The 70,998-nt window shown below is 48.0% G+C and overlaps 2 protein-coding genes across 3 annotated transcripts; one reads left to right on the top strand and one right to left on the bottom strand.

The window, feature by feature from the left end:
- Positions 1 to 12,191: 12,191 nt before the first annotated feature.
- Positions 12,192 to 18,746, top strand: Lto1 (LTO1 maturation factor of ABCE1). 2 transcript variants are annotated; one of them, XM_051193498.1, is made up of 5 exons: positions 12,192 to 12,360; positions 13,493 to 13,598; positions 14,859 to 14,929; positions 16,933 to 17,050; positions 17,330 to 18,746. In XM_051193498.1, the coding sequence occupies exons 1-5, from the start codon at positions 12,269 to 12,271 to the stop codon at positions 17,396 to 17,398; spliced, it is 456 nt and encodes a 151-aa protein (XP_051049455.1). In that variant the 5' UTR covers positions 12,192 to 12,268; the 3' UTR covers positions 17,399 to 18,746. The 2 variants fall into 2 exon arrangements, with proteins under 2 accessions (XP_051049455.1, XP_051049456.1); XM_051193499.1 differs by having other exon boundaries at positions 16,936 to 17,050.
- Positions 18,747 to 30,358: 11,612 nt separating this feature from the next.
- Positions 30,359 to 38,570, bottom strand: Ccnd1 (cyclin D1). Its single transcript, XM_051193501.1, has 5 exons — positions 38,262 to 38,570; positions 36,654 to 36,869; positions 36,084 to 36,243; positions 32,809 to 32,957; positions 30,359 to 31,956 (listed from the first exon to the last, which is right to left on the bottom strand). Exons 1-5 carry the CDS (start codon positions 38,457 to 38,459, stop codon positions 31,792 to 31,794), a joined length of 888 nt encoding a protein of 295 aa, XP_051049458.1. The 5' UTR covers positions 38,460 to 38,570; the 3' UTR covers positions 30,359 to 31,791.
- Between the last annotated feature and the right edge of the window lie 32,428 nt (positions 38,571 to 70,998).

Consider the following 70,998-nt stretch of genomic DNA (forward strand, 5'->3'; position numbering starts at 1 on the left):
AGTTCCATCAGGGAGTCTTATAAAAAAAAACAGAAAGAAGCCGGTAAGACTTTGCCTCTGGGGATAAGGGAGGTGGAGGATCTGGGGGAGGGGGTGTTACCAGAAAAGAAGTAAACTGGAAATCATCATGTTAAATGAAATAAGACAGACTCTGGCCAGCAACAGGGTTCAGTGAGTAAAGGGGCTTGCCAATAAGCCAGACAACTGGGTTCTATCCCTGGATCCCATGTGGGAGAAGAGAGATGATTCCTGGAAGTAGTCCTCTGACTTCTATATGTGTGTTCACATGCAAAATAAATACATACAATGCTTAAAAACAAAGCCAGACTCAGGAAAGCAAACATTGCATGTTCTCTTTCAGACATGGAATCCAGATTTAAATTTATATATCTGGAAGCTGGAGAGACTGCTTAGCAGTTAAGAGCACTGGTTGCTCTTGAAGAGGATCGGTTCCCAGGACCCACAGAGCAGCTCACAACTGTAACTCTATCCAGTTCTAGGGGATCTTAACAACCACTTTTGGCCTCTTTGGGGACTGTATATATATGTGGTAAACATACAAACATGCAAACAAAACACCCATACATATAATTTTTAAAAATCTTTAAAAAAAAGAAAAATTTTGTGTATATATTTATATGAGTGTATGTGTCTGTGTGTCACAAGACTAGACAGGGGATCATGAAGGAGAGGAAGAGATCCTGAAGGAACATGAGGAGGAAGCAAATGGAATTCACATGACCTGAAAAAAAGAGAGGTCTGGGGGCTGGCTCAGTGGTTAAAGCACTTGTCAGAGACATGAAGACTGGATCTCGATATCCACATAACTGGGGTAAGAGTGGCACCCACCTGTAATTCCAGTCTCTGAGGACAGAGATAGTGGCTCCCCAGAGCAAACTGGTTAGGGAGGCTAAGTCATACAGGTGAGCTCAGGGTTTAAGTGAGAGACTATTTCAAAGAACTAAGTGGAAGAATATTAGAAGTTCCCAACATCAGCCTCGGGCCTCCACCCTCCCCTGCCCTGCCCCCCCCTACACACACACAATGCTTGGCACTCAGGAGGCAGAGGCAGAGGTAGGTGGGGCTAGGTTTGAGATTTGAGTCTAGCCTGTTCTGATCTATATAGCTACACTGTGACTTCCAGGCCACCCAGGACCACAGAATAAGAGTCTGTTAAAAAACAAAACAAGACCTGGTCTGGTGTAGTGGCACATGCTTTTAATTCCAGGGCTCAGGAGCAGAGGAAGGAGGAGGTCTGTGATTTTGAAGCCTTTCCCGACAGCTTAGTGAGTTCTAGGACAACCAGGGTTACATAGTGAGACCCTGTCTGACAAAACAAAAATGGACTGGAGAGATGGCTCAGCAGTTGAGAGTACTGGCTGCTCTTCTAGAGGACCTAGGTTTAGCTCCCAGCACTCACATGGAAGTTCATACCTATCTGTAACTCGAGTTCCAAGATTTCTGATATTCTCACATAGACATTCACTGAGGCAAAACACCAATGATATGTGAATACACACACACACACACACACACACACACACACACACACACATATATCACATATAGTAACTAGGATGATCCAAGGTCTTCTGGGTAGAGCTGTGAGGAGGCTATGTGTTCAGGACACAGGGGCTAACCCTGCTCACCTTGACTTCAGGGACCCCTGGTCTCAGAATGGCATCACCATCTAACACATTTCTCAGTGAGCTGTTGTTTTGGCAGCCCTAGGGGACACTAATAAGCACCCAACCTCCTATTTCCCAGGTGGGAAGGTGGAGGCCTAGAGTGGTCAAAGAGCTGAAGGATGGGTAAAGAAGTGGGGGCGGGGGGGCGCATCCTGCAATGGCCAGCATGGACCAGTTGGGACATTTTCATGGGGATGCTGAAGTGCTCTGAATTTAAAGGCTGAGAGGGACCCCAGTGTGTCCGTGCTGGCTGAGTGTCCAGTTGTGGCGGCCCAGATGTCTCATTCAGGGTGTGTCCTGAATGACACTGGCCATGTCCTTCCTCAGTCTAAGAGTAAGTACTGACTTCTGCGCGGTCCTTAATAGTCATGGCTAGGAAGGAAAGAAGGAAATGAGGTCTTAAGGTTTTTGCACGAAACCGCGAACGGCGGCGCTGCGCAGCTTTTGAAGCGCAAGCGCGTCTCCTGGCGGTCATTCATGGAACTCGCCGCACGAGTCTGAAGGGCAGCATCCATGGGCTTGTCCTGCAATGTCCAATGCCCTAATGCCCTAATGCGTGTGGAGTTACGACCTGCAAGCTGTGAGGTGACCCGAGACGAATTCAACGGTTGCATGACGCTCTGGGTCCTTAGAGCAGTTTGATCTACGGTGGCGACCGCTTCTACTCGCCCACAGCTTCAGACAATGCTCAGAGGTTCTGGAAGGCCCAATTTGTGGCGGGAGCCCACAGCAGCTAAAGAGTGTTCATTCCCTTCCACACTCCCAGAGTGGTATTCATCAAGAGTTTACTGTAAATCAAGCGTGGTGGCGCACGCCTTTAATCCCAGCACTGCAGATCTTTTTGAGTTCAAGGCCAGGCTGGTCTACAGAGAGAGTTCCAGGACAGCCAGAACTGTTACACAGAGAAACACTGTTGTGAACCCCCCCTCCACCCCCAAAGTGTTTACTGCGCTGGTTGATTACTTGTCACCATGGCACTCAGGAAGTTGAATCAGGAGCATTGGGAGTTCACAGCCAGCCATCACGAATTTGAGGTTAGCCTAAGGTACATGAGACCCTGTCTCAGAAGGCTTGCAAACAAGGATCTCAGAGGAGACAGCTCAGCAGAGTTAAGGCATTAGCCACCAATGCTGATGCTTGAGTTGGATTCATGGGCCTCACAGCATGGTGGAGTACGTGAATACACTCCATCAAGTTGTTCTCTGACCTCCACATATATGCCATAGGATTCCAACACTGCCACCCCAAGTACATTTAAAAAGAAAAAAATTTAAAGCTAGCAAACAAAGGAAAAAGAACCCAAACAAACAAAACACACTCCAAATAAAACAAAATTAAAAAAAATACAAAATCTCTTTGCTATTTAGAATACCTATCTGTATGATCAGAGAAAAATACAGATGATGACGTCATTTGGTGCACAGCAAGTGCCCAGTCAGCAATACAAAAGCTCAAAGGCTGGCGCCTGACCAAGCCTGCCCCCTTGAGGCCCAAAAGAGAAGGCCTGCCAGAGGCCACGAGTTCTCTTGCAAGGTCAGGAAAGGGCTAGCAAGGTCTAGATGGATTCTGCTGAAGGTTCTGCTACAGTTTGAAAAAGGAATGTTGCCTACAGAGGAGGAAGTGGTGGTCTTGAACTCATGGAAATCCTGCCTCAGCTTCCTGATTGCTGGGTTGACTAATTGATCCCCCTCTCTACACCTGGTGTCAGAGTGAGGTGGTGGGGGGGTGGGTGGGGGGAATTCCTTCTAAATAGAGGAGAGGAGAGTGTAATTGTTTGTTTGTTTGTTTGTTTGAACTCTTTGGGAGCCTGCCACCCAACTCCCAAATTAATACACAGAGACTTATTCTTATTTATGAATGCCTGGCCTTAGCTTGGCTTGCTTCTAGCCAGCTTTTCTAATTTATTTTATCCTGTTTCTCATTACATTTTCTTGTTCTATATATCTTTCTTTCCTTCTTACTCCATGGCTGGCTATGTGGCTGGGTAGCTGGCCCTTGGCATCCTCCACTCCTCCTTTTCTTGATCCTCTCTCCCCTCTTGAGCCTAGATTTCGCCTCCTATTTATTTTCTCTGTCTGGCAGCCCTGCCTATTTTTTCCCCTGCCTAGCTATTGGCTGTTCAGCTCTTTATTAAACCAATCAGGTGTTTTAGGCAGGCAAAGTAACACAGCTTTACAGAGTTAAACAAATGCAGCATAAAAGATGCAACACATCTTTGCATCATTAAACAAATATTCCACAGCATAAATGAATGTAACACATTTTAAACTAATATTCCACAACAGGAGGAAGGCAAGGTGTCTCCTTCAGACTGGGGGTTCTAGGAAGCTATGTGAGGTAGGGGACTTCAACCAGGGCAGGTAGGCAAGAGGAAAAACTAGCCAGGGGTTCCCTGATGGAGAGAGTTCATAGTCCATGGAGGCAATGAGAGCCAGAGCTGAGAGTCAGTCAAGAGGTGAACAAGTAGTGGTCAAAGTGTAAGACCCGCCTCCCCTGGGGCACGGGGGTGGGTGGGTGGGTGGGGGAGTAACACATGCCTGCTACATAGCCAGGCAAAGTCAGGATAGAGTTCAGTGTGCCCTGTGCACAAGCCCTGTGTGACTTCCTGGCACTTCTCCCTTCCATTTTGGAAGGGACCTCTAAGCTCTGTTAGAAAAATTGCTCACACAGAGTCCTCTCTGTTGACTTTAAGGTCATGTTTAAACCCCACAGCAAGCCACCCGGTTCTCCTCCCCGCCTCAGAGGGATCTCAGTTACCCACACACTGCATTCCACAATCTTTTTTGGTATTGAGCACCACTGTATACACAGCTGTGGTGCAATGTTCAGTTATGCTTTCTGAAAACCCATGACGGTGGAGGAAGCTTTAAAGAAACCCACTTTTTGCTGTTTTCAGTAGGATTCTGTTCTGACACCTCTGGCAGACAGATCCCTGCCTGGTGTTTTGTTTAACTGGGCCAAGAGAGTTGCTTAGCCCACTCCTTTTACGACAACAGCTAAGCAGCCCCTCACCCCCATCCTCCTACCCTCTCGTTTATATTCTCCCGAGACAAGGTTTCATAGAGTCCAGGCTAGCAGAGACATCTCCCCCTTGCTCACCCCCCAAGGCAGCCAAGAGCATTGGCTGGGATTGTGGGTGTCAGCTGTACTCTGCTGAACTGGGGCAGGCTCTGCACTCCAAACACAGGGGGAGGGGTGCGAGGGTGGGGTGGGCTGAGCCTTCCCCTACAGTAGACCTCCTTGAGCCTAGATGGCTCTTAGGGAGATCCTGCCCCACTTACATGCTTTCACAGAAGCAGAGGGACTTCAGGAGCCCGGACCTGCACCCTTCAGTCATCATGACTCAAGATTAAGAAGAAAGGTGAGAGCCCTATGTTGTGGCTGAGCCTGTGATCCCAGCACTTGGCAGGTGCGAACAGGAGGGTGAGGAGCTAGCAGCCGTCCTTGGATACCTGCTGGATTTAAGGGCAGCCTGGGCAACTCTCTTGGCCCAGTTAAACAAAACACCAGGCAGGGATCTGTCTGCCAGAGGTGTCAGAACAGAATCCTACTGAAAACAGCAAAAAGTGGATTCCTTTAAAGCTTCAAGGTCTACCTCTAGGTTTAAAGGGAGAACTACATTAATAAGAGCACACTGCCAACCCGAACTCCATTTCCCTAGCTTCCTTGCTGTTTGGGTGCCGCGTGATCAATTTTGGCCAATAGGCTGTCAGCAGATGCTTCCCTTCCCGCCCCTACTTCTCCAGCCCTGTTTTGCTGCTTGCCCCATGGTGGCACCCTTGTCCCTGGTGGGGAAGCAGAACCACCGGGTCCTCACTGACATTTCACCTACTTTTATTAGTACTATTACTACTATTACCTACTTCAGAGCCTCAGCCTCACAGGTCAACACAGCTTGAAGGTGAAGTGTTCCCCCACAAGCTCTCATTTTAGAATACTTCCCCTAAGAAGGTGTGCCTTTAGGGACGAGGCCCCTAGAAGCAGACCTTGAAGGAGTTGAGTTCCGGGTCTGGTTCTGTTTCCTGATCTCAAGATGTGAGGAGTTGCTGTAAGCTCCTTGCCTATGGTGACTCAAGGCTCCAACCCTCAGGCATGATGGCTTCGCTGTCCTAAAGCAGGGGCCAAATTAACCCTTCCTCCCTTATTTCTGTCATAGCACCAAGCCATGATGACTGCGAGGGTGCAGGTCCGGGCTCCTGAAGTCCCTCTGCTTCTGTGAAAGCATGTAAGTGGGGCAGGATCTCCCTAAGAGCCATCTAGGCTCAAGGAGGTCTACTGTAGGGGAAGGCTCAGCCCACCCCACCCTCGCACCCCTCCCCCTGTGTTTGGAGTGCAGAGCCTGCCCCAGTTCAGCAGAGTGCAGCTGACACCCACAATCCCAGCCAATGCTCTTGGCTGCCTTGGGGGGTGAGCAAGGGGGGGATGTTTCTGCTAGCCTGGACTCTTCTTAAGCCAGTCGGGTGTTCAGCAATATGCCTTTCTACATACGTGTACTGAGGCATGTTAGGGGTAGATAGAAAATGGCACTTCCGGCCATGCTTTCAAGGACTTCCTTTGGGAAGTTGCAGGAAGGGGGTTTATGTAGAAAGCTCAAATGGGGGTGCTGGATAGATGGTTCTGTAGTTAAGAGCACTGGCTCTTCCAGAGGACTAGGGTTAAGTTCCCAGCACCCACAAGGTAGCTTACAACTGTCTGTAACTTTATTTACAGGGGATCTGATACCTTCACACCAATGAACATAAAATAAAGTTTAAAAAGGACCCTGATTTTCCTCCCAGTTTCCTCTTTTGGTAGTTTGAATGTAATTGGTCCCCATAATCTCATAGGGAGTGGCACTATTAGGAAGTATAGATTTATTGGGGTGGGCATGGCCCTGTTGGAGGATGTGTGTCACTTGGGGACCAGTTAGCACCATGTCTGCCTGCACGGCACCACACTCCCCTCCTTGATGATAATGGACTAAACCTCTGAAACTGTAATGGAGCCACCCTAATTAAGTGTTTTAAGAGTTGCTGTGGTCATGATGTCTCTTCACAGCAATAGGAACCCACACTAAGACATTTCTTTTTTCCCAATTGTGTTGTCACTTATCTGTAATGACTACTAGAGGTACAGACATAGCTCTTTAAAGTGAATGGTTATTGGTTTGTGTGAAGAATTTAAGCTCCTCTTCCCCCACCCCACAACTGTTATGAAAAGCTTACCCGCTTCACACAAAAGTAAAGAGCCCATTTTTCAAATGACAAGACAGAATACACATAAAGGGAAAAAATTCCATTACTCAGTGTTACCATGTGACCCTAGGAGTTCTGCCTTTTGAACACTGGTCTGAAAATCTGTTTATATTTCTAAGGTCTTTTCTTGAACCACATCCAGAGCAAATGAGTCATTTTTGTTTTACTTGATATTCTTCATGCTACCAAAATTCTTCCAGGTCCTCATGGCCAGGTTTGGTTTGGCACTTGCCTACTATTTTGTTGCAGATATAACTTTTTTTTTTTTCAGACAGTTTTTCTCTGCGTAACTCTGGCTGTCCTGGAACTTGCTCTGTAGACCAGGATGGCTTCAACTCACAGAGATCTGCCTGCCTCTGCCTCCCAAGTACTGGGACTAAAGGTGTGCACCACCACTGCCTGGCTAGATATAACATTAAAAAGAAATCAACTGCTAAGCCTTGTATTATTACTCACACCTATAACCTCAGCACTCCAGAAACTGAGGCAGGAGAACTGCCTTGAATTTGAGGCCAGCCTGGACAGCAAAGACCTTGCCTCAAAGCAAACCAACAAACAGACAAATAAACAAGAAAACAGCAACAAATATCAGGTACTACAGGGAGCACATTTCAACATTGAACTTAGAGGAAATTGCTTTTTACTTGAGTTGGATTGTCTTGGCTTTTTTCTAACCCTGAAGAAGGATATGTGAGACTTGACCCTTAAAAAATAGTGTTTAATCTTAGTATGTTAGATTTCTGGAAGCGGATTTTCCATCTCCTTTGTACAGTTCATTAAAAAATGAAATATTAATAATAATTCTACGCTAGTAAAACTGGGGTTTGAACCAGGAACCTTACAGATGGTAGGTAAATTCCCTGCCACTGAGCCATATCCTTAGTCCAGCAGAAGTAATCCCAAAACTACTGGCCTAAATCAAATTCACACAGCTCTCTAGGCACCTGAAAATGTGCTTTGTAGGTCTGTCATTGGCCCCTCCCAGTCATTCTCATGCCATCTGTCCAGTGTTATCATCTGGGCTGTAAGTCTCCCATGTTACAGAAGTGGCTGTCACAATTGATTCCTTCAAAAACAATCATTAACAAGAGCATTTCAGATTTCTCCCCACACAGTTTTAATATGTTCAGTAACTGAAATGAACATTGAATTAGGAACTTACTTAAGAATTTTGAAAGCAATAATATTTATGCTTTAAAAGTGTTACACCTGTGGCTTGTTGGAAGATCCTTTGGCCAGGCTGGGCCTTGAACCCAGGGTCTCCTGAACTCTAGACAAGCGCTTTGCCACCAAGCCACACCCCCAAACCACCCCCCCCTTTGCTTTTAAGGTCCCATTTTTAAAGTCTGGACCTTATTGAAAATTCAAGTCCACATAACGGGTATTTTTGCTTCTGATGTTGGGACAAGTTGGATTTTAGACATAGGTAAGCAGGGATTAGTCTCACCAAAGCCATGTTCCAAACTTAGAGTCAGAGCCCACAGTGTGGAGTTTTGTGATACATATTATTTCTCCATACTTTGCAGAATTATAAATTATAAAATTGACAGTAAGTTACATTCTTTTATGGGCCCCTAGCCTCAGGATTTATCTGTAAGTAGTTCTCCTTTTCCTTCTACCCCTCTTCCTCCTCTCCCACCATAACCACCTGGCTCCAACTAATAATTTTTATGCTCAGAATATGCACACAATAATCAGTGCATTGTCCTGGGAATATGTTGAAAGCATAATTCTGTCTACATTTTGAGAGGGGGATATAAATTTATGGGGAAAATGGGGAGGGGGATGTAACAATATTAGCAAAAAAAAAAAAAACAAAAAAACTTGGCAATCAAAAAACTGGAGAAATACATTATTTTGCTTGCTTGTTTCCCCTTCTCCACATTACAGATGTTTGATGACTTTATTTGGTCAAGAAAAAAAGTAAAAATGTAAAAGAATGTAAAAGGCATTTAGGAAATAGCAGAAAACCTGTTTAATTCCACCTTCAAAATATATGTCATTGGGATTTCTAATGTATAGAAGTAATTGATTTGTACTGTACAATCATGGATGTTCCAGGAACACAAAGGAAGAAGTCCTAAGGGCGCCAGGATTCCCAAATCACAATCAAGCAACAGTTGACATTTTGTCATTTTTCTTGTGTTAACTTTAAGTGAGTCTCCAAGGGCCTGAGTATGCTGTTCTCTGTGTCTGCCATCAAATCCAGCTCAGTTTTGTAAGTCTCACCACAGATATAGAATCTCCACTCTTCTCTAACTGCTTCCCCAAGACAAAAGTTCAAAAAAGTGAAATAACCATGTCAAAGGGGACAGAGTATTCAAGTGACCTTCCTCTTGTAGAACCATCTGACCAAAAGGCAGCTCAAATTGATACGTCCATGAACAATGTAAGTTCCTTTTAATTCTACCAAAGCAGAGAGAGGTAGGGGGTTTAAACATCTTGGAAGAAGATGCTGCCTCTGGCTGCTCCTTCCCACACCCTTCTGTCCCTCATAAGACTCTCTCCAATTTAAAGGCCAGACACTTATTTTTTAATCTGTGACTCACAAAAGGCCCACTAGCCTGCTATTTTACCCTATTGGGATGGACTTATTCATTTATCTATTGCTAAACTTTTTTTTTTTTTTTTGAAATACAGTCTTATTCTTTTGCTCAAGCTAGTCTGGAATATACTCTGTAGCCCAGGTTGGCCTCTAACTCATGACAGTTCTCTTGCCTTAGTTTCCCACAAGCTGGGATGACTGGTGGGAGCCTCCATACATGCTTCTAGGATGAATCTATTTTGTATGCATTTTTTAAACTTTTTTTTCCTCCCTGAGACAGGGTTCCCCTATAACGGCCCTGGCTGTCCCGAAATACACTTTGTAGATCAGGCTGGCCTCAAACTCACAGAGGTCTGCCTGCCTCTGCCTTCCAAGTGCTGGGATTAAAGGCATGAGCACCGTGCCCAGCTTGTTGGCTCTGTGGTGGTTTTTGGTTTGTCTGTTTTGCCTTTTGGTTTCTTAACTTCTTTATCAAGCATAGGTATCATTTCTTTAATTGTAACATAAAGAACAAACACATCTTGTTCCATGGTGCTTAATTCTGTTTAGCCCACTCTGATCCTAAAGAAATTTTGCCTCACCAGTTTAAAAAGATTGATTTTCCCACCATGAAATACACTGTCACTTTTCATTGTTTAAAGTAACATCTCAAAGCTGGGCCAGTGGCATGCAGGCCTGTCATCTCAGTCCAAGTCAGGCGGAGGACTTCCCAGTCTCTTCCACAACCCCAGGGTATCATGCATCAAGAGTTTATTGAGTGCTACTTGACTGTCTACCTATCTGATCATTCAGGAGGTAGAGGCAGAAGGGTTCAAAACCAGCCTCACTTATATAGAGAATTTTGGACCAGCCTTTCACATAGAGAACCCTGCTTCAAAATCACCACCCACTGAAAATTGTGTCTTCTACTATGGAATGCTCCAGCTAGGCCTCTTAATATCCTTTTTATTTTTCCTTTAGGTTTTTTGAGAGGTTTCTCTGTGTAACAAACAGTCATGGCTATCCTGGAATTCACATTTGTAGACCAGACTGGCCTCAAACTCACAGAAATCTGCCAAGTGCTGCGATTAAAGATGTGGGCCACCATCACCTGGGGTCCTTTTTCTTTATTCCGATGAGCGGTGTGAGATACACACAGGATTTGTTTTTCCTGAGATACCAATACATTCCCAACATGGTTAGTGGCTAATGCTCCTTTTCTCCCCTGAGTTTGTGATTCTGTTTTTATCAATGTGGAATTTTACTCATAGGAGATTTCACCCTTGGGCTCTTCTAGTCTATTCCCAAGGCTTATCTCTTCTTCAACCAACACCGTGCTGTGCTCATATCATGAGACTTATGCTTTTTTGTATATGATATGGCAGTTCTTATTTTCAAAAAAACACTCGTTACAGTTAAGGATTTGTTTGCACAGATGAAATTCAGATCTGGAGGCAGCCTCTGAATCCCATGGAGTTTTGTTGTAATTGTTCACGTGTCCAGAACTCTGACCCACTATAATGGTGTATCTCTGGTCTCCTTCGCAGAGAGGCAATTTAACTTGTTAGCACTTGTTGGCTAAGAAACTTACTGTGGCTCCCACAAGGCCTCATTTCCATCAGCACTCTGGCTCAGGCTATGGCTGATCCCATCCATTGCTATTTTAGATGTCTTTGGCTGTCATAGTGGGCATCACACCTGCAATAGTGATACCCTTGTCCCCCGAGGTGCCTAATCTTGCATGATAAGAATTTTCTTGTCTTTCTCTGATTTATTTGCATATGAGAGCCCCTGGTATCTCATATCTCCTTCTTGAGAGTCTGAAATACTCTTTAATGCTGCTCTGCTTTGGAAGGCTATCTCTGATGGAAATGAAGCAAGAACTAACTTCAATTCCTGCTTTTTGGAGAGTGGGTGTCTATGGGATGGGATCGCTTGGACAGAGTGGCTCCTCCTGCTGGCAAGCCCTTTGGAACCACCTGATACTTGACTGTGTATGAAATACTTCAGTTTTGCTTTAAATACTGGCAGCAAGAGCCAGCTTTCGGGGTTGGGGATTTAGCTCAGTGGTAGAGCGCTTGCCTAGCAAGCGCAAGGCCCTGGGTTCGGTCCTCAGCTCCGGAAAAAAAAAAAAAAAAAAAAAGACAAAATAACAAAAAGACCAAAAAAAAACAAGGTAACTGGCACACACAACCTTTTTCATTTTCAAAGCCCCCTCCCCCCCAAGGACATTTTCCTGGCTGGGGGCAGTATTTATTAGCTGTCCTTTAGGATGTCGCAGTATCAAATCGGTTCCAGCTCGCAGGAAAGGCTCCTGTGTGTGCAGATGCAGTGATTGACAGCGGGATGACAGCTGAGGATGCTGAATGCTCCGCCTCCGTCCGTGCTGCCTGCAGCTGGGGCCCTTTCTTCACTTCCTGGCAATGTCCCTGTGCTAGATTTTTGGTAATTTTTCTCATTTCCTTATGACCTACGTTTGTGAATTCGGTCCCATCTGTTTGGGTTTTGAAAATAAAAGCAAAGTTCATCTGGGTCCCAAGCACCGCACAGCGGACAATCCTTGCGCGGCGAGACCCGCCCCACCCACAGAGGAGAGGGAGGTGCCACGGAGGAGGAGCGGGAACTTGTTTGGACCAGCCCCCGTCCACTGCAGCTTCTATCCATGAGCGGTAAGAATTTTTGGGTTTTTTTTTTTTTTTGGCTTCTTTCGCTTGCCGTTGTTACCCGCCGTGCTCCGCGCGGCATTCACGGAAGTGGCTTCCTTCGGCTGACAAGCTAGGCGTTTGTGGCTGCGCCTCGCCGACTGACGACTACTACACAGAATGACAGGAGTGCGAGGGCCCGGGGAGAGCCGGGCCGCCGCCGTGGCCGTGGAACAGGACATGTTCGACGCCGTCGTGATGGCGGATGAAAGGTAGGCAGGGGACTGGTTCCGCCCCGCCCCTGCAGCTGCTCGGCGGAGCCGCGTTGTCCTCGGGGACACCCGCCTTCTCCATCTGCGAGCTGCCACATCTTCTTGTTCTTTAATTGTCGCACATACGGCAGTATTCATGACCTGCTGATGGATGTGTCGGGCAGGCCCCTTTGGATTGGGAAAGTTCCCGGGGGAAACGCCGGGGCGGGGCGGGGCGGGGCGGGGCGGTGGCCCAGGGCATCTTGGCTTTTCCCTGCCGGCTGCTGCTCACCTCTCCGAGAGAGCTGCTCGAGCACTTAGGGAGTGGAATCCTGGCATATGCGGAGGCACAGGCGCTCCCCGGGCCACCCACCTGCCGAGTGGGGAACTGGTCACCCCTCACGGGGGCTTCCAGAGCATTCCTTCCACAGTGCAGCCTGCAAGTTACTGTCAGTTTTCGGGTTGATCCCTGAGAGACAATACCCTTCTATTCAGAGCATCGCAATGGTGGCATACTGTGATGATCTTAGGGATATTTTCTCTCACTCTACAGAGATAGTGGTGAAGAGTCCTGGGTCCTTGGAGTGTTTAGGAACAGATGACTTCATTTACGATGGCATGTAGGCTCAGCTGCGGCTACCCTGTTTTGAAAAGTACATTTCTAGTGTGTTCCAGGCTTACTTGAGTTTGCATCTTTACATTTTCCTTGTGAGTCCTTGTGCTCTTCGGGCTTGGAAGTCACTCATGTAGCCTACCCACAGTTACAGAAGAAGGAACTTGGGTCTCTAGGGGCCGGGCTGTAGCTCAGTTGGCAGAGTATTTTTCATAGCATGCACGAAGCCCATAAACATCGTGGTTTCATATGGAGGTAGCAGCACTCACCTGTAATCTCAGCATTCAAGAAATGGAGGCAGAGTTGCTTGATGGAAGTCAGCCTGGGCTACATAGTGAGGTCCAGTCTCAAAAATAGGGTGGGGGCATAGTAATGGGCCAGGGAGTAGAAGAGCTAGACTTAGAACCTGCATTTTATGACTTGAGTTTTAAGCTTTTCCTCCTATAGTCTGCTGTGTCCCGTAGGATCTGGATAATAGAAGGTAGGAAAAATTTCCAGAGAACAATGTCTTACCTGATGAAGTATAATTCTCTATCACAGATTCCATGGGGAGGGATATCAGGAAGGCTATGAAGAAGGCAGTAGCTTGGGAATCGTTGAAGGAAGGCAGTATGGCACATTACATGGAGCCAAAATTGGATCTGAGGTAAGTGGGAGGAACACTTAGAAGTAATTTGATAGATGATTGTGGTGATCCATCCTGTGATCCCAGCACTCAGAAAGCTGAGGCAGGAGTTCTACGCCAGCCTGGGCTATATAGTGAGATGGATAAAGTATCTTAATGGCAGAGCATTCATTCAGCATGCTTAAGGCAGTGGCTTTGAACCTTTCTAATGCTGAGACCCTTCACTACAGTTCTTCATGTTGTGGTGACCCCCAACCATACAATTGTTTCATTGCTACTTCATAACTGTAATTTTGCTACTCTTATGAATCGTAATATAAATATCCAGGATATTTGACATGTGACCCCCAAAGGGTGGAGACCCACAGGTTGAAAACCAGTGGCCTAGAGGAAAAGAAAAAGGCATGGATCCTTTTCCTTTACAGTTGTTTCCTTTGCTGCTGATGCCAGAGCATCTAACCTCTTCCTACTGCAAGGCCTTTGGTGGGGATTCATAGACCAGGCAGAAAATTCTTACATAATCACCAAAGTATGGGAGATCACAGCTCCGTCTCATGTCTGCAGCCAGCTTAGTCCTCACCCAGAGGGGTGAAATTTCATAATCTCCATAGTTTTTCTTCCCTTATCTTTTTCCTTGCTAAGTCACCTCTTCCAGATCACTGACCCTGACTGGCAGAAGTCATGACAGTGTCAGATACCTGATGCCACAAAGCAGGTCCTACAGACGGATAGACCTAAAACAATCATCTTTGGTTATACCACACAGTGTCTGAGGGTCAGCAGGTAAGGAGCACTGTGTCAGTAGAGCTCCGTCCCATCTGAAGGCTTGACTAAATCAGGGATCTCCCCCCAAGATACCATACCATGTAACTGCTGTCCTCTGCTCAGGTGTCCTTATGACACCCCAGAGCAAGTAGCCAGTGAGAGCAAGGCAGAAGTGACATTGCTTTTTCTACCCAACCTCTAAAACTAGACACTCTTTCTTCCTGTGTCCTCAGAAGATGAGCACTCTCCTTCCCTCTGTTCTGTTGCATGTACATGAACCTGGATGAGGGGCTAGCTCACAGCATGCATATGAGCATCACTGATGTCATCTTGGACCAGTTCCTCAACTGGGGCTGTCACCATTCAGTTTCCATTGCCCAAAACTCACAGGTTCCAGAATAGCTGAAGAACAATGTGGCAGCCCTCTGCCTGGCCCTGAGCTTTGAGATCTTGATAATTGGTGTGGTGTGGCTGAATGCTTCCTGCCTTCACTGTGGGTTGGTTTTCAATTCACAGATTGGGTGCTACCGTGGTTTTGCTCTTGCATGGAAATGTCTCCTACATAGTGGTGCTGGCGAGAAAGACAGGTGAGGCTCCCTTCCTCTCTTCCCTCCTATCTCCTTTCCCTCCCATCAGCCATCAGCATGCTATCAGTTCAAAGGCCAGGAGGAGCTCTGAGTGTTCCTAATGTGTGCATAGTTATCTGTGTCATTAGTGCATACAGAAAATAGTAATGGCCAACTTTGTTGTTATTCAAAGAATAATAAATAAAATGTGTTAGGTACCTCATAGATACTGGATGAGCTCTGGGTGATGCCACACCTCAGGTAATGTTGGATGGATCCTATTTTCCTATCCATTTCTCACTTGGGCTTTTGATAGCAAACTGTAATAGTGTCAATGGAATGAGGTCTCAGAAATGCTGGTTCTGCCAGGTGTGGTGGTGCACACCTTTAATCTCAGCAGAGATAGGCAGATCTCTGTGAGTTCAAGGATAGCCTAGTCTACATAGAGAGTTCAGGACAGCTAGGACCACAAAAAAAAAAAAAAAAAAAAAAAAAAAATGCTGATTTTTTGTTGTTCATGGTGTCTCATAGCCAATCAGAACACAGAATCATCTTTTTTGGAGACAGGGCCTCCACACTGTGGCTCAGACTGGCCTTCAACTCATAGCCATTCTTCTGCCTCAGCTTCTTATATGCTGGGCTCATAGACATGTACCAGTATAGACATCTAAAGTTCATCCTGAAGCATTCCTTTTTGGCACACACAGGCCCTAGTGATTGTTACTGTTCTTTGAGCTGCGTTAAGCTTATTACCTTGCCTTAGTGTGTTCTGCCTGCCTTGGCCCTGTGAGCTGCCCCATCTGCCTTGTTCCAGAGGCTAGAAGGGAGCCCTGAAATGAAAGGCATATTGCTCTTGTGTGCAGATAGATGCATAGGGTTAGGCTGGCATTGTGCAGTCTTCCTGTACCTGCTGGCCTGACCTGGCCCAGGAGGACTGGAGGCAGGTATTAGTGAATTAGGACAAGAGGATGCAGTTCCCTGCCTGTGGGACTCAACTTTTATTTGAACAAAGTGTTTGTGACTAATTGTGGGGTTCTGGGGTTCTCTCTCTGATTGCCCATCACAAGATTTATTGGCTTTTTCTTTCTTTCTTTCTTTCTTCTTCTTCTTTTTTTTTTTTTTTTTTTTTTTCCCTTTTCAAAACAGGGTTTCTCTGTGTAGCTTTGTAGACCAGGCTGGCCTCAAACTCACAGAGATCCACCTGCCTTTGCCTCCCAAGTGCTGGGATTAAAGGTTCGTGCCACCACCACCTGGCAGCCTTTTCTTTTTGGTTTTTCGAGATAAGGTTTCTCTGTGCAAAGCTCTGCCTGTCCTGGGACTCACTTTGTAGACCAGGCTGGCCTCGAACTCACAGAGATCTGCTTGCCTCTGCCTCCCATGTCCTGGGATTAAAGATGTTTGCCACTACTCAGCATTGTTGTTTTTTCTTCTTCTTCTTCTTCTTCTTCTTCTTCTTCTTCTTCTTCTTCTTCTTCTTCTTCTTCTTCTTCTTCTTCTTCTTCTCCTTCTTCTTCTTCTTCTTCTTCTTCTTCTTTTTTTAATTGAGACAAGGCCTATTTATTCTACACTGTCCTGGAACTCATTATTTAGACCAGGCTGGCCTCTAACTCAATCCTCTGCCTTGATTCCAAAGTACTGGGATTAAAGGCTTGGGTCATCATACCTGGCTCTCTATTTGTTTCTTTAGTGTGAGTAGGTAGGAGGCAAAGGGTCTTAACTTCCTGACTTTAGGAGTGACTGGTCAGGCTGATCCAGGAGGAATTTTGTTGGCTGTTCATGCCACCACTGGGTGGCAGTCACAGCTGAGCCTGGCTGCCATCTTTTTGCAGTGGTCTTGCTTGCTCCAGCCTGCTGTTCCCCAGGTAGAGTAAGGGCCTTCTGGTGAGTGACTGCTCCACAGCAGGTGGTGGCCAGCAACTGCCTAGAGCAGAGAGGTGTGCTTAGCCTGCCCCCTGCTCTGAGGATGCAGTGGGATTGGGTCCTGTAGTTGCCCTGGGTGACAGCCTTTCCCCCATGCATCACAGCAGGAAAATGAAGGTGGTGGAGGCTCTGATTGCACTGCTGCAACACTTCCCCTATGATGACCCCACTTACGAGAGGCTCCATGAAGACCTGGACAGAATCCGAGGGAAATTCAGACAGGTTTGTGCTCCATAACTTCTGTCTGGGGTATGCCTGAGTGTGTTATAAAGGCAGGGTGGGCATAGACCCTAGGGTTCAGGTGATGGCTTTGTTGGGTAGTGTGTGCCATGTGTACATCCAGAGGAACTCATTCCGCTTACCCTTGTAGAATGACTGAGACGGGCTGGTGCCAGGATAGGGAAAGTGGGGCAAGCAGAGGTGTGTCCTCAACCTGAGCATCAGTTGAGGAGATGTGAGACACCATGGGTGAGACACCATCTCTTTCTTGGGTGCTTTCAGCTGTGCTCACTGCTCAACGTGCAACCTGATTTCAAGGTGACAGCAGAAGGCTCTGGACTTGCGTTTTGAGGACTCAGAAGAGCAGATGTCTGCACATTAAGTGTCAGAGTGATTAAAAGTGAGCCTGAGTGGCACTCATTGTTCTGTGGGAGGACCAGTGTGGCCTCTTCCCTAAGGCTCTTCCTGGGTGGCTGGCCAAAATTGACTACCCTGCTTTCTGCACAGAGACTGCTTGCTGCTGGCCAGAGTGAGTGTGTTTGTCATTCCAGTGGTCCGAGTAGGTTACCCTGAGGGTAGAACTCAAGGAAGACAAGCTGATGTGAACAGAGTTTAATGGGAATGTGGGCTGAGCCCCTGCTGTGCACTTGGGCTTCCTTTGTTCCACTCCATCCCTCTGGCAGCCCCAGAGGTGGATATCATTCAGCTTTAGAGGTGATGAAATAGACCCACCTAGTCTACGGGGCCTGGCGGCAGAGCTACCTGCTGCCCCAGATTCATCTTCTGTAGTGCCCTCATTGCCTACACCATTGAGACCCTGTCCTCTGTGGCAGAAGACCCACGTTACTGCAGTGTGCACAGGGTTCAGGCTCCATTGGGCTTGGTTTGCCTCTGGATACCCAGCTGAGAAGACAAGGCCAGCCTGATCTCTAGGAAGCTGAGGCATGGCCTTCATGCAGCCCCAGGTGAGAGATGAATTCTACACATTAAGAAGTGGCAATGGGGGAACTACTGGGATCTAAAGCAGACAGATGGTGGTTGCCGCTGTGAACGTGCAGGGGCTCACCTGTGTGACACTTCTTTAACAGCAGCTTGCGTGTCTTGCATGGTATTCACAGGCAGGTATAAGGGGAGCTGGCAAAAGTAGGTGCAGTGCTCCCAAGCATCTCAAGGGGGGATATACATGACAGCATGTGTTGATATGCCCTCTTTTGGGTGGCCCTATTGTACCCTGACTGTCCCTATTTCAGTTCCAGGACATGATGTGAAGGGGTCACTTGGAGTTTTGGGTTCTTTTTTTAATTTTAATTTTCTTTTAGAGACAGAGTCTTACTATAAAGCCCAAGCTGACCTTAAAGGGTGATCTGGAATCTCAGGCCTGTGACCCTAAGACACTGTTTTTAAATACCTTTTCATAGCATCTAGATAGATTAGGGACATCTGTACAGCTGGAGCTCTTCCCTCAGCTGGACCAGAGGGAGGGCTGGTGCTCATGTGTGAGGCTTGGGATGCCATGTATCTGGCTTCCTGAGCCTGGCAGTGGCCTCTCAGGAGTCCTGCACCATTCTCTCAGCTCCTCCCAGGAGCAGGTGCTCTTCAGGATGCTTCTCTGGGTGCTGAGCTCAGAGAGCAATGGCTACTGTTTTGATCATATTTTTCTTTTCTATTTGAAGAAGAGAATAAATGTATTTTAAAGGTATAGTATGTGTGGGATCATTTGTACTGACAGCTGCTGAATTCCTCCGGACCAAAATGCTGAGGTGTCAAGACCTCATGCCTGTCACATTCTGCGTTAGATTTGATACCACAGGTAGTGTTCCTTTCTTGTGTCTGCCCCCTTCCCTCTCATCTCTCTGTCTCTTTCCCCATTCTCCTTACCTTGTACACGTTAGGTATTAGAGTTCCCACTCATTAGCAGAGCCACAGCCACCCACCTGATACCTCCTGTGTTCCCAAGGGCCCCATCCAGTCCCCAGTATGCTTTGGTCACTCCAAAAGGTCTTCTGGATCACAGTATATATAGACAGAGTGTGGAGGACTATTCTGCCATGTGGGCATGCTTCCTCTCACCACTGAGATGGCTGTGTCTGCTGTGAAAGGTAATGTAAGTCATGAGGTGGATGCTGTTATTCTAGATGCCATCCCAAGTAGGTGATACTTGGAACTGCTGTAGACAATCGTAGGGAGCTGTGGTAAAGCTGTACCTTAGTGTGGCAGAGTCAGGTTCCAGTGGAACCTGTGTCCTTAATGTCTCTACTGAGCTGCTAGCCAATCCCCTGCCTTGTCAGACCATATGCTGTGAGCTGTAAGTGCCCTCACTCCTGGGCTATTTTCCGTCACCCAGCCCACGCTGTTCTGGCTGTCTGTCTGGCAATGACCTTCCTATGACTTTAGCTTTGATGTCATCCCTCATGAGTGTCACTGTGTCACATGCTAGAGACTGTAGGTCTGAGGTAAAGGTATCTGGGCTGGCTCCTCCCAAGGCTCTGTTGAATTTGCTGACTGCATTTCCTGCAGAGCTGCTGTGTCCTGACTGAACATGGATGATATTAGAGATCTTATTCTCCCTCAGCCGGCAGGGCAATAGTGACACATGCCTTTAATCCCAGCACTCAGGAGATGGAGACAGGAGGATCTCTTGTGATTTCAAGACCAGCCTGGTCTACAGAGCAAGTTCCAGGACAGGCTCCAAAGCTCAGAGAAACCCTATCTTGAAAAACCAAAAGGGGGGGGGTTTGCAATCATTCTCCCTTAGTCACCTACAGATTTATCTCCAGTCACAGGGCAGGGCTTGTAATAGTCAACTTGACAGGATCTGGATTCACCAGGGAGATATACCTCTGTACATGGCTGTGAGGGTGTTTCCAGGGAGGCTTAGCTGAGGAGCAAAGAGCCACCTTGAGTGTGCTCTGTCCCATGAACTGGAGTTCTGGACTAAAGATAAAGAAGAAAGCAAGCTGGGTACCAACATCCATATGCCTCTGCTTCCTGACCATCTGCCTCAGGCTCCTGTTGCCATGCGCCCCACCTCCCCCAATGATAACTGTTACCTTGTAAACTATGGACAGAATAAAATAAACCCCTTTCATCCCTTGCTTTCATAACTTGCTTCTTTTGGGTATTTTGTCATAGCAACCATGAGAAAAGTAACTAAACATAGGGCCTCAGGCCTGCAGGGACACTGTGACCCCCTAACAGGCAGCCTGTCTGTGACTATGGGACCTATTTCAGTCTGAAGCTAAATACAGAATGAAGTTCTTCCATGCAAAGCTTTTCAGATATTTTTAAAAATATGTACTATGAAGATTATTGCTGAACAGTGGTGGCACACCCCCTTTAAGCCCCAGCACTTGGGAGGCAGAGGCAGGCTGGTCTTGGAGTTAGAAGCCAGCCTGGTCTGCAGAGTGAGTTAGTTCTAGGGCCAGGTTACAAAGAGAAGCCCTGTTTTGAAAATCCAATATATATAAGTAAATCAGCACAAAGGAGATTTATTTGCCCCGAAGGGACAAAGGACAGGGAATAAGAGACAAAGACAGGAGATAGAAGATGAGGGAAAGGAACAAAGGAGATGGGGAGGGGTATTTGCCCAGGAGGGACAAAAGACTGTCTCTCTATAGAAAGCAGACAGATGTGACCCAAAGGCAAATGGCAATTTATAAAGATAAAAGGGGGAAACCCTGTGTTAGGATGAGGTGTTTAGCTTGACAGTAGTGACACATGCCTTTAATCTCAGCACTAGGGAGGCGGAGGCAGGTGGATTTCTGTGAGTTCAAGACCAGCCTGGTCTACAGAGCTAGTTCCTGGACAGCTCAGGCTACATAGAGATACCCTGCCTTGAAAAACAAACCAAAAAACAAAAAGAATGAAGTGTTTGATTTTGATTGGGTATGTTAATTAGCATAATCAAAAAGGGCTTTTGATTGCTGGATTTCAATACTTTGATTGCTAGACCTTAGTAGTTAGCATAGGAGGTGTGTGTGGCCAATTAGGGAAAAGACATTGGTGGCTAGCTTTAGGAATGTAATCTAATGGGTTTTTTTGTTTGGTTTGGTTTGGTTTTTTAGGAAGAGGGAATAGCAGAAGAGCAAGGCTTGCTGGAGCCATATTTGTCATGCAGGCCTGCTAGAGTCCCTTCAGTGTGTATGCCATATGGCAGAGGTCAGAAGAGGGCATCAGATCCCGTAGGACAGGAGTTACATAAGGTTGTGAGCCACCATGTGGTGCTCTGGACCAAAGCTGGGTCCTCTATTAAAAGCAGCAACCACTGTAAACCACTGAGGCATCTCACCAGCCCGGCTGTTAGTGAACTTTGATTTTGTAGGATTTGATGGGACACAGCGAGAAAAAGCACCCTAAAAACTTGGGGCTTGCTCTCAGCCCCACAGTGGCTAATGGTGGAGCATCCCACATTTAAAGCAGTCGTTCTCAACCTTCCTAATGCTGCCACCCTTTAATGGCTTCATGTTGTGATGACCCAATCATAAAATTAACTTTTGTTGCTACCTCATATCTGTAATCTTGTTACTGTTATGAATTGTAATGTAAATATCCCTGTTTTCCAATGGACTTAGGTGACATCAGAAAAGAACTACTTACTGCCCTAAAGTAAGGCCATATAGCTCATTTCCTGTTTATTTTGTACTCACCCCAAACCTCGTAGTAAGATGAGGAGGAAGAAAAGGGGTGAGAAGTTATGTTTGCCCAGTCCTGACTTTTCTACATCACTAAGTCTATATGTGCAATAATTCATGTGGCTCCATGGGCTAGCGGGGTGGCTGTAGATGGCTGCAGTAAGCTGCCAACTCCAGGTTGGACAAAACACAGTGAGGTGAGAGTAGTTTGTGCCAACTGCTCCAGCCTGGTTACTTGCTCATCTGAGTCTGTGGCAGGTCTTTTATCTAGCAGATCTAGGAAAACACAGGTTTATAAAGAAGGAACCTGTATCAGGAGGGACAGTAACTGAAGGAGCTATCAGATTGTGAGGCCCTTCCTTCCTTCTTTATTCCTTTCCTTCCTTTCTTCCTTCCTTTCTTCCTTCCTTTCTCCCTCCGTCCCTTCTTCCCTACCTCCCTCCCTCCCTTTCTTTTTTCTTTTCTTTTCTTTCTTTTTTTTTTTTTTTTTTTTTTTTTTTTAGACAGGATTTCTCTGTGTAGCCCTGGTTGTCCTGGAACTTGATCTGTGAACAGGCTGGCCTCAGACTTGATCCACCTGCCTCTGCCTCCTGAGTGCTGGGATTAAAGGCATGTGCCACAACTGCCCAGCCTGTGGGCTTTTTCATGATAGATGTCATCACCTTCTGAGAGCCCAGAGGTAGGGGACACTCAGTTATGCATGCCAGGGAGACTTCCTGGAAGGGAGGCTCCCATGTCAACTTTGGGATTCAATCTGGAGATGACAGAAGAATGCTGACCAGGGAGATCACCCCACTGTCCATAGTTGTTCCCACTATCATGACAGAGCCAGAAATGGGTGGGTATCTCAGGAAACTGAAGTCACAGGGCTAATTGTCAGAGAAAATGAGGTGTCATGGGACTCCAGAGTCCTGGTTCATCAGGAGCCTGCTCCCAAAGGTCAGTGGCCTGTGTCTTTATGTTGTAGTCCACTTTACCATTTTGCAATGGCATGGAGATATGGAGTGGGTAGCAGTGGCAACTAGTCAGAGATAACCAGGTCTATGGCCATGGTAAGGGCAATGATACCCCTTAGGAGAAGGCAGAGTGGGCCCTGGGATTCCAGTCACCACATCTCCTTGCTGTCCCCAGCAGCAAAGATCTTACAGGATGCTAGAGTACAGAAAATAGGGAGGTGGAGCTCTATTATGCAGCTCCGATGAGATCCTCATCTGTGATGGGGTGGGACTTTGCAGTGATGCAGCTCTTTGGGGTCTCCCATGCTCCTGGAACTCACCACCTATAAACTCATTGGTTCACCAAGTTGGGCTTTGGCAGATTTGTACTTTGGTCTGTCATTGGGGCTCCAACCTGGGATAAATAGAGATTTGTTCAGTTCTCCCAAAAGGTAAGCCAGCTAGGACCTCAAGAGTTAGGTTTCCAAGAAGGAAAATCACTCTTTGCCTTTCTATGATCAGTTTCCCAGGGCTGCTTTCCGAAAGGCCCTGTCTACCCCTGTGCAGGGCTGGAGTGCATGTCCCCATGCTCCATGAATGGGGTCTTTATAGGCCCTATTGGAGTATATGAGTCAGTGAATCAAAGGGTCTGAAGACAGGACTAAAGACTTGGAAGTGCTGCTCCAGCTCTCCTAGCAGGGGCCTTATTGTTGCCAGCTGTGTACCTCTGAAAGCAGAGCTCCTGAACCTGCCCTTGAGCTCAGGGCCCTGCTGCTGGTCCACAGCATCTGCTTTGGAGTAGGGTCTTAGCCATCCTCTTCAGCTAGAGTTTGTATTTGAATAAGGAAGGCCTGCTCAAGCATGGCTGGGCCTTTCACATTTGGTGTGTTAGTTAGGGTTCCTATTACTGTGAAGAGGCACCATGACCACAGCTGGGGTGGCTTGCTTATGGTTTCAGATGTTCAGTCCATTATTATCTCGGTGGGGAGCATAGTGCTGGAAAAGTAGCTGAAGTCTTATATCTTGCATACAACAGGAAGTTGGCTGAGACACTCGGCAGTATGCTGAGCATAGGAAACCTCATTTCCTCCAACAGGACCACACCAGCTCCAACAAAGCCACACCTAATAATGCCATTCCCTGTGAGATTATGGGGGCAATTACATTCAAACTATCACACTAGTACCAGCTGAAAGGCTGGTAAACAACTGGCTTCTTTAAAAAAGGGTAGGGGACCTGGAAGAGGAGGTTGTGAGAAGCAGCAACACACAGACCTAAGGCAGCCTGCAAATAGAGGGGGCCCAGATGAGCAACACCAAGGCTTGCTAGGAACCCACCAGCCATACACAGCTTTATCCTCTAGCTCCCTGAACAAAGTCAACTCTTGCTGTTTAAACCGTGTCATTTATCATTTGTCAGGGCTGTCCAGGGCTGTCCCAGGACACTGACAACAGATTCCTCTCCCTGCCAGAGTTGTCATTTCTCTATCCACAGGGTGAAGGAGCTAGACACATAATCCAAACCCAGCCTGGCACTGCTGGTTCCACTTTGAGGGACTGACCCTAGCTTTTCTGGTCTCCTCTGCTTCTTCTGGCAGGTAGCAGGAGTGCCACACTTCAGAGAGAGACCAGGAGGTCTTGGGTTTCAAGGCTTTGCATGGGAGTGACCAGGAGGTGTCTGCTAGAGCCAGCAGCCCACACCTCCTCTGCTGTCAGTCTGTATGGGCTGACCAGCCTCACTTGATGCTGGGGAAATAGCTGATGGTTCAGCAAACTCTTCAGGCCTGTGTGGCCATCTGCAGCTCTGGGGTATGCATAGTGTGCCTGGAAGAGGGATCTGGCTCAGATCAAAGATCCTTCCATGTCTTCCGAGCCTGCTTTGTGTAAGGCAGGGGTAATTTAATACCTGGCTTCTTAAGCCATGGGTCTTAACTCTGTGTGGGGTCACAAAAACCTAATGTAGGGGTCCCAAAAAGCATGGGGGAGTGATAAAAGATTTCTAACATGCAATTAATAAAAAATTAATTAAAAAAATATACCAGGCATGGTGACACATGCCTTTAATCTCAGCACCCAGGAGGCAGAGGCAGATGTGTCTCTGCAAATTTGAAGCCAGCCTGGTCTACATAGTGATTTCCAGGCCACTCACAGCTACATAGTGAGATCCTGTCTAAAAGTAAAAAGAAAGTGCATCAGAAAGTGCAAATTGAATCTAGGGGTGTTTTCTAGAAGCACCCACCTGTGTAGTGTCCCATGACTTCACTACAGCCTCAGCTCTGCACTCTACTTCTCTCGGTCTTCCCATCACTGCCAGTACACACCATCTTAAACATCTTGGATCCAGACTAGTGTCTTAGGAACTACATTGTTCATGCTCACACAGAGACATGATGGCTTCCTTATAGCATACTGGGGCTTTTAATGTGTTATACTATCAGGCCTCAGCATGTATTAAGTTAGAATAACTCTGGATTGGATTGGAGTGTCTGATTTTAAGAATTACTGACTTTCTTTTTCTTTTCTTTCTTTCTTTTTTTGAAATAGGGTTTCTCTGTGTAGCCCTGGCTGTCCTGGAACTTGCTCTGTTGACCAGGCTGACCTTGAACTTACACAGATGCGCCTACCTATGCCTCTTGAGTACTGGGGTTAAAGGCATGCACCACCACTGCCCAGCTGACTTTATTTTCATAAAAATTTGTTCAGTGAAATTTAATCTTGGGATTAGGATAGAATCTCCAGTTTCTGAGCTGGTCTTAAGCACACTTTTGCTCTCTTATACTATGTATTTATGTGGAGTGGCACTTTTAGCATTGACCATTTTAAAATAAAAATGTTTGACTAACTCTAAAAAATTGTTGAATATCCAGCCAAGATTTCTTTTTTATTTTAATTTTATGTGCATGCATGTTTTGCTTACATGTATGTCTGTGTACCATTAATATGTTTGTTGCCCACAGAATTTAGAAGAAGGGGCCAGATTCCCTGAACTGGTGTTTAGGTGGTTGTGAGCTGCCATATGTACTGGGAATCAAACCTGGGTCCTCTGGCAGAGCAGCTAGTACTCTTAACCACTGAGCCATCCCTTTAGCCCCTGAAGGATTCTCTTGACTGGGTTGAGATAGGAATATTGACTCTAAGTATGGCAGGCACCATCCTATGGGCTGGGGTCCTGGGCTGAATAAAAAGGAGAAAGCAAGCTGAACATCCGTGTTCATCTCTTTTTGGATGTGATTCGATCAGCTGCCTCGAGCTCCTGCTGCCATGCTTTCCCACCGTGATGGACCATACCTTCACCTGTGAGCCTGATAAACTGCCCCCCCCCCTCCTGCATTTATCTTGTATTTATCACAGCAACAGGGAAAGGAACTAAGGCAGGTGTCCAAAAAAAGCCCAATTGTTAGAGACCTGGTCTAGCCACTCAGGACAGAACAACGGAAGGAAGGATGCCCTGAGCTCTGAGCTGGAAGTCCCCACACAGATGACCCCAAGGGTGAGGCTTCTCAGTTTTAAAATGGCTTCCAGCTGACAGGCTGTCTCAGCTGTCTCTTGGAGACAATTCAAAGGCGTAATAGATGTCACAGTCTGAGAGGCTCAAGGCCCACCGAAGCCCCTTCAGCAGAGCATTCTGTATTCTTTCTCTCCATCCTTCTCATGTGCCCTATGAGTAACAATGCCCCCAGATGTGGGCCCCAAGGTCTGCAGCCCCAAGCTGCCTGCCCACCATCCCCACCACCCCTAGGCTATTATCTACTGGCCTTGTGGTGTGGTGCTGGGCTATGGGGCCCTGTGGGCCAGGGGACTGGGAAGGGATTAGAGGTCCTGCACTTGCTTTGCCCTCTTGCACAACCGTTTGATCAAAGACATTCCTGGGATGACAGCCCTGAGCAAGAGAGGCCAACTCAGCTCAGCCAAGAGTACTGCATCCTACCAGTACTGTGCTGCGTCCATTTGGGGCCTTTGTACACAAGCCTGTCCATCTCATGTTAACCAGCCTGTACCCCACACCAGACACATACAGGCTGTCATATCAGCCCAAGTACAGGTTTGCCTGGCAGTGCCAGCTCCCAACACTGGGCATATGTGGTCTGCGCAGCCGTGCCACCAAACACTGAGGGTCCAGTCCTGTGGAGCCTGACAGGCATTGTCTGCCTCCTGGGCTGCCATGGAAGAACTGCATGGAGGCACTGCAGGGAGGACACAGCCCTTCTCTGCCTAGTGTCCTACCCCAGGAGTCCTCAGCCCCCACTGCTGGCGTTTGTGGGCTCCAGGGACCTAGATAACTCCGTAGGGTTGGTGAAGTCAGCTTGCTTTCTAGGACACAGTGCAGCAGTTGGGCTGACCTGTGGGCAGCAGGCTAACTTCCTCACACTTAGTCCTAGGATGTGAAGTCAGGAGGGGAGGCTCCACAGACCCCCATTTAACGTGATGCAGAAGCCCCACAGAGGCCACACTCACTTTGAACCCTGTAGAACAAGCAGAAATGAAGGTTCAGACAGGTCGAGGGAGAAAACTAACCTAGAATGGGAAGCCGGGGCAGTCCTCGGGGTTCAGGGAGCTCAGGCTCACAGAGGCCAGGCAGGTTCAGGAACCTTGGCCTGGCTGAGAAGGGTGGAATGACTCATCAGGATGGGGGCTCCCTGCATGTAAGAAGCCTGGCAGGGACCCCTGGAGCTGGCAGGGGCAAAGAATGGAGAGAACTGGCCTTTGGTGCTGAGAAGAGACAGTTGGGTGGGCTAGCTCTCTGAGTCTTTGTTTCTGAGTGCCCTCAAAGGCTATTTTACCATCAGCCTATGAACAGGAGTGTCTACACATTCCACCAGGGGATCCACCCTCCAGTGTTATCAGTAAAATTTGAGGGTTAGAATCAGAACCTGGTGGTGGTGCACACTTTTAATCCCAGCACTCTGGAGGCAGAGACAAGCAGATCTCCATGAGTTCAAGGCCAGCCTGGTCTACAGAGTAAGTGCCAGGACAGGCTGCAAAGCTATACAGAGAAACCCTGTCTTGGGGAAAAAAAATAAAAATAAAGAATCAGAACCTGGAGCGGCCAATGGTATCTGGGATTACACTGCTGAGCCAAGGAAAGAGGCCTGGATATCAGCCATAGCTGGGCACCACAGACCACTGGATAAAGAGACAAGCCAGTTGCACCCTTAGAGACTTCATCGTGGTGTGAGCCCTTGACGCTTGACCATTTCACTTGAGCACCCTTGATAGACACTGGTGGAAACAGCCTGCCTTCCTCTGAGTGTGTATGCCCAGCCCCGTGCTATTTGTGTTTGCATTCCTAGGACCATGCTGCTGCACTTGCCACCAGCCTGCTTTATCCCAGCATATGTTATTGTGTCTCTCCCAGTCTTTCCCGTTGTCCCACCTGAACACCATAAATTTGCTTCACAGCCCTTCTAAGATCCAAGGGAAAAAGCAGTTCTAACACCTTAATGCCCTTTGGCCTGTTCCTGGAATGCCAAAGGCCCCATGCCCACTCTCCTGGATGATGTGTGGTTGTGTGGAGAGGTCTGCCAGTTTCTGGGTCCCCAGTCCTGTTAACAGGTTGATGCCCTCTGATGGTGCTGGGCTGCCAAAATACCTCTCTGGATCCTGCCCTCAGGCAGCTTTGCCCAAGATGGGCAAGTTACCAGAGGGGACACTGGAGTCTGCTTTTGGCTGGAGCTTCATCTGCCTTTGAGTCACATCTGCCTCCCTCCCCAACAAGTCCCTTTCTGCTTTCATACTTGGGGCATCACTATTCAGGCCAGGTGTCAATCACATCCCCCACCTTCTAGAAGGGCAGGGGCCAGCCTGATACCCTGGAGGCCACCTTGTTTAAGATGATGCCTTAAAATGGAGACTGAGGTCCTCAGATGGCTCCCAAATGTTTGCACAGGGTGATGGCAGAGGACCCTCAGTGCTAGGGAGTATCAAATCCCTATTCCCCCAGGGTTGGGAAACATCCTAGTCATGAGCAGCTGCCACCCAGAGGACATCAAAGGAACCCAGCCAGGCCACTCAGGTCCCCAGGAACTGTGTGAAAGGCCACCTTGGGCCTTGGCCCTAACACTAAGTATCGCTCTCTGGGCGCTTGGCAGCACCTAAGGATGGTGATTCACCCAAAGCAAACACCCATTTGCGCCAGATGAGGGGCACTGAACGCGGGCTCTGTTGATCTTCCATCTGCAAATAAGCAGGAGGTCAAGTTGGCAGCGACAGGCCCAGAGCCGCCTCTGATCAGTGGCTGCCGCTGGCCTCCCTGACGCCAGAGGCTGCTACCCTGGTCAGCTGCTACCTGCAAACACCCTTCTCTTTGGGGATCCCAGATTGGTGCTAAGGTTGGAGATGCCATTAAACATTCTAGGATGCAGAGAACAGGGTGGTCCCTCATGGCCATGGTATCAAGATGGCACATCTCCCACTCTTGTTCCCAAGGCCCAGAAAATAGAAACACTAAGCTGAGATTTTTTTTTTAAACCAATTTTATTTCTAGACTTTTTGTGTCTTTTTTTTTTTTTCCTGGACCATACTGGTCACATGTCTGTGCTGGGAAGCGCCATGGTGTGTCAACCAGAAATACACAAACCCAACCTGGCCACCAGCCAGAGCCCCTCAAAGCCTTTCACGTCACAGGGCAGACTCCGTGGTCCCACCACCAGCCTTTGGCCTTTTGGCCAGACCCTCACCCATCACCATGAACACAGTGGCCCTCAAGGGTCCGCCTGGTTCAGATGCCTCAGCTAGGCTGGTGGTGACCGTGGAGGTGACCATTTTGGTTTGGCAGCTAGCTAGGGAATTTGGAGGCCTGCAGCACTGGAGCTGGCTTTGCCAAGTCTGAAGTCTTTAAATTAGCACAATGCTGTAATTAACACAAAACAAGACAGAACACTAGAACCTAATAGAATCATTGATGCACCGGAGACTCAGAACAGATTCCTCCGGGCCCAGCAGCATGGTGGCATGCACAACAGGCCGCTACAAAAACAACAATATTGATAATTAACAAAGAAAAATACAGTTGTCCCGACTGCTGTGATGCTCTATTTTCCCAGATCAAATGAAGGGCCCAGCATGACCGGTGTAGGGGATGATCCCACCAGACCAGTCTCCGGAGGCAGAGCACCTGCCCATGGGCCCATGCATGGCTAGGTGAAACATGAGGTATTGTGAACAGGAGCCTGTTTTGTTGTTTTTCTTTCTTTTTGGAATACAGCGGTAATCACATTAAGCCAAAATTGATCACAATTTTTAAAAAAAAGGTACAAAAAAGGGCATCTGTAAATACAATCTTCTATGAGGAAATTAAAACTTGAACACGGCAGTCTATGACATTGTAAAAAAACAAAATAAAACTGACCCTCCAATAGCAGCGAAAACAATGTGAAAGTTACAAAGCGACGCGAGTCTGGTTCTGAACGTCTGGGATGTGGGGAGTCATCGGTAGCAGCAAGGAGCCGCAGCCTGTCCCATGTGGTCCCTACCCTCCACACTTCTTCCCTCACATCCTCTCCCACCTCCCTCAACACTTCCTAAATAGAAAAGCACACAGCCAGGCACACAAATTACCTACTGTTGTGGGGGACAGGGGTGGTGGCGGCAAGAATGTGCCTGAATCAAACTCATGTGGGATCCCCCAGTTTGAATGGCTCTCCATTGGGGCCATTTGGGTTTGGAAAGTTAAGCAAACCAAATGCCCGTCTTTACGTAGTTTCTGAGAACGCCCTGCCCACCCCCATAAAAGACCAATCTCTCAGACAAGGCACTAAACCTTTACCAGCAAGGGCAGAAGGTATGTGTTTGAATCAAGGGAGATCACATTGCTTTATAAATCATACTGGCCATGGACAACCTTTCCAATAAATACTCTCTGTAGCCTTAAGTATAAATTAGACACTTTAGTGTTTAAAAGCCTCCTGTGGGAAAGACTTTAAAAAGTCATGCAGAATCTCCTCACTGTCCAGGTAATGCCATAGTTCCTACTCCCAAACACCAGCTGGCACCAAGGGATCCCTTCAACTTCTCTGTGGGACAGATCCTGGCAGTGCAAGAACAGTTTTCTTTTCTTGACCCAACAAAACTTCCCAAGCACCCCGTGCTACCAGCCCTACTGTGCCACACACCCACTGTGCAGTCACCTGAACGAGTATGTGGATATCCCCCAACCATTCCATTAGGAACTCCCCCCACCCCCCAACACACACACATACCAGCGGCACTGCCTCCAGCTAGCTGACCGAAAAGTGCTTTGAAATGGAATGGTTTTGGACACAGAGAAGGAAAACACAACAAAACAGAACAAACCACACACACAAAAGAAAAGCTGTGGGTTTAACCTGATGTGAGTGGGCTGCAGGGCCGCCAGGCAAAAACCAGCGTCTCTTTAAACAGGAACTACAAAATAGGAAGATTACAAAAATAGGATATATGATGACACTATCTCATACCCTCTACTGGAGCACACTGCATAGGGTGGGGCACCTACTGCTGTGTGCCTGATGCTATGAACCTGCAGGTTAGGAGATGGCACAGATGAGCTGTGGGGGTGCCACACACCGTGAGACCGCTAGAGGTCACACCGACCGTCAATAAGGTGAAGCGGTCTGCCCATCCCTGGGATAAAGCACAGGAAACAGGTGACTAGCAGTGGCTGCAGTGAGCATGCAGGAGTGAGGTGCGCCTTTCCACAAAGCAAGTACATTCTCTACCTAAAACTCTCTTCTACTTCAACAACGGTTTGCTCTATTTGCTTTTTTTCCTTCTTTTTTTTTTTTAAAGCAATGTTTCTTAAGCTTTTTAAACATAAACATAAAATCAAAATCCTTCTGTAGACTTCCTGTGTGTTAATCCTATTCTTACAACAGACAAGCACATTAATAGAAAACTAGTTGATTACTGGGGTATAAAATCCTATTTTTGTAGCATCCCCTCCGCCCTATACTCAGGGTGATGCAAATTCTATCTCTCCTCTCTCTTTAAGACAGCTTTCAGGTTTTTTTTTTTTTTTTCTCTTTTGCTTAAGTCAGATAGAAAGGAGAAAGATTAAAGAAAAACAACCAACAAAGAGAACAAAACTTCCCCTTCTGGTAACAAAATATCCCCAAGAGGGACATCATTAGGAGCACCCCGGGCTGGCTCCTTCCTCACTGCGGGTTGCCATTGCTTGGTGGCACCCGCCTGCCCGGTGGCCCTCAGATGTCCACATCTCGCACGTCGGTGGGTGTGCAGGCCAGGTCATTCTCTCCCTCTGCTTCCCCCTCCTCCTCGGTGGCCTTGGGGTTGATGTTCTGCTGGGCCTGGCGCAGGCTGGACTCCAGAAGGGCTTCAATCTGTTCCTGGCAGGCTCGGAGGCAGTCCTGGAGAGGCAGGCGGAGATGGAGGGGGTCCTTGTTTAGCCAGAGGCTAGTGGCCAGGGCCTTGACCTGCGAGGCAGGCTTTGCTAAGGGCAAGGCTCAAAGAAACTCCCTGAGTCATCCCCAAATCCATTGGTCATCAAGAGAGCTACAAGGGACTAGAAAGCAAGAATGCCACCTCTGTCTGGTTCCAGGCCTTCAGCCTCTGCCTCCATGCCATGAGGCAGGGATGGGGGCTCCTGTGGCTGATGCCAGACAGGGAACAGTGTGTGTCACACACAGAAGCCTCCCATATGCCCACTGGCTCTGACCTACATCAAACCCCCAGCTGAGTCCAAGCCAGAACTGGACTTTTGTCTGTCCTGTCTATGCCAGCCTGCAATGTCCTTGAGGACACGTTCATAGCCAAAGCTCCAAATAGCATCTGCCATACTTTTCAGTGAGAAGGTACTCACATGTGGCCCAGTATGCCTAATACAACTGCCCCCCCCCAAAAGTTCTAGAATGTGTCTTCTGCAGGTGGAAGGTCTATACCAGAGTCCTTTGGGACTCTATCCCCAAAGATTGCACTGAGGGAGATGTGGTCCTGTCACGGCTAGGCTACACTTAGGTTTCACTTGCCATTACTTTAAGCCACTGCTCCCTGCCTTTAGGACCAGTGGCTTCTGGAAGATCCCCAAACCTCAAGTCTGGTGGTGGTGGTGCGGGCTAGGTTTGGCTCCCCCTTGCTGCAGAGGCCAGTGCTGCACCCCTCCCTCACAGCCTCAGCCTGGTCATAGTGTCTTGACACTGCACACCTCCCTCTCCCCAGGGTCCCCTGGCCCTTGCCAGATGCAGTCTCCTTTAATGACTCACCGGGTCACATTTGATTACTCTGGAAAGAAAGTGCGTTGTGCGGTAGCAAGACAGGAAGTTGTTGGGGCTGCCTAGGTTCAGGCCTTGCATTGCAGCCACCACGCTCCCAGCAGCCACCATGGAGGGCGGGTTGGAAATGAACTTCACATCTGCAATAGAGAGGGATGGAGGTGGCTGTGAGCAGGGACAGCCACAGGCCTGTGGTTTAGCTCCCACCCAATTCTGAGTACAACCTCACTCTGTTCTCCAAACCTCCCTGTGTGCATCAAGTCCAGCTCCCTTTGTGCATCAAGTCCAAGTGCATCAAGTATACCTAGGTGGCACTAGATGTACATAGTGCTACAGGCCTGTGGCCCCAGCACTGAGGAGGATCAATAGTTCCAGGCCAGAGCCTCCACTCAACTTTCAGCAAGGCCTCGTCTCACTTTAAGGAGCTGAGCAGCTGACCCTGGCCTGTGTTCCACCCCCCCCCACACACATCTCAAGCAAACACCAAGGAAGAGTCGGTCATGCCCCCCTTTGTTCCTTTAAGCATTTCAAAGTTTAAGAAAGAGGACAAAGTACAGAATTCAATAAGGTACAGGCTCTTAACCCTTTAGCCCACGGCCAGGTGTGGAGCCTTACATCTGCACCCCCAGTATTTGAGAGGTGGAGGCAAGGGGATTGCTGTATGCTTCAGAGCCACCAAGGACTAGGGACAGTTGGCCATATCTCAGAAGGATAATAGTAAGCTGCAGGGGTGACGGGCAGGTCCCTCAGAGGCCAGGCTAGATGTCACAGAAGGGATGATAACATGCTCTCCTGGTTCACTGATGCCAGCTTAGGGAAGATGACACGGGACCCCAGACCAAGTAGCCCCAGAGAAGGCTGGGAATAGCCACCCCAGAACTCCAGTCCAGGGTCCCTTGTGAGGGAGCCCTACCCACGAATCCTGGGGACTCTCTCAAAGCACAGCCTGAGAGGGGTGCCAGCTTTGTAGTCTGCCCCGTTAAACACTGGGATCATGTCCCCCACAGTACTGCGGCAGGGTGTCACCCCTCTTCCACCCAATGGATCCAGTATCTGACCCACTACCAGAGAGGATCCCACAAGCTGCTTTCCTGTCACAGCCAACTAAGAAACAGTGACAAGGACAGCCACACACTTAGCGTGTGAATCAGGGGTTCCAGGCCGGGGGTGGACACAATCAAGAACAGGTGTCAGCTCCTGTCACCTCATCATGTGTCCCAGTGCCTGGGAACAGGGAGGCTTGAAGAACATGAGCGTGAATCACAGGTGGCAGAGGGCTGTCGCAGTGAGACTCCTCTGATAGAGCCTATAGGTTTGGTTCTGTTAAAGGTCGGAGGCACCAGGAAGGGGCCCAGAAGAGCAGCCACACAGAAGGGAGACAATACCTCCAGGTGGCACCAAGGACTTAGCTTAGCTCAGTCCAGTGAACTGAGCTTGCTATGGAGACAAGTTCAAATCAGACAACCCTTTTGCAAGGAGACAGAGAAACTCCAAGCACCAGCTGGCACATTGCCCCTTCTGATGCTTGTCTGTCCCCTTCCCATGTGCAGTGGCATGACCCACTACATCCTATAAGGAACCTTAACATCTGCTTCCTCACACTGCCTTGCTGCTGCTGGCATAGCTGTCACCCAGCTCAGTAGCATGACTGACACTTACCAACACCCTTTACTTAGCTCAATTTCCCATTGTCTGAATCCACACAAGGGTACACTCTGGCCACCTGTGCATGCCCGTGTGGCCAGCCCCAACCCTAGGTTAATATACTGCTTACACAGTCAGGACCCAGGTCTGGGGGTATCCAGAAGGGAGAAGCCATACCCTTCCATCTCCTGTAACCTTGACACAAGGGTGGCAGATTCCCTGGCCTTGACCTCTGGCCTCTTCCCAGAGTGATCCCTATGTGACAGGAGCTGGTTACTCCTTCAGGGGGACAAAGCCTCCAGGCCCAGGACATAATATTGCAGTTCAGCAAGCTGTGCTCTGTCTCCACTTATCTTTTGGGGGGCTCTTAGTTGACCCCATTGTAGATAAAGGCCATACAGTAAGCTGGGTCCAGCCATACTCACAATGCATTAATGCTTGTTGGCTTCCCTGCTGGCACCCAGGGGTCCTGGGAGGGGCACTTTGCTGCCGAAACCATCCTAGGGAGGCTGTGCCACCCCATCCCTCATGTTATCTCTGGGAAACTCTGCAGCTTCTCTGAAGCTACTTTCAGCTCCATAAAAGGCTTCCTGGAGCCTCCAAGGGCTCTGCTCTCCCTAGAGGAACCCCAGCCAGACGCCTCCCTGCCTGCCAGCCAGCAGGGCCGCCCCCGCCCCTTAGATCCTTCCAGGCTACTGATGGCCTTGGCACTCCCATCCGCCACCCCCTTGCTTGGTAGGCCTCTGGGGAAGGGCTACTACCTTCAGCAGGTAGCTGGGAGGCTGGAATCCTAAAATCTTCACATCCACCACCGCTGTGAGGAAACACTAGCCACAAGGGGTGGACAAGAGAAGGTGCCAGAGATAGCAGGTGGGAGAAGACGCTACAGGCCCCTCTTACACCATGTTGCCTTTTGGCTGCCCTACAAGCCACCCAGCCTGAGCTCCAAACAGATACAGCAACTGAGGCCTGATCAGGGCCACCTGGAGGGGGGGTCCTAAGCAGGTGAGAGAAAGCACAGGACCCTTTCAGCATTTCTGAGCCTCATGGGCAGGGCTCCCAGTTAATGAGGAAGCAGCTGTCAGATGTAGGGACCACCCATTGGCAGTAGGCTGTTGATGTGTGCTCTAGCATGTCCACCCATGCTGAGTTCAATCAGCCTGCTTACCTGGGGTCTGGGGCTAGGGAGAGTCCCTTAGAGAAGCCACGTGGAGATCCTCACCTCTCTGCTTCCAACCATCCCTCCCAGTACTCTGCCCTTCTACCCCCATAGCTGGGGCCCCTTGAAGACACAGGCAGAACAGGAGGTAGGTGGGGGTAGGCAGTCCAGGCGAAGAGGCAGAAACCTTTTCAGAAAGCATGAAAGCGTTCAGTGGCAACACAGTTACCTGGCAGTGCAAAGCTTGGCACAGGGAGGCTGGGCAATTCAATTAGTGTGACCCCTACCATCTATCCCCAACAAGCTACCTGTCCCCTAGGCTCAGAACAGAGATGAGGGGACCCCCTTCTGGACATGCTGGAGACCATCACCTAGTACAGAAGAGACAGCAAGTTGAGGCATTAGCCAGGGAACCGCAAGGAGTCTGAGATCTCCTGGGGAAGAGCAGGGGTGGGGGTCCTACCTGTGGCACAGAGGGCCACAAAGGTCTGCGCATGCTTGCGGATGATCTGCTTGTTCTCATCTGCCTCTGGCATTTTGGAGAGGAAGTGTTCGATGAAATCGTGGGGAGTCATGGCAGCCAGGTTCCACTTAAGTTTGTTCACCAGAAGGAGTTCCATTTGCTGCAGAAAATGGAGAAAAAGGTCAAAAGGAGGGCAGGCCGGCTGCAAGGAGGTTTAGAGCGGGGACAGCCGGGCACCACAGATAGGTAAACAACAAAATATAGACAGACTAAGCACTAGACAAAAAGACCCTCCACCGCCAGCGCTGCGGCTCGATCGCCGCAAGGGGGCGCACGCCGTCCACATTTCAGAGTGGCTTCTCCACCAACATGGTGGGGAGTTCAGGAGAGGGGGGCCACAGAGGTGCAATGGGTTTGGGATAATGCCCACTGCCACTTCGGTGTCGTGCAGTGTGGGTGACTTCTGGAGATCTATCCGAGGCTAGCTGGGCCTCCTGTCACTTGGCAGCTCCCACCACCCAGGGGTCATGCTGCTAACAAGGGATCGCGGGTGGTGGGGTCCTTGGTTACCAGCAGCTCCTCGGGCCGGATAGAGTTGTCAGTGTAGATGCACAACTTCTCGGCGGTCAGGGGAATGGTCTCCTTCATCTTGGAGGCCACGAACATGCAGGTGGCCCCCAGCAGCTGCAGGCGGCTCTTTTTTAGGGGCTCCAGAGACAGGAAGCGGTCCAGGTAGTTCATGGCCAGGGGGAAGACCTCCTCTTCACACTTCTGCTCCTCGCAGACCTGCGGGGACCGGGACCGTCAACGGAGTGTGTGTGTGTGTGTGTGGGGTCACTCGATGTGACCCCGCATCCCTTTTTCTAGATTACACAGAGCAAATTCGTGGCGAGGGCGCGGAGAGGGGTCGCATTGTCAAACTCCCCAGGATGCGCTTTGCTCAGTACCCACCCACCCTGAAACTGAAAGGGAAAGTCCCTGGGCATCTGGAGCGGGGGAGCTCAGCAGCGGTGGCCGGAGACCCCTACCCATGTTGGAATTAGAAGGCCGCAGACCAGGGGATCCCACCGCGGGACTGGCAGGGCGCCGGGGGTTGGGCGCCGCTCGCGCGCACGCGAGACACAAAGGTGGCGTCCCAGGCCGCCGCGCCTCATTTCCCAGACGTCATCTTTTCAAAAAATATTTAAAAATATTAAAAAAATAACTAGGTGCCTAAAAACGGCCTGAAAATAACCATCAGGCGACCCTTTATCCAACCCGAATGTCACGAGCTCGGTGTACGTTGGAGAGTGAGCCCCAGCAACTCAAACTCTGGGGGCCCCCCCTTTTGCTGGGTTCGGGTGCCGTTTGCCTCTGCAAGGGCACTATGCCGCACTTTAGAAATTATTTTAAAATATTATGGGGCCCTTGAGACTCCGCTAAGCATCTGAAAATGTGCTCTGGTCTCCCGGCTTGATCTGGGTAGAACCCCAAGTGCAGACCCGCGCGGACGACGGTCAATCTCTAGCGACTAGGGGGCCACGCGACCTTGCAGACTGGCGTGCTCAGCCTTTGCTAGGGTGCCCAGGAGTCCGCTGCTTGAACAAAGGGTTCCCCCCAAATATCCCTCGCTATGTCTTGTTTAATGATTCCTGGCTGCCGCGAGGTCCCTCGTGCCTGTCTCAGCACCCCCCGCTGCCGGTCCCTGCCCTGCCCCCAATTATTAATAAACACTTTTGCTTTGCAATAAAGGAGCAAAGATGGCGCATAATACTGGCACGAGCGGCCCTTGCATACGTGTCCACCGATATTAATTTAAAAATCAAATCTATGCCCCCTCCCCCCGAGCTGGCGGCTACGCGCGAAGGCCACTGCGGAGGTACAGCAGGAATGGGGCGCAAGCGGGGGCTACAAAAGGCGCCCCTGTCCGCACCCTCTGGGGTGTCCCTGACATCGTCCTCCCTCGAAGGCACTCCTCCATAACTGCCCCCCAGAAGAAAATGAATCCCCATTACCCCATCTCCTACACCTTCCTCGTTTAAAAAAAAAATACCGGCAGTACCTATTTATTTTGAGAATCCGGATTCCTACCAACACTGCGGGAAAACTCCGTGTCAGAAGGGAAGAGAAGGGAGGAAGATGTGGGTGAGAGCAACAAGTTGCCAGGGGGTCCCAAGCCAGCAGGCTGTAGCCCCTCACCTCCAGCATCCAGGTGGCCACGATTTTCCGCATGGACGGCACAATCTCCCTCTGCACGCACTTGAAGTAAGATACGGAGGGCGCGCAGGTCTCCTCGGTCTTGAGCATGGCTCTCAGCACTCGATCATTGAGGAGGTTGGTGTCAGGGTACGCGCGGCGGATGGTCTCCACTTCGCAGCACAGGAGTTGGTGTTCCATGGCGCGGCCGCCTAGGGAGGGCTGTGGTCCTGGTTGGGCTCCGGTGGCTGCTGCTGGCGCGCGCTGCCTCGCGTTGTACTGCCGTTCTTCGGAGCGCGCGGAGTCTGTTGCTCTCTGCTACTGCGCCGACAGCCCTCTGGAGGCTGCAGGACTTTGCAACTTCAACAAAACTCCCCTGTAGTCCGTGTGACGTTACTGTTGTTAAGCAGAGATCAAAGCCAGGCAGAAAAAGGGAGGGGGGAGGGATAGGGCGGGCGCAGGGGGAGGGGGCGCGGGAGCTGCGAGCGGCGAGGGGACTAGCCCAAAGCCCCCCCACCCCCCAGCTCGACCTTCGTAGATATGCAAATCGTTCGGACTGCTTCTTTCCAAGCTGGTAAAGAGCGGTGAGGGGGTGGTGGTGGGGGGGTGTCTTCTTTCCCCAAGTGGCTCCACTGAAACCTGTGGAGGTGTGTGTGTGGGGGGCGGGGGTTGGCTCTGGACTGGACAGCTAGGAGGGAGGCCAGGCTACACGCAAGCCAGGAAAGACTGAATGGATGGGGGGTCCTGGAGACTCAAGGACACCCGATATTCAAGCCCGGAAGAAAGGGCACGTTTCCGAGGAAGCCACGAGGGCACCCACGGACCGACGGATTGCTTAGAAGTCCCGGCGTCCCCATCTTCTTTCAATTTCATAAACACGTGTAAAATTCAGGAACTATTCAACAAGCGAAGATGCTGGGCGAGCCCTAAGCTCCGGTGCAAGCTCCATCCTAGTGAACTGGGGGTCGTTGCAAAGGGCCAGAGATGTAGCCTAGCATACACTTGCTCAAAAATACAATAAAATCTCAAAAATCCCAGCAACAACTCAAGATGGTGGCCATTATTTCCTTCATCCATTCCTCCTCGCGGAGTGGGGGTGGGGGGAAATCTTCGATTTGCCTTCCTACGGTGACCAGTTCATTCTGGCCAGGGTCCTCTAGTGCCGATTTACCCAAGAAAAATAAACCTTTGAAGGAAAGGCTGAGACACGATGGGCTTTCCTAATTTATTTTTTAATTAAGAAAACTAAATCGCTGCACGTATTAGTCGCACTGCCAGGAACCAGACCACCGGAAGCTTTCCGATTGGCTTTGTTGGGGGTGTGGCTGTCTCTCCACCTTTAGAGCCCTAGTTGGGGCCGAATTCCTGAGTTGGGGGGGGTCGGAATCAAGACATGATACTTTAGAGAAAACCTATAATGTTCGTGGTTACACGAGTGAATTCCCAATCTTCTCTTAACATTTAGCCAAAGTTTTTAGGATGAAAGTGTTCTACCACCTTGGTCTATTAATCTCCTTGTCTCTTATTAAAGTTTTCACAATCCCGACCCCAACTCAGAAGAACTAGTCAGTCACATATTTCCCCCGGAATAGTTTCGTGCCCTCAAGAGTGAATGGGACGAAACTGGGAAAGCAGGGGGGCAGGGTACACCCAAGAAGCGAACCCCCTCATCTTCGGGGTGCATTTCTCCCGCTCCCCCGACTTTGGGTCCCTAATATCTAGGTCCTGTGGGGCAGTGATCCTATTGCAACTCTGAAGGTGGTGGGTGGCCCGGGCAGTGCGCCCACGCTTGCTCTGGCCACAGGCCCCGCCAAGCCTGGGAGCCTCAGCCTGAGCACGAGGGCGGCCCGGCTGCCTTTTCATTCATAAAAATCCCTACCGGGTGGCAGTAAGCATGATTTATGGGGTTGCGCACTATCACCCGCGGCTGAGTGCTTGCGAGAGGAGTACGCGGGCCTGGCCAGGGTGCGCCATCGAGGGCAGCGGGGCATAAAGAGGCTCGCCCACCCAGCAGCACGAGCTCGCGACCCGCAGCCAACACCCCCCACCACCACCACCGCGGGAAAGACCAGGAAACTGGAATTAGCATGAGCCAATCCGGACGCAGCGCTGTTACTAGGCGGACCGGGCAGATCTCCACGAGGAACTTCGTTGATCAGTGTGCTCAGGGACGGGCGCAAAAGTGCAAGTCCGGTCGGCGGGCGTGCAGAGCCGTCCAGGAACCCGTGGGGGGAGGCGCAGGAATTTGGGACCAAGCGGGGAGCGCCCATCCCCCACCCGGGGAACCCAGCTCCACCAGCTCCAGAGCCCTGGAGGGGGGCAGCAGTTCTGGGTCCTTTCCGGGCCCATTGCTTTAGGAATCTCAGAGAAAGCGTTTGGATTCTTAATTTTTATTTTCCAACGAAAAAGTGATTTAACATAAACCTTTCCCTTGCAATTTTAACTTTTACATTGGCAAAAAACCAACCAAACCAAAAAACCACCACCTCAAAGCAGGAACTGCACGCTCTGGGATCACTTAAAGTGCTCTGCGCTTATTTTCGGTGACCTTTTGGAGACAAAAGGCCACTCGTCCAATTGAGAGGGGACTACGTTATTGGGAAAGAAAATCTCAAAGTAACTTTAATCCCCTTTCTGATTTCCTCCCTCCTCAACCCCTCGCCCCGGACCAGGGTTCCCGAGAGAGACAGAGGGAGCGCGGACTGTGCGGTAGACTTGCCACTGTCCCTGGCTGTGGGAACTTCATTGAGAGGGGGGAAGGGAGCGTGTTCATTGAGGAACCCGCGCAGCCTAGCTCGGGGCTCTGGAGGGAGGTGTGGAGCGGGGCGACAATCCTGAACCTCTGGTAGCAGCCCCTCAGGAAGAGGACTGGGCAGTGAGCAGAAGCACCCAGATGGGGTCACCTGTAACCCAATACCTGGCGGCAACTTGAAAGGACTTCGCTGCTTCTGTTCCTGCTAGCCATTGCTAATTTAGCCTTTAAGTCGCCCTGGAAAACGCTTCCGAATATTGGCCGCAAGGTTCCAGAGCAATGTGGCTCCCCTCCCCCTGCAGTCATTTTGGGGCGCGCGTGGCCGCCCACGTGCTTCGCGGCTGCTCCACCTAGGTTACTCTGATCCTTATGTTAAGGAGCGGTGTGTATGCTCAGTTTATCCTGCACACTTGGGACAGCCGCATCACATCTTCCGGAGCTTGCATTCCCGAGTTAGTTTCAGTCCCCATACCCAACCCCCTAGAGAAGCTCCGAGCGTCGGGGAATGAGCCCTGGAGTGGCCAGGCTTGCTCCAGGGACCCTGAGGGTGGAGCTGTAACTTTAGGGAGGAGTAGCTGCTCGGTCTCCAGCTCTCCGAACACATCACAGATGCGCTGAGCAGTCGAACCCCAAAGTCCTTTTGGGATTTGACGACTTTATCGCTCTGGCCCAAGTCTCATCCAGACTAAATGGTGGGTAGCGGGCTCCCAGGTGGAGAAGAAAAATCCCAGCAATCGGCTATTGTGCGCTACCCGTGGCCATGCAGGACCACGTAGCTCAATCGAGGGTGATCGAGCTCTGGGGCCTAGGGCGCAGATGCTTGAGCTGGGGCCACCGCGCCTCCAGCATTGTTCCCTCTGCACCTGAAGGCGGTCAGGGGCCAGAGCCTCTCTGGCCTGCTTCCTGCAAAACCTAGGCGTCTCTATTCTTAACCTAGGCCGGTGGGGGACAGTGAAGGCTTTAGAGGAGGGGCTCTGCGGGTTCCAGATCTCGAGACACCGGCTGTGGCGGGGCCCAAACAGGAAGGACAAACATAAGCCCCAGGTTTCTGGAAAGGTCGTCTAGCTTCACATGATGAACCTACTCCGGGGTTCCTGCTCATGGTGGCAGGACAAGCGGACGGACCCCTAGCTGGGTTCCGCAGTCCCACAAACGCACGCCGGGAGCTCCGGGGGTCATGGCTGAGAGCGCACAAGGCCGCACCGCGCATTCCGTGCATTCCCGCCTGGCCGGTGTTTCGCCGCCACGTGGTCGTCCTGAGCGCCGCGCTTACCGTAAAGTTTAGAGGCGACGCGCAGCAGAGGCGAGCGCCTGCGGACGCTTGCAGGTATGCGCTTTCATAGCGCTTTTGTAGAGGTGCAGAGGCCGCGGGGAACCCCGCTCGATAGGAACGTTTATAAAGCGCACTATACTGCCCTGGCTCCACTGATATGCGTAATAAGGTGACTGACTGACCATATAAGGAACCAGAGAGGATCCTCAGCCTTTGCTTCTGAAAGTTGAATTTTCATCATTATTCCAAGTCAGTTGTGGTTCAGGTCAAGGCCCTGTTCTCAGGAGGCCCCGTCTGGAGGGTGCTTAGCAAAGAGGAAAGTGTCCATAGACCTAGTATAACTATTCTTAAAAAATGAGTAAGGGTGGAGTTGGATAGATGGCTCAGCGCTTTAGAGTGCTTGCTGGTTTTGCTGAGGGCAGGATTCAGTTCCCAGCACACATATCAGGCAGCTTCCAACCATCTGTAACTCTAGCTCCAGGGGATCTTACACACTCATCTGGACTCTGAGGGCACCTGCACTCATACATACACATAGGCACACTCATAAACACACACACACACACACACACAGAGAGAATGTAAAGGTAAGATTCAGTCCACACAGGGATGACAGGTTCTGGTCTTAACCAGTGGAATGGATGTCTGCATCTGCCACATCACATTCAGAGAGTAATGGATAGTTTTAATGGTCAACCTGACACAGCCTTGAATCACCTGGCTAGAGGGTCTCAAAAGGGCTTGTGGACATGGCTGTGGACGATTGTCTGGGTTGTCTTGGTTGCCTTACTTGATGTGGGACGACCCAGTGTGGAAGTGGGGTGCACACTCTGGAGGCTTGGGTCACGCCCGGGCTGAGCAAGAGTGAGAGAGGAAACCGCTCGATGCTCTTGATGGGTGTCATGTGACCAGCAGCTTCTAGTTCCTGCCATATTGTCCTACAGTGATGGACTGTAAACCTTGCATTCTGAGCCCAAGCAGGCCCTCCCCCCAAAAACTTATTTTATCACAGCAGTAGAGATGAAGTTTGGGCAGGTTTGTGACACTCCAGAGTCCTATAGGGGTCAGAGATTTTTGAGGCCTCTTTTGGGTCATCTCTCAATCCCTGCTTTGACAGATGGCTTCTTTTGCCATCAAGGACAGGGCAGACACTGCTGGTGGACCCGAGGGAGTCCGTGGCTCCTGTGTGTCCCCAGTGTAGCTCTGGATCAGATGGGTTCCAGCCCATGCCCATCTAAGAGAATCATGCCCTCTCCTGTGGGATGGAGTAAAAGGCACCCACCTTCCAGCTTTACCAGGTGGCTACTGTCATTGCAGGAATTTAACAGCTCAGAAAAACTAGAGTGCAGAGTGGTGGGTTGGCAGGTTGGCCATCCACATAGAGCTGGACACCGGCACTAGTGATCCCAGCACTGCAAATACTGCAGGGTCCCCAGAAACTCACTAGCTTACTGCTTTAAATACTAGTGCTGCGAGGCAGAAACAGGAGGATGTGAGTTCAAGGTTAGCCTGGTCTACATAGTGTGTTCTCAGCTAGTCAGGGCCACATAGTAAGACTATCTCAAAAACAAAAACAGAAAAACCAAAGTAAACAACAACACCAACAAAAATCAAGGGCAAACCCAAAGAATGCTGTTACAAAGGAAGTGAAGCAAACACCCAAAGATGTCCTCTGGTGTCCACGCAGGAGCAGGCACACACCACACACACACACCACACACTACACACACACACACACCACACACTACACACACACACACACACACACACTACACACACACACCACACACACACCACACACACACACACACACCACACACACCACACACACACACACCACACCACACACACACCACACACACACACACACCACACACACCACACACACACCACACACATACACACACCACACACACACACACACCACACACACCACACACCACACACACCACACACACACCACACACCACATACCACACACACACCACACACCACACACACACACCACACACACACCACACACACACACCACAAAAGAAGACCAGGAGTGGTGGCAAACGCCTTTGGAGGCAAAGGCAGGGAGATAGATCTCTGTGAGCCAACACGAAAATTCCAGGACAGGCTCCAAAGCTACATAAAGAAAACCTGTCTGGCAAAACAAAATAAATCAACCAACCAACCAACCAACCAACCAAACAAACAAACAAAAAAAACCCGAAAGAAAATCCATGTATTACCACAGCTCATATCTGTCATCCCAGTACTAAGGACTCTGGAGAATGGAAGTTTAAGGCCAGTCTGATCTACCTGTCATAAGGAAAAGTAACTGTAAAGCTAGCTACTTCTTTTCAGGGTGCTAGGAAATAGGAAAACATTTCTGTTCCTATGGGAGGTGGCAGCACAGAGAAGCTGTGTCCCTGTCTATACTGTGCAATGTGATGGTTTCCCCTGCCAGGCCAAGGCCAAGGATAACTAAGGTAATATTCTAGAACATTTAGCACAGTGCTGGCAGATGGCTGGGAACTGTTCTATGCATTCATTCACGAATTTGCTGTTATCCAGAGTGAAGGCTGCAGTGTCCTGCCTGCAGTATGTGCAATTAATTACACATTTTGGTTTATATTCAGAAAGAGAATTTTTAAAATGACTTCATGATGAATCAACTCCCTTCTCTTTGCTGACTTCTGAGCTGTTTATGGGAGTGAGATTGAAATCACACAGGAAACTTTTAAATTGGAAAAAAAAAAACTGAAGCGGTGTGAATCTTCCATTGTTCTTTTTTTGTTTTCCTGTCCTTTTAACTACTAAAAGGCAGAGTAGACTTGATGTATTTACTTACTTTGCTTTTTTTTTTTTTTTTTTTAAGAGTCTCAGTAGCCCAGGCTGACCCTGAACTCTGATCCTGTTTTCTCCACTTTCCAGGTGCTGGGGCGACAACCTTGCACTACCATGCCTGGTGTATGTGGTAGTGGAGAATGTGTCTCCAACAAACTCAGGCCTGGCGGCTGCCTCCTCAGAACTTCTTCAGGCCTAGCCCACTTCCTGCTTTTAGGGGACAACTGAGGCCAAGCCTAGAATCCGTCCACCAGCAAATTCCCAGGCAGGCTTTGAGGTGGCAGAGGCAGAGCTGTGTAGAGTGTGGGAGATACTAGGACTAACTGGGGGAAGGGTAGGCACAGGGCTCTTTTGCATCCAGGCCCCCCCATGTGAGCAGTAACATGGCCTACATTGCCTTATATCTTGGACCCTCTTTCTCAGACACTGTGCATGCATACATGCATGGACATAGATGGCTAAGCAATATTCCCTGGGTGGCCCTGTTGAGAGGTGGTAGGACCTTCAAGAGTTGGAGCCTCTAGTCAAGTGCATGGTACTCAGAGGGCCAAGACAGGAAGGATTACAAGTTTGAGAACAGCCTGGGCTGTATAGCAAGATTCTGTTTCAAAAACAAACAAAATCCAATCACAAAAACAAAACAACAACAACCCCCCCCCCAAACTAGAGACAGAACAGACAATGTGGGAGGTTCTTGTGTCACTGAAGCTGTGCCCTTAAAGAGGAAGATGGAATACTCTTCCTCTGGTTTCTCTTGTGGTCACAGGTAGCTCTTCACTCACCATCTGCACTGAAGACCCAAAGCAGAAAAGTGTCCTCCTAGACTAAAACCCCCAAACCAAGAATTCAAATAGTCTCTGTTCTTTATTAGTTAATTAACCTGGGCATTTCATTACAGTAAAGGAAAGCTAACACATCTTCAAAGACACTGTAGTGGTGTGCTCTCCCTTCTGTTATTAGAGCTCCTAGTCTTCCTCTTCCTCATCTCCTCCTCCTCTTCCTTGTCACCTCCTCCTCTCCTTTCTTGAGACAGGGTCTCATGTAGCCCAAGCTGGCCTCAAACTCCCATGTAATCAAGGATGAGTTTGAGCCCCTCACTCTACTGTTTCCACTTTCTGAGGGCTGAATTACAGGGTGAGTCACCATACCCCATCCACTCAGTATTGGGGATGGAAGCCAAGGTCACATGTGTGCTAGGTGAGCACTCTATCTACCAGTTGAGCTACAGCCTAAGCCCTGGTTCATCCTTTTTTTTTTTTTTTTTTTTGACCAAGAGTTTGAACTGGGATGTAGTGCCCGCGCTATGATCTGTCCCACGAATTGGGTGAATGCCTAGAGATTGAAATAAAGAGACAAGACAGCGGGTCATTCGTTCAATGGCAATGTCAGAATGCCAAACGCTGAATGCCATTTATTGAGGGGAAGAAATGGGCTTAAATACTGACTTACAGCACAGTGGAAAATAACAGGATTTTTAGGCTTAGCTCCTCCCCAAGAAGTGTGTGTTATCAAAATGGGAAGAGTACCAACCACAGCTTTGGGGCAAGGAGTTCCAGCCAACAGCTTCAGGCTTGTTCAAGGTGCCTTGGGGGTATATGCAAGGGCCCTACAGGTCCCTCTTTCTTTTAATATAAACTAATATCTGTCTTAGGTGGCAGAAAACATCAGCATAATTCCTTACCCGTCATTGGAGAGGTCATCCAGGTCTGTACCTCCCCACCCCCCAGCTTAGGTTGGATATTTGCCCCCTTCTACCTTACCTGTCTCTGGTGAATAGTTTGTCAGCCACACATGGGAAGAGGCATTTTCTCTTGAGCCAAAGACAGTAGAATCTGTCTTGTTTGAAAGTTGGCCTGGGCCTGCCTAATGCTATGGCGAAGTAGCATCAAGTGCAAGGGTTATGAACGCCAATAATCTGCCCACAAGTTGAAGTCCTTGTAAAAGGTCTTCTGCACTGGCAGGTGGTACTCAGGTTTCATTGATGTTAATGGTCTGCATGGCTAAAGCATGTGTATAATTTAAAAACTGATCACTCCAGGATCCCTGGAGAACAATGATGCATTTACACAGATATGTGTGAAAGATAGAGACCAAGAAGCCATATGAGCCTCTCACAAAAATTTCAAGTGTTCATATAGGAGGCTGGTTTGTAGATTTTGTTTAAAAATGCCAATTTGTACTAGATGATCAAGTGTGTTTTGGGTGGCTAAGGCTTCAGCCAGTTCACCTGATAGTTGATCCACTGTGCTTACAGTATTTACAGAAACTGTTGCTTCAGAGGCAGAGGCGACACTGGCAGCCATGATCCTGAAATCTCCTTTCCTCTCTGCTGCACAAGTTAGTCATCTGTAGAGGTCTCTGGCATAGGTACCACCTGGGGTACGTGACCCACAACAGCTGTTACTTCATACATTCAGCAGCTAACCAGTTGGCAGACCTGCTGAGAATAATTGAAACTTCCTCCAAAATTAGTAACATTAGTTACAACAAAAAGAAGGGAACCAGAATACAAGTGCCTGAGATGAAGGTGAAATTCTTATCCTTTGGATCAAAGTGTAAATTTATAGCTGCTTTACTCAAACTATAATTAGTGGTCAAGAAAAAGGACCACATAGGGCTATTCAGACCCACAGGCATCAGAATGGGTGGATTCTTGATGAAGGCCGATCGGACCATTTCGCTGGCTGCTATAATCACAGTCCCTCCCCATATGGCGAATCAGACATTGAGGCACCCACACAGGGTTATCTGCGTCTTGTGGGAAGACACAAACTGACCCTTGGACCCATACTAGAACTGGGTTGGGGCCGCACCATTGTCCAGTAGTGACATTCTTCAACATAACTGAGCCATAGTCAGATGACCAAAGGTGCCAATGCCTGTGGGCTGCAGATGGAGCAGCACCGTTAATAGTTAAAAAATTTAAAATATAAAGGACAAGAGAAAGGTGATTATGAGGAGACCCTTTAAATTCTTACTTTTTTGTTTTATGAAGATAGGCTTTAATTGTGTGATGTGCATGCTCCACCATGGCCTGACCCTGAGGATTGTAAGGTATACCTATCTTATGTGATATAAAAAATTCTTTGCAAAAAGAGTTGAAACTCTGACTAGTATAAGCAGGTCCATTATCAGTTTTTAATTGTCTGGGCATTCCCATATAAGCAAAGGCTTGTAAACAATGGCTCTTAACATCCTAAAGACTTTCGCCAGTATGGGCAGAGGCAAATATGAGATGAGAATGGATATCCACAGATACATGGACAAATTGTAGTCGGCCAAAGGAAGGAACATGGGTAACATCCATCTGCCAGATATCATTAGGCGTGACATCCAGATGGTTAACTCCAAGGTGTGGAACAGGTAAGAACTCTGCACATAGGGGCCAGTTCTTAACTCTACATATAGGGAAAGGTAAGCCAGGTTGTGTGGCTCCCATAATTTGTATACAATCATTAACATCTCGGAGATCTTGTAGGAGTTTCCGTTTTCCAGATTTTTCTTTACAACAAAAATTGGAGTATTCCATGGGGAAGTGGAAGGAACAATATGTCCTGCCTCCAATTGTTCCTTTACAAGTTGATGTGCAGCCTGTAATTTCTCAATAGATAAGGGCCAATTCTCCACCCATACTGGGTTATCAGTTTTCCAGATAATAGGAATGGGAACAGGCTGAGCAGCAATAGCCCCTAAGGAAAATTTCCCAACCCAGAGCGATCTCTGGCTCTTTTGATAACTAAATTTTTGGATGCAACAGACTGAGGGTCACCTTGGAGGAATTTATCCAGTCCTCTTCCTTGTACATAATCTTGGTCAGCTCTGTAGTAAGGACGACTCCAGTGGCCTGAAGTACAGCTCTTCCCCAAAGATTAACAGGGATATGACTTAACACAAAAGGTTGAAAAAGACCTGTATGTCCTTCATCATCTGACCATTTAAGGAGCTGAGTACTACATTCTGGAGTCACGGCAGTACCCACTCCTCTGCTAAAGGCTATCAAATCATCCATACAGAATCCTTTGGCTCTCAGGCCATGCAGGCTTTGGCCATTTCCCCACCAACTGGTTCTGGAGGCCAGCTGTGGGAGGCTCAAATTGCAAACCCTTTCAATTAAAACACTGACCTGATGTCTCTTTTGACTATATCCCAAGCAATTCAAATAGTACCTTTTGTTAGGATTCACACATTCGCAATCACACTTCATACACGCATTTGTGTGGCCACACCATACATACAGAACATACATACATTCATACATACAAGATGCATTTGTGCTCATAAGCTTTAGAAATTCTTTGTCTTAATTGTTCAAATTATGCTTCCAAAGTATCTTCTTCATCAGTTACAGTAGAACTGTCATCTCCTAGTTGAGATCTCTCTTGTTTTGATAGATTTCACAGGTTCTAAATCTTGTACTTCCTCAAAAGTCCTAATCATCTCTGCCATTTTTATTTTACTTTATGGCAATGAATTCTTTAGCTGTCTTGTTTTCATTCCAGTACCTGTCTTTTCAATAGGGCCGCTAATTGCTCACTGAGCATTTCCTTACAGTTACTGGTACCCATCCTTCAATACATCCTTATTCACTTATTCACTTACTTTGCCGGCTGACCTCCGAGGGCGATCTCTTAGGTGATCCTTTCTTTCCCGATCTCGGTGGGACCTCCACTTGTAGCCCCCCCCCCAGCTATGATCTGTTCTATTAATTGGGCGAAGGCCTAGAGATTGAAATAAAGAGACAAGATAGCGGGTCATTCGTTCAATGGCAATGTCGGAATGCTGAACACCGAATGCCATTTATTGAGGGGAAGAAATGGGCTTAAATATTGACTTACAGCACAGTGGAAAATAACAGGATTAGGCTTAGCTTCTCCCCATGAGGTGCGTGTTATCAAAACAGGAAGAGAACTAACCACAGCTTTGGGGAGAGGAGTTCCAGCCAACAGCTTCAGGCTTGCTCAAGGTGCCTTGGTGGTCCGTGCAGGGCCCTACACTGGGAGCTGGTGGTAAGAAGAATTAGGAAAGTTCCAGTGTAGAACTTGGCAGTGCAGTGATACCCAGGGTGAGTATCACAGTGATATGTGATGGGCGAGAGGTGGGGCCTGATGTGACAGTGTCTTGGGTGGGGATAGTGTTATGGGTGTTTGGTGGGACACAGGCTGTCCCACCTGCCTGGTTCTTCCTATTTTCTGTATCTTCCCCCATTTCTTTTCAAAACCATCGCTTCTTGTGTCATTCTTGTTAACAGTTACAGTAAGATCAGGGCACCAGATTCAATGCATTGGCAAGCGATGTTGTTCTTGGCATGGAGCCATGGTCCGAATTTCCAAAAGACACCCCAGAACTATCACACATCCAAAAAAGCAAGGAGAAGCCTGCCAGGGTGCTGCCATGGGAGGCAGGGCCTGGGGTCAGTCATGGAATCAAGAAGGCATAAATAAATAATTTCCAACAATCATTAGTGCTATATTAGGAACTATGAGAATTAGAGGGCCAGTGTGTTTACATGTGTGTATGGGATAACAGGAAACTTCAAGTGGCATTTATTGGTGCAATACACCTGTTTTCTTAGGGGTTTTTTTGGGGGGAGGGAGGGAGGTTGGTTTTTTGAGACAGGTTTTCTCTGTGTAACAGAGCCCTGTCTGTCCTGGAACTCACAGAGATTCACCTCAATACTAGAACTAAAGGTTTGTGCCACAATGCCTGGCTATCTGTTTATTTTTGGTGTGTGTGTGTGTGTGTGTGTGTGTGTGTGTGTGTCTGTGTGTGTGTGTGAACAATACCTGCGTACCTGCAGTGGCCATCAAATCCCCTAGAACTCAGGTTATATATGGTTGTCAGCCACCATTTGGGTACTGAGAACCAAACCCAGGTCCTCTGAGAAAGCAACCTCTCCACCTCATTTTTTTTTTTTTTTTTTTTTTTGAGACAGCGTTTCTTATTAGATAGAATTCATCAATTTAGTTAGGCTTGCTAGTCAGCAAGCCCTAAGGTTCCTTCCTGTCTCCACACACACCTACTTTTACTTATTTTATTGTTTGCTGAGACAGAGTTTCTTTGTGTAGCCCTGGCTGTCCTGGAACTCACTCTGTAGACCAGGTTGGCCTTGAACTCTCAGAGATCTGCCTCCCTCAGATTATATTAAAGGCATGTATCACTAACCCTGGCTTTTTGTTTTAGTTTTTTTGAGATAGGATCACTATATGATTCTAGCTGGCCTTAAATCACATAGAACTGTCTATCTCTTGATTATAAGGCTTAAAGGCCTGTGCTACAACATCTAGCTTTTTTCTTTTCTTTTCTTTTTCTTCAAGACAGGGTTTCTTTGTGTGATCCTGGCTGAACTCACTGTGTAAACCAGGCTGAACTCAAACTCACAGAGATTTGCCTGCCTCTTGTCTCACAAGTGCTGGGATCAAAGGCGTGTGTGCCTGCGAGTACCAAAGAGGGTGCTGGAACTGCGATTACAGATGGTTGTCAGCTACCAAGTTGGTTCTGGGAACCAAACCTGGGTCCTCTGGAAGAGCAATAGTACTCTTAACTACTAAGTCTTGTCTCCAGCCTGTTTTTAAGAATATTTTAAAGACATATTTATTATTTTTATTTATATGTATGATAGTTATCTCTTGGAGTTTTCTGTCAGGACTGCCAGTTCTCCAATAAATGCACAGACTTAATATTAATTATAAATGCTCTGACCAATAGCTCAGTGTTATTACTAACTAGCTCTTACAACTTAACCCATTTCTATTAATCTATGTGCTGCTTGGGGCTTGTGACTTTTACATCTCCTCTATGTCCTGCTTACTTTCTGTCTGGCCAGAGACTCCTCTGACTACACCCTCCTTCTTCCCAGCATTCTTTTTACCCCCAAAATCCCACCTAGCCATCAGCCAAACACCTTATTAACAATAAGAGCAACACATTTTAACAGTGTACAAAAGTTGTTCCACAGCAGTTGCCTGTATGCATGCATGTATACCATATGTTTGTAGTGCTTGTAGAGGCCTTAGGCCATGGATTCCCTGGATCTGAAGTTATGGATGGTTACGAGCCACCATATAGGGACTGGGAACTGAATCCAAGTCTTATGTAAGAGCAAAAAGTACTCTTCTGAGAACCATCTCCCTCACCAAATGGGTTGGTTTATTAAGCAAGGTGTTGCTTTTTAAATTTTATTGTTAAGTAAATATTGGTGTCATTTCTCCCCTTTCTTCCCTTTAGTCCTTTCATGGCCTCTTCTTTTTATTTTAAAAAATGTATAAATTCTATATTTTAAATGTGTATATAATGCGATAAACACACACATTTGTTGGCTAGTTTTATATCAACTTGACACAAGCTTAAGACCATATAGAAATACATATATTAGTGATTATGAGTTAGTATTTAAGACAGAGCTAGCCAATAAGAAATGCTAGTAACAGGCCAATAGCTTTATATCTAATACAGTATCTCTGTGTGTTATTTGGGGCCGCTGCTGCTGTGGGACCAGGCTGGTGGGAAAGTGCTCGTAACAAAAGCTAGAGTCACTGGAGAGGAGGGAGCCTCAACTGAGAAAATATCTCCTTAAGATTGGGCTATAGGCAGGCCTGTAGAGTATTTCCTTAATAAATGATTGATGGGGGAAGGCCCAGGCCATTGTGGGTGACCCTGAGTTCTATAAGGAAGCAGGCTGAGCAAGCCAGTAAGCAGCACCTTTACATGGTCCCTGTGTCAGTTCCTGTCTTCAGGTTCCTGCCCTGTTTGAGTTCCTGTCCTGACTTCCTTCAGTGATGAACTGGATGTGGAAGTGTAAGACAAATAAACCCTTCCCTCCCCAACTTGCAGCAACAGAAACCTTAACTAAGACACACACACACACACACACACACACACACACACACACACACACACACGCATGCACGCACGCATGCACACACACGCACACACCTTCTACTGAGCCTCTTTAGTGTTGCTAGTATATTTATATTTGTAACCACTTGTTAGGCTAACCAATCAGGAGACTCATCCCTGGGGAAGACTCATTTCCCCGCTTTCCACAGTTGTGAATTACCTGTAGCTCTTCATCTAGGGGTGGGGCCCTGTGGTACATCTCCCATCTATGTTAACTGGTGTTGTCATTGTTCAGGTGTTGATTAAGCAGCCATGTTGTTGAGATGTCATAGGTGTAGCTTCCCTGTCATAAGCAGAAGCTGCAATCTTGCAGAAGACTTTCTGGTCCTCTGGCTCCTACAGTCTCTCTACTTTGAAAGCAGAGCATTTGGGACAATATGTATACCAGAAAAGGAGGGGCAGAGCTTCACATGAGCCTTTCTAAGCAGACTTCTGGCTCACTCTCCTGTGCTCCTGCTCACAGACCGCTGGCCGACACATGGATGTCGCCTGGGACCAAATCCCAGCCATGCCTCAAACTGCCATACCACCTTAAGGAACCAGGTTTCTCCTCATCCTGGTTGCTCCTCTCTGAAAGAAACAATAGTGTTGAGAGTGTGTGTCACTCTTTAAGGGTATCCTCTCTCGATTCCTGGTACATGGAAGCCGGTACCTCAGCATACCTGGGAAATATAGCTGCCATCTGTCTCCTATGTCCTTTGCACCTGACAACTTGGTGCCATGTCCTCCTTGGGTGCCCTGTGGTTCCCAAAGGTCCTCTGAAAACATATGAATACCACCACTACATGTCTTAAACCCTCTTCACCCATGCCAGCTACTCCCCTGCATTAAATGCACTTTCCGGGACCCAGCTCCTCCCAGCATTGCACCATGGTCTTTAGGGCTGGCTGCTTGCAGCTCTTTTGCAAGCTGCTCTATTGATAGCCTACCACTGCTTTTCCATTGTCCCTTCCTTTGCTTGGGGCTGCTATTCTCTGCCCTACAGAACAGCTGCTTTATGGAGGGTCTGTGTCCAACCTGTCCCATCCCAGGTCATCCCCATCCCAGCCTCCATGGGACTCAACACAGGAAAGCACGTTTTGGAAAGAGGGCCAGCTATGAATGTAGAAGTCAGGGTGTGTGTGTGTGTGTGTGTGTGTGTGTGTGTGTGTGTGTGTGTGTACATGAATGGCTCCATACCATTCTCCTGTTTTGTTGCCACAGTCCCTTTATCATGGAACCTTGACCTGTTGTCCACAGACTTCCTCAGAGGTGCATTTAAAGGAAAATTAGAGAAGGCCATGAGGATTCTGCGGGGCTGGCAGACCCATGCAGCTCTGTGAGGAGAGCACTAAGCTCTGATCAAGGGCAACGAGTGTTTGTGGGTCATTCAGCAGAAGGACTCTTATTGGGGGGCAATTTTGTGGCTTTGGCCTACAATTTGGATACAAGGAAGCAGGCACAGTTAATGTAGCAACCATGTAAACCTAATCCCTGCCAGCCACCATCAAAGCAACCTGTGACCACTCATTCTATTCCCTCGGCAGCCCTCCTCTACTAAACCTGGAATTTTACAAGAACATCCATGGGGCTTGTTTGTTCAGCTTTGAGTTGAAAACATACACTCCCCTTGAATCTCTTCTTTTCTTTTTTAAGAAAATTTGTGTGTGTGTGTGTGTGTGTGTTCGCACGTGAGTGCATGCACTACCATGTGTTTTAATTTTGTGGTTGTATATGGGTATGTGCACGTGAGTGTAGTTGCCGATAGAGGCCAGAAGAGGGCATAGGAACCCCTGAAGCTGGAGATACAAACGGGTATGAGCCTTCCTACGTGACATCTGGGAACTGAACTTGGGTCCTCTATAACAACAGCAGCACTCTGTTCCACTGATCATCCTTCCAGCCCAGAATCTTATTTTAAAGATTGTATTTATGTATTTTGTGCATGTGTGTGGTCACATGCATGCCACAGCACATGTGTGGGGATGTTAAAGGAAAACTCTGGAATCAGTGCTCTCCTGCCGTGTGGGTCTCAAGGTTTGAACTCAGGTCTTCAGTGTTGGCAGCAAGTGCCTCTATCTGTTGAGCCATCTTGCTGGCTCTTGAGCTTTATTTTTGTTAGGCTTCATTATCTGCTGTTCCCTGAGTCCCAGGACACCAAAGTTTTGATGCCTTCCCCTGGGGTCTTACAAACTTAAGGGACTTTGCACCAAGGGAAGGTTGAATAGGAAATATGAATGAAGGTGTCTGGGTTTGAAGAGTGAGGCATCCTAGTTGGGGTGTGTGTCCCAAGGCCAGGAGTATCTTGATTTCATCAAAACACAAGGAGCATACGTGTCCTGTTGGACTTATGGATTGAATTGGATATGCCATGCCTTGGAGGCTCAATCTCCAGCTGGTAGATGCAGCCACGCGTGTGTCACTGATGGGTCAGGAATTGTTGGCCTCATCACTGGGCTTATAAATCTGATGGCTTTCCTAAAAGAAGGTGGAAACACCCAGAAGTAGAGCTCAGCTGGAGGAAGCAGTCACTGGGGATGTGTTTTTAGGAACTGCATCTTGTCTTAGACCTCTCTTTCCTCCTCTCCTCCTTGTCCCAAAAGATGGAGGGAGATGGGCTAGAACATGGCTCAGTATCTAAGCTGTGAGTCCCTATCCTCTCAGTCTCGTGGGCCAGTGACTGTCACATTGTCCAGTGATTCTTGGTAACATATTGGTGTCAACACAATCTTGGAAGTTTTAGTTTTCTTTCTTAGGCTCAGTTCCTGATGTCTCCATGTCTAGTGTGGTGTGACCCTCTATCTAAGATGGGACTAGAACTTTCCAAACAGACCATGTGTCAGGACACTGAGGCCAACAGCCATCAGAATGCATCCCATGTGAATGTCCCTCTAGTGCAGGTGCCTGGTCCTGACCTAGGTAGGTCTCATGGAGGTCAGCTGGCTGAGGTGACTTAAAGGACAGAGAAAAGCAGACTCCAGGTTCTCCCCACTTCTGTTCTGGTTTCCTCAAGCCAGTAATTGTTTTCTTTTTGTGAGTGATTTCTGATCACATCTCTGAACCACATGAGAACAGAGCCAGTGGATTTTCTAACAAAACAGAGATTCAGGAACAATGGCTGCTGTTGAAGTAGGTCTCTACTGACTACCCTCAGGGTTCTGCTCCCATTGGACTCCAGTAAGCCCAAAAAACAAACAACAGCATCCACCTAACAGGAACAGTCAGAACCTATGCTCTACAGTTACATCTTTTCACTGTTGTTTTAAGATGGGATACTCCCTACAGATACAACGAGATTTTGCAGGGCACCTCCAGTTGTGAGGGCCCTCTCCCCATGGTCCCTCAACCCAGGGTTTCCTCATTTCATTCCTATGAGCTATTTAACAGGTGTCTAAGGATGTTTGCTTTGTTTCTGAGACAGGGTCTCACATAGACCAGACTGTTTTCAAATTTGCTATGTGGCTGAAAATGCCCTTGAATTCTGGACTCTCTTTCCTTCACCTTTTGGGTGCTGGGGTTACAGGTGCTCACACCAAAGCCTGGTTTATGCACTGTGGGACATGGAATTCAGGGTTTTGTTTAGTCATGTTCAGTCAGTACTCTCATGACAAAACTGTACATGTACCCAGCCCCTTAGGATGTTTATACTCTTCTGAGTTTTATTGCTGTAATTCCCAGGAATACTTTGTTTTCCTATAAATAGCTTGCTATCTGAGTTTTCTGACCTGTACATTATGCTATCTTTCTTTTTTTTTTTAGAAGAGATTTATTTTTATTTCATGTGTTATTTGCCAGCTTGTCTGTATACGTGTCATGTGTGTGCAGTGCCCACAGAGGCCAGAAAAGGGAATTGGATCCCCTGGAACCAGGATTATGCATAGTTGTGAGCCACCATGGTAGGTGCTGAGTGTTGAACTTGGGTCTTCTGCAAGAACAGCCAGTGTTCTAAACCACTGAGCCATTCCTCTAGTCCCAAAGTTTGCAGAGGTGATAGTGACATTTCAAACATATGGCTCACTGCTGTTTATTTATACAAATGACTCTTGTCCCTGTCTGTCTGTCCCTTTCTGTGCTTTTTATAAGCATGGGATTATGGAAGAATTTAAAATAGTTTTTCACATGTTCAAACCCATTTGTCCTCTTGATTCTGTTTGTGTATTTGGCATCCACTTCTACACAAATGGAAAAGTACAATTCTTGAGGTTAGCTTGGGCTACGTGAGACTCTGTCATAAACAAACAGAAAGGGAGAGGGATCAAGATTACACATGTTCCAGGACCCTTTAGTAGAGACCAAACTTACTAAAAAGTGAGTCTAGCTTTTTTAAAGGATCAGTCAAAGGCAGAAAGCTGAGCCCCTTCCTACTGTTCATTAAGAAATTTACAGAGGACCAGTGAAATGGCTCAGTGGGTAAAAGTTCATCACAGAAGTTGATCCTTGGAATTCACATGGTGGAAGAGAGGACTGACTCCCAGTTTCCTTCTGTGCACTACACAGATACCATGACTCCCCCATAACACACATACAGAATAATCATTTTTATATTATTATGATTATTATTTTACTTTTTGAGGCAAGGCCTCATTAGGTAGCCCTGTTTGGCCCAGAGCTTGACCAGTCTGGCCTCTAACTCAAAAGGGACTCAACCAACCTTACCTCCCAAGTGTTGGGATTAAAGGTATGAACCACTATACCTAGCTAGAGTAATAATAATAATTTTTCTAATTTATTTTTATTTTATGTACTCTGGTGTTTTGCCTGCATGTCTGTCTATTTGAGGGTATTTGATTCCCTGGAACTGGAGTTACAGACAGTTGTGAGCTGCCATGTGGATGCTGAGAGTTGAAATCAGGTCCTCTGGAAGAATAGCCAATGCTCTTAACTGCTAAGCCATCTCTCCAGCCCTAGAATAATTATTTTTAAAGAAAGACCACTTGAAGCCAGGCAGTGGTGGCGCATGACTTTAATCCCAGAATTTGGGAGGCAGAGGCAGGTGGATCTCTGTGAGTTTGAGGCCAGCCTGGTCTACAGAGGGAATTCCAGGATAGGCTCCAAAGTTACAGAGAATCCCTGTCTCGAAAAACAAAAACAAGCAAACAAAAAAGACCACTCAAAGTGCTGGAGGGAGGGTTCATTGAGTTAAAGAGCTTGCTTGCTGTGAGGGCATGAGAACCTGAGTCCAGATCTCCAGCACCCATGAAAAGGGGGGCACACGATGGTGCGTATGCCTGTAACCCCAACATTGGGGAGCCTGAGGCAGATGGGTCACTGGGAGCTCTCTGACCAGCTTGTAGCCAAAATGGGGAATGACAGATTCAGTGATAGGCTGTCTTCAAAATAAGGTGGAAAGTAATAGGAGACACCAGACATTGACCTCTGTCTATCATGTGCATCTGCATGGGTGAGTGTATGTGCACACACACATACATACATGCACACACATGAATACACTGTGTATGTAAACACACAGGGGCACACACACACACACACACACACACACACACACATTAAGAAACATCCTTTTGATTCAGTGCAATCTTCCTAGGTTTGTGCGCAGTGAGCCAGCTTTCCCTTATAGCACTGCTGAGGATAACAACATTGTGTAGTCATAGTAAAGAGCCAAGAAATATTGCTGAGGACCTGTATCCAGATATGTCCCATGTCAGTGTCCCATGTTGTAATGGTTACTCTTAGCTGTCACTTTGATGCAACCTGGAATCACCTGTGAAGTCTCAAAAAGGGATTGTTTACACTGGGCTGACCTGTGGGCATATTGGGAGTGTGTGGATTGTCTTGATTAAGTTAATTGATGTGGGAAGACCCAGCCTACTATGGGTGGCACCATTCCCTAGGAAGGGGCTCCTGGACTGTGTAAGAATGGAGAATTAGACCTGAATATGCCTGCATTCATTTTTCTAAGCTCTCCACAAGTGGCTGTGGTGTGACTAGCTGTTTGAAGTTCCTGCCTTGATTTCCCCATAATGTCAGACTGTAGCCTGGGATTGTAAGTTGCTTTTGATCAAGGTAGAATGCACAGGAATGCAAGGGACCTTAGACGTGTGAGAGCAGGTATAGTGACCTGTGGCCTCAGAGTCAGCTGCTGTAGATAGGGCAGCCCAGATAAGGCCCACAGTGTTTACTGTGGAAAGGCAGACGTCTGATGAGATTCTGGAATGTTCTGTGCTTGCGGTCTCTTTTCATCTGAGGATCTGAAAACATCACATAATTACACTTTGCAGAGGCCCCCTGCAGTGGGTCTAATGAGACCCAGGTTGAGCCTGTTTGAGGTCTATTAAAATGAACAACTACTGTGGTCCTTGGATTCTAGCTTTACTATAATCAACTCCAGCTGACTCTGTCTCTCTATAATTTGTTTTGCATTTATTTATTTGTGTGCATGCGATATTGTTGCTCATGTGGAGGTCAGAAGACAACTTGTGAGAACAGGTTCTTTTTCCACCATATGAGTTCCTGGGATTGAATTCCTGGGCTTGGCAGAATGTGCTTTGTACCCACTGGGCCATCTTCTTGGTCCTGACCTGGACGGTTTTAATATCTCTGGGCCAGAGAGAAACACATGCATTTCAACAAACATATGTGGTAATCCTTTGACATAGGGAATTCTTGAGTGATCCTGGACCACTGAGGTATCATGGTCTTTCATCAGTACTGATTTATATGTGGTGTGTGTGTGACAGAGAGAGAGAGATGTGTATGCATGTCTTCTTCTCTACAATAAACACAGAGGCCAGAGGAAGCCACCAGGTACCCTTCTCTATCATTGTCCACCTTGTTCTTTTGAGAAAGTGTCTCTCACTGTACTTAGAGCTAGGCTGGCAGCCACCAAGCCCCAGCCACCCTCCTTCCTCTGCTCTCAACACTTCTGGGACTTCACTCACAAGGCCACACATGGCTTTTTAAGTGGGAGCTAGGTATTTGAACTCTGGTCTTTATGCTTGTGCAGTGATCACTCATATCTACTGAACCATCTCCCTAGCCCCCAAGATATTTTTGACATGGCTTTATGAAAATACATTGGCATTTTCTGGAAACCCAGAGATGGACCTGGTCAAAGAGTCTACCCACTTGGCCAGCATTTAATTGCTTCAAATGTGGCTTTTTTTTTTTTTTTTTTTTTTTTTTTTTAGTACATTGTATAGTAATATTGAAAGGTAGGTGCTTGATCTTATAAAGTACAAAATGCCCCTTTCCCATGGCCAGCAATATACAATCCAGGAGGAAAAGAGTGGCCGGTGAGCTGTCATTTCCCAGAGCTCCATAACTTGTCTTTCATCTTCCGTTAATCAGGAGACTTTAATCAGGAGACATTCTGAGGCAGTCATCCTGGGAGGAGGGAGCCTCTATTGTATGTGCCCAGAATACTTTTGATGTCTTCGAAGGGACTCCTAAGTCTTAGGAGGGGAAAGCCTACACAAAAATCCCTTTGTTCTTGCAACCTGGCTGCAGGGAATCGCAGGATGGGCCCTGCACTCCCAAAACAATTTGTGACAGTATCTATTCTCACAGCTTATACGAAGCAGTCCTGGTCTGCAGAACATGGTGAGGGCAGGAGAGTCCCGTATATTAACTATCTGCTGCAGACACCAACACAGAAATTTCTGGCTCTATGAACCCAACCTGGGGTTTTGTGTGCCTGAGAGGGTTACAGAACCCTCTTCTAATGGCCCCTTGAAGGAGCCCACAGTGCCCCACCCTTCACATTCTTTTCCCTTGGCTAATTCACAAAAAGATCTATTTCATTGAACAAGAAGAAAAACTGTCTCGGGTGATATTGGCCCATTCGGACACTCACACCATGTTAAATAGTCTCAGCGTGATGATAGGGATAGCTCCAGCAGGCAGCTATGCCTTTGGGGGAGTGGGGGTCTAAAGGGGATCAGCCAGAAGAGGTGAGAGAGATCTCACAGACTGGTTTCCTCTGTTACCTTTTTCTGGTCAATGTTTCTGAGGATGTGGGGGAGACAAGTTTAAGTTCCGAGCCATTTAAGTGGGGTCAGTGTCAGAGCTCAGGGTGACCCTGCCATTTATGATGGCATTTAGGGTCCATTTAGGATGTCATCTGAGCTGCCAACAAACACCTGTACATACACTCTGCATGGTGGAGGAGTGTACCAGCTTACTTGGGATGCTATGATTGGGGGCTCCAACAACTCACATCCCAGAGGTAGCAGCTGAGGTGGAGATGGCATGTGGCTAGTTCTTCTGGAAGCTTCTCTTCTTGGCTTGCAGATGCAATTTTCTCCTATGTCCTCATGAGGCCATCTGTTTATGCATTAGTATTCTGATCTCTTCTCGCAGAGGAGACCACCATGGCAACAGAGCCAGGGATATCTGAAAGAATAGGCTCTTAAGTTTTTCAGGGTGCAGAGCCTGAGACAAGGGCTTGGGTCCTCTGGGTGACTTATGGGGGGTGCTTGGAAATGTAGCTTGGTACTTGAATACCTGTGCCAGGGCCTGGGTTCAATCCTCAGTGCCCACCTAGAAAGGATGGGGCAGTAATGGAGGCAGCATTGGTGGGGGTGAGGCTCTAGAAGGCCCTGGGGGATCTTAGTCAGAGAATGGCCTCATGTGAGTTCTGGAGTGTGGCCTACACCATATAATCAGTCCTGCTGTGGGGCCTTTCTTAGTCTAGGTCTGGCTGTCACCCTATGACTCTTCTCCTAACTTAGAGGCCTCATGTGGTGTTCTGGGTCAGGTGGCTCCTGTGGAGTTGGTGGCAATTCAAGAGAGAGGCTGGGGACTCATAGAGAACTTGGAAAGAATGCTGTATGGACCTTGGGGCCTGCAATGGCCCAGTAAGGGCATCGGTGCTAGGAAAGAGCTGTCTATAGAGCCAGGTCTTTGCATGCACTAAGGTTGGACTGCTCTGATCCATACCAGACACTTGTGATTCTAGACCTACTCTGCACTGCACAGGGACAGGGAACCCACCCTGGTTCATTGACAAGGAAACTCCACCTTCAGAGTTTCCTCTGCCTTCCCTGCAGCTGAGGAGGAGACACACCAGTCCATGGTCTCTCCCCTGCTTTCTTGCCTCCAGGGGTCTCACAGGTGGTGGTGAGTCAGTAAAAGAGATGATTCCCATTCACCAGGGCCGGAAACAGAGTCACTCTGGCTACATAGGTGGTGCTGGAGGAATAGGGCCCAGAGTCACCCCATCGTCACAGCTCTCCATTCCTCAAGTGTGCTTGGAACTCATCTCTTTATTGTGACAAATAGCACACAAGGAACAATTTAAGGAAGGGGGTTTATTCTGGCTCACAGTTCGAGGGTACAGTCCATCATATAGGGAAGGCATGGTGGCAGGAACACGAGGTAGTTGGAAAAAGAAATAAAAAAGGAAAGGCATGACTGGTCCCAGATTTCAGCACCAGGTGAATGAAGAAAATAAATAAAAGGCAGCTGGGGGGGAAGGGCAGCCCAGCCCCTTGTCTGGAGAAGTTCAGGGTAGGGGCCACGGTATGGTATGCCAGCCAGGAGGGTCCTGTAACAGGTTGGGACTGAGGGATGCTGGGAGAATCTGGAGGCCAGGTCTGCTTTGATATGTTAAATAGGCACCTCAATCTCAGGTATGAAACCTACAGACATCAAATCCTCAGTCAGGAAGCAGAGAGAGATGAATGCTGGTTTTCAGCTCATTTCATCTCCTTTATTCAGTCCAGAACCCCAGCCCATGGGATGGTGCTCCCCACATTCAGGGTGGGGCTTCCACCTCAGTTAATACAAATTCCCCACAGTCTCTTCAGTGATTCTGAATCATATCAAGTGGACATCACCAGTAACAACCACCACCACATATCCCAGATTTCAGAGACCCAGAATGTCCTGAGCAGGAAGAGGGTGTCTTCATGCAAGCCACTGTGCTCCAGGTGAGCTACCTGTACAGGCTTTGGAGCCCATGTAGTTCTTTGTGCCCCAGGCACCGACCTTGGCTTTAGTATCTCAATTCAGATCCTGCTCTGTTTGATTCTGCATAGATGATGGAAGGTCCCAGCACCCTCAACCCTATCCCCAGGGCAGTGTGGAGATGGTTTTATCTCAAGAGTAGAGTAGCATGCCCCAAAATAGGGTGAGATCTTTCCAAGGGGGTAGACCACCTCACACTGGCAAGCTGTTCTTAGAAACTGAATAGTAAAACTGGGCGTGGCAGCTCATGTTTGCAATCCTCCTCTCTCGGTGAACATCCCAATACTCAGAAGAAGGCCGAGATAGGAAGGTTCCTTTGATTTGATAGCCAGGATGGCTCACTAAATGAAACCTTGTCTCAAAGAGCCAAAACAGAGGCCTGGTGGGATGACTTATAAGTTCAGAGCATATGCTACTCTTGCAGAGGACCTGAGTTTGGTTGCCAGCACCCACATGAGGCAGCCTACAACTGCCTGTAACTCCAGCTCCAGGGGATCTGAAGCCCCTGACCTGTGTCGGTACCTGCACTCATGTGCAAAAACCCACATGAGATACACATACGTATAATTAAATATAAAAATCTTAAAACAAAACAAACAAAAAACCAAAACAGCAGTAAGGATGCTTGCTGCCAAGGCTGACAACCTGAGTTCAATCCCCAGGACCCATGGCGGTTCTTGGTTGTCAACTTGATCACATCTGGAATTAACTTAAACCTAAATGGCTGGGCACACCTGTGAGGGATCTTTTTCTTAATTAAATCCTTTTAAGGTGGAAGACCCACTTCTAATCTGGGATCTTTGAGGAGGGAAGCTCCACCTTCTATCTGGGCCACACCTTCTTGTGGCTGCCTATATAAAGAACATGGAAGGAGGAGGAGGAAGAGGAAGAAGAAGCTGTCTCTTGCCTGCTTGCTCTCACTGGCAAGTTCATTCCTTCACTGGCGTTAGAGCCTGCTTCTTCAGGACCCCAGTTGGACTAGCTGGACCACAGCCTGTAAACCACTCTAATAAATCCCCTTCACACACACACACACACACACACACACACACACACACACGCACGCACGCACGCACGCACGCACGCACGCACGCACGCACTCGTTCTATAGGTTTTGTTCCTTTAGAGAACCCTGACTAATATCCACATGGTGGAAAAAGAAAACCAACTCTCATGGATTGTCCTCTCTGTTCCACAGGCTTGCTGTTACATGCTTGCACACACTCTAAATAAAATAAATGCAATAAAATTTTATATAAAAAAAGACAAAAATGGCAAAAAAGAAATACATGGACCTCTTGAAACAGCAAGCATTAGGGTTCTCTCATTTTATGAAAGTGCATGTTTGCTTTTTAAGTTGAAGGGCAGGCAGGCAGGCTGAGGATGGAGACTGTTCTTTAACTCTAGCAGCTGCATGTCAGCAGTCTGGGAGAGATAAGGTGACCGGTTCAGATGCACAGTGCTTACTTCTTTGCATCAAAGCTAAGCAAACACTGAGAATGTCTTTCTGCAGAACTGATCCCTCCCCACCCACAACTAACCCCTGGGAAACATGGATGCCCTGGACTCTTAAATAACCCTGGGAACAGCGGGCTGATTGTGCAGCAGGGCCCCTAGCTGCCCCAGGTAGCCGTGACTTCCTGTGCCCAAGTGGTGACTTGAGATTCCATCCTGAGATCCTGCAACCAGGAAATATCAGCTTACAGACCCGCCGTGCCTTAAGGTAATCGTGAGAACTACATTAAACTTCATGTCTTAATTAAGCCGAACACCAGCCTAGGAATCGCAGGCATCCGAGGGCTTAGCTGTCTTGAGGGATCTGGTTTCCCTGAGGCCAGCAGTGGGGACTGTTGGGAACTCAGAGGGAGGTATCTATTGCAGCCAAGGGCACAGGCTCACACTGCCCAGACCACTGCTGCAAAGGCCGAATGCATTGTGCACGTGGCAGTTCTTTTCTGCCTCTCTGGCTATGGTGCCACTGTGCCTTTCTATGCTACCTATTCCCTTACGCCAGGCAGTGTGTGGGGACATGCTGCTTCCACCCACCGTGGCCCTCTCTTCTCAGCTTTCATTTGAGAGTGGATGTTGAGGCACAGTGGGGACATCACCCCCAGTGCTGCCAAAGGAGTGAGGTGAGGGGTGGAAAGAGCCTACCTCCTTCCCCAACTCCCAAGTGCTAGCTAGCTAGGATCAAATGTATGAGTTACTAAGCCTGGCTTTTTTTTTTGGGGGGGGGATAGAAACTTTACTCTGTTATTTTATTCTTAGTGGAGGGCATGGGCATGCTACAGCAGGGGTGAAGGTCAGGGACAGCTAATGAGAGTGGGTTCTCTCCTTCCACTGTGTGGGTCTTGAGGATTGAATTCAGGTAGTCCACAGGCTCGGTGGCAGGTGACTTCCCTTTCTTTGAACATAAATGATGATTTTTGAGGTAGAGTTTCTTGGATCCCAGGTTGCCCTCTTCCAACTCCCCAGGAAGCTGAGATGGATCTTGAACTTCTGATCCTTCTGTATCTACCTCTAAAGTGCTAAGATTACAGGTGTGCACCTCCACATTGTATCTCTTTTTGAACATGGGAATCCAACAAGATTTAATCATGTATGTTCATGTGTGTGCACATGACAGCCTTAAATGCTCCTAATCAGCTTGAATTCATGGTGTATGTAAACAGCATGTTAAGTTTTTGCCATTATAATCACCATCTTGGAGACTGGCCTTAGGGACATTGACACCATATCCACAACAAAACAGTGACACTCACACCATATCCATACCCAAACAAGGGGCTACAGTTGGTTATGGTAGATGTTCCGTCTCTTTGAGATGCTCTGTTTGAGTCAGTTTCAGCCACGGTGGTTAATACACCAGCCAGGAAGTTCAACTTCAGGCCTCAGCATCTCAATTCCTGAAGGTGAAATGTCCCAAATCAAGGAGTCACCTGCCGGACTCCTGCAGATGCTTCTGTTCTTGGCTCACCGATGGCATCTTCACCCTGTCCTCACATAACTGTTCTCTGTGCGGTGTGTCCTGGTCTGTGGTCAGATTGGTTCTTGGCCTTCCTAGTGAGCTCATCACTCAGTCTATTGAGAGACCCCCCCCCCCATCTCCAGAGACAGTTACAGGCTAGGTTTGTGGGGTCAGGACCTCAGCAAATGGGTTGGAGGACACAGTCCAATCCTCACACCACCCTTATGGGTGTGAGTGAATGAGTTCACTCAGATCCCCCTGTGCAGCCAGCCTAGCTTTAAAATCCCAACAGTCTCCCACCATCATATGACAATTCTATCATTTAGCCAAAAGATTCTCTTGGCAGGGTGTTGGGAGGTGAAGCAGGGGGACACACCCCTCACAGGAGCAAGGAGGGGTAGATAAAGGCAGGGTGGTGTCTTCCTTATTGTTTTGTGAGATGTTCACAATGGTGCCATGTATTAGTCAGCTCAGGCTACTGTAACAAAACACCTTAGGTTAGGCAGCTTGAAGGAAAGAAATGCATTGTGGCACATACTGGTGGCAGGAAGTCCTTAATAAAATCTCGGTGGGGTTGGTAGCAGGTGAGGTCACTCCCTCCGACTTGAAGGTGGCACCTCAAGTGGTTTTTAGTATTTAGGCATTTGTACTGGCCTGCCTTTGGAATTATGACAGGGTACATCCTCAGCTGTTGGGAGAGGGTGTATGGTAAAGGGGAGACCATCGGGGTCTCTTGTTGGAAAGATACAGGTCAGGACAATGCTCCATCTTAGTCTTCTGTAGCTATAATGAAATACTCGAGAGAATAACTCAAGAGAAGGTTTTTTTTTTTGTTTTTGTTTTTGTTTTTGGTTTTTTTTTTTTTTTTTTTTTTTTGGTGCACTTTCTTGTGACTCTATAGGTCAGCCCCTTGCTTTGGGCTAATGACAAGGCAGATGATTCTGGCAGGATTGGCTAAGTAGCAACCTCAAGCATACCATGAACTGAGAAACAAAGAGACAAGGGGCTGAGGTTTCACAATCCCCCCCAGTGACCTAAAGACCCCCACAAAGACCCAGCTCCTAAAGGTTCCTTCAGCTCCTAAGTACTCCCCTGTGGTATGGAGTTTTCCTTGGGAGATGCTAAGAGGCAGCTACTCATCACTGATGATTCCACCCAAGTGCAATCATCACAGGACCATGTGCAGCTGGGAGGGAGGCACAGGAGCAGGTGCCTGGAATCTTGGGAGAGGGTTCCCTGACCCTTCCTACCCTCCTTTCATGAGGGAACATCAACAGGCTAGACCTTGAGGGTCTCTTGCCCTCCCAGGGGATAGAGATCTGCTTCAGGGATCAGTGGACTAAACCTTTAAAGCTCTTGGGGATGGTCAGCACCCAGCATCCAATCTAGTGGCTGATGGCGTGTGTATGCACACCATGCACAGGACTTCATTGTCCCTGTGACAAAATACTTGGCCCTTACAACTCTGGGGAGGAGGGTTTATTTTGGCTCATGGCTTCAGAGAATTCAGTTCATCACAGTGTGGGAGGCGTGGTGTATAGTGATGGACATGTGTGGTAGAACTTTCTCCACAGAAGCCAGACCCAGGAAAACAGGACTGGAAGAAAGCTGCCCTATAACCCTCAAAGGCCACCCTGTCTCTACCAGCCACACTCCCCATAAAGATTCCACATAGTCCCCAAACAGTGCCATCAGCCCTCGACTAAGTGTGCAAACACAGGAGCCCATGGGTGCTCTCAGATTGTATCCATAAGCCCCCTCCCACATCTAACTTCACCCACCTCCTAAAAGATCTTGTGTCCAGCCCTAGCCACACAGAGGCAGGGTGTCCACAGCACATGCTTTGCAGAATCACAGTCAGTCCGTCTGCACTTCTCTTCATTTCCCCTGCTCCTTACCAGCTGTGATGTTACACTGTCAAAAACGTGACAGGCTGGGGAGACAGCTCAGTGGGTAAAGTGTTTACAGAGCAAGCATGAAGACCGCAGTTCAAGTCCCAGCACCCACATTAAAAAAAAAAAAAAAAAAAAAAAAAAAAAAGCTGTGTGGTGGTGGTGGTGGTGCAGGTCTGTAAGATAGGAGGATCCCAGGAGCTTATTGGTCAGACAGTCTAGCCAAACCTAGTGAGCTCCAGGTCCAGCCAGATAAACTGTTGAGAAGTAAGGTGAGGAATTATTAAGGAAGTCACATGATGACAACCTCTGGCCTCCACGTGCGCATAGGTACAGGGGTGCAGCACAGAATAAAAAACAAAATGGCCTCTTATGCTCTTTTTACCCTTATCTTTAGTATTTGTCATGTTTGGAAATGAATTGTCTGGGTGTTTTTTCCAGTCTAGTGGCTGATGGCGTGTGTATGCACACCACGCACAGGTATGAAAACTATTGATTTGGTAATGCAGGCTCCTCAGTTGATTTATCTTGCTGCTTTCAGGAGATTTCCCACAGGCTTCTGGGTTTCTTGTCACTTGCAGGCAATGACTTCTTCCCCACCTATCATCTTCCTCCCAACTTTTTATTTCGCTTATTTATCTTTAAAGTCTGGCTATGTAGATCAGGCTGGCCTCAAACTCACAGAGGTCCACCTGTCTCCCACGTGCTGGGATTAAAAGAGTGTGCCTGTACATGCAGCCTGCCCTTGTGTGGTGAACCACACATGCAGAGGTTGCAGAATACTTGCTGGAATTGATTCTCTCTCTTAACCATGTGATTGATCCCAGAGATTGCACTCAGACCACCAGGCTTGGTGGCAAATGCCTTTACCCTCTGAACCCTCTTACTAGTCCTAATGTTTTAACTTTTTAAATTGTGTGTCTCTGTGTGTGGGGGCATATGCATGTGAGTTTGCTGCCTCTGAGGCCAGAAGAGAGTTCCAGATCCCTTGGAGTTACAGGCTGATGTATGTCACCATGTGGGTGCTGGGAATTGAACCTGGATCCTCTGTAAGATCAGCCAGTGTCCTTACAGACTGAGTGAGCTATCTCTTCAGCTTCCTCCCTCCCCACCCACCCAGGTTTTATCTTTTTCTTGGTCTTGTCTGATTGCATTTGCTCCCAACATTAGTGTTAGTTGAATGAACGACAGATGTGATAAGGCTTGTTGCAGGTTCAGTGGTGACACCTTTGGTATCTCCGTCTCTCCATTGGACTATCAGGGATTCTGTGAAATTCCATCCTGATCATAGAAACTCTGACTTAACTTCTATCCCTAGATCAAACCCTTTGATGGAATCAGCCACATGTGTCCACTTTGCTTAGAAGCCACCTTGGTTTTCTTGGGCGTCTGAATTCAGTTTGAATTTCTCTCTTGAGAGAACTTCATAAAAGTTATTTATCTTGTGCTGTAGAGATGGCTCACCAGTTAAGAGCACTTACCACTCTTCTAAAGGATGGGAGTTTGATCCCCAGCACCCAATTCTGGCAGCTCACCTTTGCCTGTAGCTCCAGCACCTAAGGGTCCTACGCCTCAGGTCTCTGAGGGTACCTGTGCTCACGTGCACACACCCCACACACATAGACATTGTGAATAAAACAAACTTTTAAATAATGCTTTTCTAAGCTTTTTTTTGTTAAGTTTTGGGGTTAATGTTGCACTTGGTTTATAAAAATTATGTCATTGCTTTGCCATGGCAGGTGAGATGGCTTGGCTGGTGCTTGCCACCTGGCCTGACCTCCTGTGTTCTATCACTGGGTGCCACATGGTGGTGGAAGGAGAGAATCAACTGTGCAAGCTGTCCTTTGGCCTTCACACACCATAGCACACATACCAACCCCCCTCCAAAAAACAAAAGGAAGATACCTTTGCCTCACCCCTGCCTGAAAGAGCTGTGAGTGGGAATGGGAGATGCTCAGAGCAGCTGCTGTGAATTCCTTCAGGCACGGTTCTTTTTGCAGGGTGAGGAAGTTTTTTTTTTTTTTTTTTAAACTCTGTCTTCAACATGAACTCTATGTAGCAGAGGTTAGATTTGAACTCCTTCCTCCACCTACCTTGTGTTGGGAATGCAGGTGTGGGATACCACACCCAGCTTTAAATTTTACTGTTAAAAAGAACGCCAGGATAAATACCCTCTCTATCTAGCTTTACACCCTTGTGCATTTTCTTTTGATGAGCTTATCTCTTTGTGAATAACTGTTATCACAGAGGGCCTACGGTTTAGACTCTGATCAGCTAGTCCACCTGGTTCCCACCCCTCCTACTAAGCCCATAGTTCTTGCTAGCCATCAGTGACACCATGTATTGTGAGCCTTTTATGCCTTTACCAATCTAATAGATAAATCAAAACTAAAAGCAAAAACCCTTGGAACACTTCAGTTTGTGTTTCCTTAACCAAGTACTGAGGTTGGGTTCTTTTTTTTTTTTTTTTTTTCTCAATGGATACATACATACATACATACATACATACATACATACATACATACATATAATTTTTTCCTATATCTTTTTTGCAGTTTTGCAATAAACTTTCCCACTGTTTGTCATTGCTTTTCAGGAGCTCTTTATATATTACAGTGCCTTAAACATCCCACTGGTCAGCCACAAATCTTCCTGGCATGTTACAAAAATTGCTTTTTTATTTGACAGTATCCAAGTTCACTGTACTGGGTAGAGGCCAATGCAAGAGTGATTCACCTTGGTTCAGGCAGAAAACTTGAACATGCCCATTGAATATCTAGAGCTAACTTGAGAATTTGACTCAGCTCTTCTGTGTCCAGTTTCAACAAGCTCTTCACAGGAAATGGGGGGGGGGTGTTAAGCCAGGAGTGTGAGAATTCCTGCTGGCTGGAAACTTACTGGAGACAACTGCAGGTCAAAATTCAGTTCCTGAGCATGGCCAGGGAAGCCAGGGTCTCACCCAGGTTGTTGAGTCCCTCCATGGTTGGTCACTCCAAGAAGGGAGGGAGCTGCTTGCACAGTTTAAGCATCAGGATTTCTTAGGCTTTCCTATCAAGCTCAGGTTTTGCTGCTTTGATAGGTTCTGAGAGGAAACCACCAACATGTTTTCTGGAGACCAAGCCTTCTCATGAGGCTCCTGTTGGCTCCCACCCCTGGGTGAGGCCAGGGCTTGGAGGGCCTTGTGCCAGCCCAGCCAGATAGCCACAGGGAGGGGCAAG

This window comes from Phodopus roborovskii, unplaced genomic scaffold (genome assembly GCF_943737965.1).
Source record: "Phodopus roborovskii unplaced genomic scaffold, PHOROB, whole genome shotgun sequence".
NCBI classification, from domain to species: Eukaryota; Metazoa; Chordata; class Mammalia; order Rodentia; family Cricetidae; genus Phodopus; species Phodopus roborovskii.

Bases quoted from the DNA above. Each gene is read 5' to 3' on its own strand.
- Lto1 (XM_051193498.1), top strand. From the start codon at position 12,269: ATGACAGGAGTGCGAGGGCCCGGGGAGAGCCGGGCCGCCGCCGTGGCC. The intron at 12,361-13,492 runs GTAGGCAGGGGA...TCTCTATCACAG, and splicing joins GTCGTGATGGCGGATGAAAG to ATTCCATGGGGAGGGATATC. The intron at 13,599-14,858 runs GTAAGTGGGAGG...TTCAATTCACAG, and splicing joins GAGCCAAAATTGGATCTGAG to ATTGGGTGCTACCGTGGTTT.
- Ccnd1 (XM_051193501.1), bottom strand. From the start codon at position 38,459: ATGGAACACCAACTCCTGTGCTGCGAAGTGGAGACCATCCGCCGCGCG. The intron at 32,958-36,083 runs GTAGGACCCCCA...TCTCTATTGCAG, and splicing joins TGTGGCCCTCTGTGCCACAG to ATGTGAAGTTCATTTCCAAC. The intron at 31,957-32,808 runs GTGAGTCATTAA...CTGCCTCTCCAG, and splicing joins GAGTAATCAAATGTGACCCG to GACTGCCTCCGAGCCTGCCA.